General features: G+C 33.9%; 6 protein-coding genes across 9 annotated transcripts; 2 read left to right on the top strand and 4 right to left on the bottom strand.

Annotated features, from left to right (window-relative positions):
- The first annotated feature begins 1,525 nt into the window (after nucleotides 1-1,525).
- Nucleotides 1,526-3,480, top strand: LOC133290908 (probable pectinesterase/pectinesterase inhibitor 51). Its single transcript, XM_061489059.1, has 2 exons — nucleotides 1,526-2,519; nucleotides 2,606-3,480. Exons 1-2 carry the CDS (start codon nucleotides 1,550-1,552, stop codon nucleotides 3,328-3,330), a joined length of 1,695 nt encoding a protein of 564 aa, XP_061345043.1. The 5' UTR covers nucleotides 1,526-1,549; the 3' UTR covers nucleotides 3,331-3,480.
- Nucleotides 3,481-11,239: 7,759 nt separating this feature from the next.
- On the bottom strand, nucleotides 11,240-12,618 carry LOC133290827 (uncharacterized). The gene is made up of 3 exons (XM_061488951.1): nucleotides 12,436-12,618; nucleotides 12,115-12,310; nucleotides 11,240-11,946 (listed from the first exon to the last, which is right to left on the bottom strand). Exons 1-3 carry the CDS (start codon nucleotides 12,568-12,570, stop codon nucleotides 11,489-11,491), a joined length of 789 nt encoding a protein of 262 aa, XP_061344935.1. The 5' UTR covers nucleotides 12,571-12,618; the 3' UTR covers nucleotides 11,240-11,488.
- Nucleotides 12,619-21,555: 8,937 nt separating this feature from the next.
- On the top strand, nucleotides 21,556-22,599 carry LOC133291088 (protein MKS1). Its single transcript, XM_061489273.1, has one exon. It carries the CDS (start codon nucleotides 21,728-21,730, stop codon nucleotides 22,364-22,366), a length of 639 nt encoding a protein of 212 aa, XP_061345257.1. The 5' UTR covers nucleotides 21,556-21,727; the 3' UTR covers nucleotides 22,367-22,599.
- Nucleotides 22,600-24,234: 1,635 nt separating this feature from the next.
- Nucleotides 24,235-30,405, bottom strand: LOC133290583 (uridylate kinase PUMPKIN, chloroplastic). The gene is made up of 7 exons (XM_061488685.1): nucleotides 30,045-30,405; nucleotides 29,728-29,869; nucleotides 28,317-28,370; nucleotides 27,906-27,997; nucleotides 25,246-25,472; nucleotides 24,828-25,004; nucleotides 24,235-24,675 (listed from the first exon to the last, which is right to left on the bottom strand). The coding sequence occupies exons 1-7, from the start codon at nucleotides 30,242-30,244 to the stop codon at nucleotides 24,566-24,568; spliced, it is 1,002 nt and encodes a 333-aa protein (XP_061344669.1). The 5' UTR covers nucleotides 30,245-30,405; the 3' UTR covers nucleotides 24,235-24,565.
- LOC133290916 (uncharacterized) lies at nucleotides 25,544-27,244 on the bottom strand. Its single transcript, XM_061489069.1, has 4 exons — nucleotides 26,889-27,244; nucleotides 26,599-26,786; nucleotides 26,102-26,488; nucleotides 25,544-26,021 (listed from the first exon to the last, which is right to left on the bottom strand). Exons 1-4 carry the CDS (start codon nucleotides 27,242-27,244, stop codon nucleotides 25,804-25,806), a joined length of 1,149 nt encoding a protein of 382 aa, XP_061345053.1. The 3' UTR covers nucleotides 25,544-25,803.
- A 9,058-nt stretch (nucleotides 30,406-39,463) lies between the features above and the next one.
- LOC133290724 (uncharacterized) lies at nucleotides 39,464-44,636 on the bottom strand. 4 transcript variants are annotated; one of them, XM_061488874.1, is made up of 10 exons: nucleotides 44,537-44,636; nucleotides 44,321-44,422; nucleotides 42,795-43,493; nucleotides 41,807-42,726; nucleotides 41,597-41,687; nucleotides 41,327-41,484; nucleotides 41,163-41,214; nucleotides 40,971-41,050; nucleotides 40,797-40,890; nucleotides 39,464-40,304 (listed from the first exon to the last, which is right to left on the bottom strand). In XM_061488874.1, exons 4-10 carry the CDS (start codon nucleotides 42,587-42,589, stop codon nucleotides 39,754-39,756), a joined length of 1,809 nt encoding a protein of 602 aa, XP_061344858.1. In that variant the 5' UTR covers nucleotides 42,590-42,726; nucleotides 42,795-43,493; nucleotides 44,321-44,422; nucleotides 44,537-44,636; the 3' UTR covers nucleotides 39,464-39,753. The 4 variants fall into 4 exon arrangements, with proteins under 4 accessions (XP_061344858.1, XP_061344857.1, XP_061344848.1 ...); XM_061488873.1 differs by having other exon boundaries at nucleotides 39,464-40,321; nucleotides 40,787-40,890; nucleotides 41,807-41,929; nucleotides 41,984-43,493; XM_061488864.1 differs by having other exon boundaries at nucleotides 41,807-43,493.
- Between the last annotated feature and the right edge of the window lie 27,453 nt (nucleotides 44,637-72,089).

Below are 72,089 nucleotides of genomic sequence, written 5' to 3' on the forward strand. Positions count from 1 at the left end.
CACTGAAACGTGATACCCTGGCAATCATGTCCTATTCCTAAGACCTGGAACGTGATACCCTGACAATCACGTCCTATTCCCAAGACACGGTACCCTCTCAGCCACATGTCAGTGGGTCTCATCCCAAAAAAAATTCAACGGGAAGCGGTAGTGTATAAGCCGCGTTCCAGGTTACAAGTCAAGTCGGAGTCAAGCACCTAAAATTTAGACATACTGATATATTCACGGTAAAAGAGTTCAAAAAATCCAATAAAAGCAACAAGTCATTTTCGTACAAAATGGTTTTTATAGTTGCTACCAATTTATTCTTTACTGGTTAGAAGACTAACTATTAAACCAGAGAATAATTAATTTAGAAATTTACTAACTAATTATAATTTTAAGGTGTTGGATGAAGGTCTTTATAATAGTTTATATTATTCACTTTCACACTCACTTATACAAAAGCCCTTTGGGCTTTTAGTATGAATTTTGCATAGATTCTATTTTTTTTTTTTGTTTACCTTAATATAAATCATTAAAATTTTTAGATTAAATTGTTTCTTTCACATATTGAAAATCGGGAAAGCAGACCAAACACGAAACAAGGGTATAAGATTGGGTACTATTGGATTTATTAGGTTTTATGTACTCTTTTACAATGAATATATCAATATGCCTAAATTTTAGGTGAAACATATATATCTGTTTGGCTTTGACTTGACTTGTAACCTGGAACGCGGCTTATACACTACCGCTTTTTGTTGAATTCTTTTTGGGATGGGACCCACTGACATGTGGCTGAGAGTGTACCGCGTCTTGGGAATAGGACGTGATTGTCAGGGTATCACGTTCCAGTAGTCTTGGGAATAGGACGTGATTGCCAGGGTATCACGTTCCAGTGGTCAAGAACAAATGCAAAGGACGCGGTTGCTAAAGTGTCACGTCCTAAAGTGATTCCTACAGTACCACGTCGTTATGCATTATATAGGTAATATGTTTGACCAAGAAATTATTTCGGGAAAACTTTATGAAAATGACACTACTAAGGTCAAAAAGCCCGCATTATCATAGGAGCCATTTAATTTAACCATCTCAATCCAATCCGTACATGAATGTAATTATGTAAGTCTTCCCTCACCGACGCTTGTCAGTTGTCACTTTCATAATTTCATATCGCATTCCCCTGTGTCGTTTCCATATCTCATTCCATTTCAAAAAATGTTCACGAACCTGCGTGCCCGTGACTAAATTACTATTAAAATACCGATTCTGTTACACTGTCTAGAGACTAGAGACTAGAGACTAGAGACTAGAGAGAATGCAGTAATGGCCATATCATCACTATCTCCCTCAAAATCAAAACCAACTGACAACAACCCCGTGAACCGTTTCTTATCTCACGGTCACGAGAACACGAGGCACCAATAACCAAAAACAAATAAAAAATATCACAAATCAAATTTGGAATAACCAAAAATACTCAACACCTCCCTCCCACTTATAAAATCAGCATAGCATGACCCATCAACTTACTTAACCCATTCTCAAAAGATCTATCTTCCTAACCATGGCTTCTTTCCCCTCTCTCTCCTTCCTCTCTCTCTTCCTCTTCCTCACCCTCTCCTCCGCCAACCGCCGCCACCATTCCCCTTCCCCAAAGCCGCCCTCCCACCCCACCACCACCGCCACGCCGGAGATCCAGCAAGCCTGCAAGGCAACCCGCTTCCCCCAGCAATGCGAATCCTCTCTGACCGATTCCACCCACCTCCCTCCCAACCCCACCCCCATCCAACTCCTCCAATCCGCCATCGCCGTCCCCTCCAACAACCTCGTCACCGCCCAATCCATGGTCAAGTCAATCCTCGACTCCTCCGCCTCAAGCCGCAACCGCACCGTCGCCGCCACCACCTGCATCGAGGTCCTCACCAACTCCCAGCACCGCATTTCCCTCGCCAACGACGCCCTGCCACGTGGCAGGACCAAGGACGCCCGTGCGTGGCTGAGCGCCGCCCTCGCCTACCAGTACGATTGCCGGAACGGCCTCATGTACGCCAACGACACCCGCGCCGTCGGCGAAACGATGACGTTCCTCGACTCCCTCGCCGTTCTCTCCAGCAACGCGCTCAGCATGGCGTTCTCCTACGACGTCTTCGGAAACGACACCGCCTCGTGGAAACCCCCGCAGACGGAGCGGGACGGGTTCTGGGAAAACTCCGAGTCGGCAACCGGTTCGGGACCCAATTCCGCCGGAGGGATCCCGACGAAGTCGGCGCCGGACGTTACGGTGTGCAAGGGAGGAGGAAACGGATGTTACAAGACGGTGCAGGAGGCGGTTAACGCGGCGCCAGATAACGACGGTGGAGCAGCGAAGAGGTTCGTGATATACATAAAAGAAGGAGTTTATGAAGAAACCGTTAGGGTTCCGTTAGAAAAGAGAAATGTAGTGTTCTTAGGTGACGGAATGGGAAAAACGGTCATCACCGGGTCGGCAAACGTGGGCCAACCCGGAATGTCAACCTACAATTCTGCCACAGTTGGTAATAAGTGTTTTTATTTTTATTTTGTTCTTTTTTAATTAATCATACATTTAGAATAATAATAATTATAATAATAATGGTTGCAGCGGTTCTTGGTGATGGATTCATGGCTAAGGATCTCACAATTGAAAACAGAGCAGGTCCTGATGTGCACCAAGCTGTGGCTTTTAGATCAGACAGTGATCTATCTGTGATTGAGAATTGTGAATTCTTAGGGAATCAAGATACTCTTTATGCTCATTCACTACGCCAATTTTACAAATCATGCCGAATTGTGGGGAATGTGGATTTCATCTTTGGGAACTCTGCTACAATTTTTCAAGATTGTCAAATTATGGTTCGTCCCAGACAAGTGAAACCAGAGAAGGGAGAGAACAATGCCATAACGGCGCATGGCAGGACTGACCCTGCACAGGCTACGGGCTTTGTTTTCCAGAATTGCTTGATTAATGGCACTGAGGATTATATGGCTTTGTATCGAAGCAAGCCTCAGGTGCACAAGAACTACTTGGGTAGGCCATGGAAGGAGTATTCTAGAACAGTTTTCATTCATTCAATATTGGAAGCACTTGTCACACCTCAGGGTTGGATGCCATGGAGTGGTGATTTTGCGCTCAAGACACTTTATTATGGGGAATTTGAGAATTCGGGACCTGGTTCTGATTTGTCTCAGAGGGTACCATGGAGTAGCAAGATCCCCGCTGACCATGTGCTCGCCTATTCAGCTCAGAATTTCATTCAAGGGGGTGATCGGATTCCATCATCTCAGTCATTAGGCCATCGTCGTACGAAAATTCACAGGCATCATTAAATGGGGGAGTTCTATTCACCACCCCCTTTGTAAATGACTAGAGTTATTAATTATAAGGGAAATGATAGCCCACCCTTAGAATTTAGTGTTAATTTTTTTTTAACCTATATAGTACTATATCATGTAACATGAGATTAGTAGAATCCTAATTATAATGCAATAAACAATTAAGAAATTCCAAATCATATTATGGGGTTTTACCCCCCCCCCCCCCCCCCCCACTCACTTTATTGGAATGCTCTCTGTTATTATTATTATTATCATTATTATAGCAAGTGGTTATTCACACGAGCATGACCTGATCAAGTAAAACTAGTATATTTCTACATCGCTTTCCGGTCCAATGAAACTAAGAAAACAAGACACGGGGAAAAACCATCATGGGCACCACGATTCTCTGAAAAAACATTGTTGTTTTAAATTTATAGAGCTGTTGCGTGGACAAAACTTCTCACCTTTCTTCCATGACACAACTTGCACGGTAAAAAGGGAAAGGTTTTCTTATATATATGTAAAGTAAATTTGCCATCATATGAAAGTTGGGAGTGGCCAATTTTATTCAAACAAGTTAATGGCTTCTACAAATGGCACCTGTTCGCCTCCGCTTGAGCTTTGCCAAAACGGTTATTTAGTGGTTAATGTGTCGCATTCCTTTCAATAAATAATCGGTGTTCCCACCGAGACATTGATGGGGAAGTTGAAAGCGCTTGCACGTTAATGAGACATGAAACTGAGCTCAGCCAGTGTGAGGAGCACTCGGGGAATTTGATAAAGAAACGAAACGACTTTGATTATACATTATGGCAGCAAATTATTAAATTGAATTTTTAACCGCGGATGCAAGTATGGTCCGTTACGTTGAGTGACCAACCACATTTTGTACCTACCACCAACTTTCACATGCAGTTCCTAACCATTCATTGACATTAAGTAATTACATTATATTACAAAAGAAAGATATAGATAGGTCGCTCGGTGCCTCCTAGTAAATTTTGTCACATTACTTTGGTTTAATTCTAAAATAAATAAATAAATAAAACAATTCATCTTGGCTATAACATTAGTTTCAACTAAATTTACATGCTGATAGATATAGTGGGCTCATTTTTTTAGTTGTTTGGCTAGGCACTATCATAATCCATTAACAATATGTTTCTCTGGTCTTTGAAATTGGCGCCACCCATAATAGGATAGAAAATAATCCACTCACGGTGAATCAGTGGTCTATCCACTACCTGCTTCAGGATTAGGAAGCAATAGGGTACCCACTTAGTTACTAAACAAATGCTCTTATTCCAGGACAGGTCAATACAATAATGACCACGTTTGTTGGGTTCCATGTGTGATCGGAATATTGTGGCTTATAATCACGCACGCATGGGGTAGTTTTTTTCACTCTTCAGGGAACCACCTTCCAATGTTGAACTTTCCCGTAAGCTTGATTGTCAAAGAGTGGTTCTGCAAAATCGCATATAGTTGAATAATATGTGTGTTAGTTCAACCTGCTATTGGTATGTCCCCTACCTTGTGTTTCGTGACCTTAATCCAATGGTCTTTGTATTCTATTTTATTTTATTTTATTTTGGCACAAAAAGGTCTTTGTATTTAAATTTGAAATATAACGACAATTATTATACTTCCCTTTCATATGAATTTAAATGTGAATAAGGCCCAATCGGTAATCAAATTGAAGTTCACATATGATTTAGCATAACAGTGACAACCTAAACCCAAGGTTAAGAGGCACAATTAAATAAATATATCATGCAGTGACAATATTTTCCTATTTTTAATTGTCATTTTCAATTGTTGTCAATTGTCATAATTTGTTATTTTTGTAACAATTCACCAGATGCAATGAATTAAGGGAGTGTATGTTTGTTGGTGGAGTTTGCATCTTTTCTCAATGAAATGGGGAGCCCAAAAGGGATTCTTCCCATGAATGGAAAAAGTAACGGACCAAAATAAATGGGCTTAACTTACCAACCCAAAATCTTAATATTCCGTTAATCACATTTGAATTTCAAACCTCTTCATATTATGTGAGTCAAAAGTCATAACACTTATTTAGTTGGGGCTGGTCTTTGTGTTAGAAAAATATTATTTATCCACTAGGATTAGCTTAGTGGTGTGGGGTGTGTGTTAGGTGTACGTAGTGTGTAGTGGTGTGTGTTCAATTCCCATGTAATGCAAAAAAAAATTTAAAATGGAAACAAACCAAATACTGACATAAAATATGAATATGAATAACAATTCACCACATTATGATTAGAATAAAATATTTGGATATAGAAATAAATCTATATGTTTATAGAAAAAAATCATCTACTTTTTTTTTGGTGAGGAATTATCTACTTTCAGTGCTCCGTATCAGAACACTTTTCATTAATATATATATTTTTGTGTGAAGAATGGAAATGATATGGCACAAAAGAGCCAAAATCACCATGTTATAATTATTTTTTTGGGTATCCTCACCATGTTTGAATTTAATATTAGTTCTTAAGTTAACTAATATTTTTATATTACTTTTAAACCATAATTCATAATAATTTTAAACTTAAAAAAATTCCTATTACATTATTATTACTTATAAGGAATGCTCAAAATTGAATCAGTTCAGTTTACAAATAAATAAATTATAAAACTGAAAATTAAATAAATTGGAATATTTTAAAAAATATTTAAATTAGATCAGTTTTCAGATCTAAATTGAGAATACCGATTCAATCTTATGTTATTCATAATATTTAACGAATTTTTATAAGACTTTATATTTGTATTTTGATTATTTAACTTCTAATCATACTTGATATGTATTTTGATGAAATTGAATTACATATTTTGATGAGTATGTGTATTAAAAAATTCTAACCAAAAACTGAAAACAAATCAAATCTAATTAAACTGATTCATATTTAGTTGGATTGGATCATATTTGTATTTTTAACCAAATTACTCAGATGATATTATAAGAAAAATGATTGTACGAAATGAATCAAATTTTTTATTCTCAAGGTCAATCCAATCCAATTGTTAAATACTCCTAATTATTACATCAAAATTAACATTTTTTAAACGAAAGAATAAGATAGTTACGGTCCACCAATTTTTTTTTAATAATAATATAGTTACTGTTAAAGAATATAATATAAATCATTAAAAAAGTTCTCATCCAACACCTTAAGGTTTTGGGTTGAATTGGTTCTTTACATGGTATCAAAGCTTCAGTGACCATGAGGTCGATCCTCACCGCCTCCTACTTTCAGGTGGAATTAAGAAAAAACACAAGGCAGACCAAAAAAATGGGCTTGTGCAGCACAAGGCAGACCAATAATGAACTTGTGTCATATCCACGCTTAAAGTCCAGAGAGCTCTTGCGTGAAGGGGTGTGTTAGAGAATATAATATAAATCATTAATAAGGCCTTCACCCAACACCTTAAAATTTTAAGTTGAATTGGTTCTTTACAATTACGGTCTCAAAAGACTAAGTCTCAAATTCAAGGCAATTTAAAAATTTATTTTTATAAAACCACTTTTAATTTAACAGTGCTTGTGAAAAATAAATTCTTCTGACATGACTCCCTTAAAATAAATTCTCCAAAAATTTAAACCCAAACAAACACGAAAGATTATTGAACAGAAACCAATAGAGAGATATATTTACCAAAAAAAGAAACTAACAGAGTAATATGTCCATGTTACAGAAAGCGAAATTCATAAGTCACAACCATGGCTTCATACCTATGTAGTGAAGGACATATAGAATCATTGGGCACCAAATAACATGGTTTTCATTTGTTTCTTAGACTCTTCCTGATCATCACCAACCCAAAAATACTTCAAAAAGTTCATGTGTCATGGTGATCAGGCAATGATCACAACTTTTGTTATTCTTGCTGTTCTCTACAATTATTTCTAAAATCACGTGGGTCCACGTGATTTTAAAAACATGTAGAAGCTGACTACGCCAATAATTCTATACATTTTTGCAACTTGGAATAACTGAGAGTGGAGACTGATATATGGCAGTGATTGGCTTCCTTCGAGTAAAAATGAAAGATATTTTGTAGATATAATGTCAATGTCATTTCCGAAGCTATATATAGGGATCACACAGAAATTAGGTTTAACCAAGCTCCCTCCTAGTGCTGGAAAAGGATTAGACAACTTTGGGAAATAAAATCCTACTACCACCCACTAGGACGTGCTTGCATGGAACTAGCTAATTAACACCCAGATTTGGTAATAAGAACTTTGTCCTATAGTTTACCCCCGTAAGCAAACATATCAGAATGCTAGCATTGATATTGCTCGAAAAAACTAAGAGAGAAATAGTGAATGAAAAAAATGAATGGTGATGATTGAGCCAAGAAGATGTTTAATTTGATATAGATAATAATTACTTGCCTCATAAGTGTTTGATATGCATAATAATTACTCAAAAGTCTAGAGAAGCATAAGTGGGTTCATAATATTGGCCTAGCTATAATTAAGCTATGTAGCACTGCATCCGCTATAAGAATTATAACTGCCAAACGTACGTAACATTTGATTATCCGGATTTAGGATACCAATAGAATGTAGTTGTTGCAATTGAAAAGAACTTTAGGTTTTGACCCTCTTCCTAAGAACGGGGAATATAACGTGGCGCCAGGGATCCATTACATGTAGATCTTACAATTCTATTAATTAAATTGTCATGAAGAGACGCACAATTTTTATCTTTATTTTGTTGGACTTATTATTAAAGAGCAATTAATGATATTTAAAAAAAATAAAAATTAGATACCAATAATAACATATAGATATGGTTTGATATTTCTTGTGTAAGCTATGTCTGCCAGAAATAATTTTATCTCTAGTAAAAATATTAAACTTGTAATTTGATATTTAATTTAGAAAACAAGTCCATTATTAGGGGAAAAAAGAAAGAGCAACATGCATATATGTCCTTTCGGTAATGAGTTATGTGGAGTCATGGACATCAAATTACTATATTCTTTTTAATCCCATCCAAAAAAATTAAAAAAAAAGTATATTCTTTTGCTATCTTAAGAGTGAAGTCTCTTATAGAGTGATTCGTGTAATTGCAAATAATGGTTATATATTCAGTAGTGACAATAATAACAAAAGCAAACGAGATTAGTTGTTATTTAATGATTGGAAAAAGTATCATGCAAAAAAATGTGATTAGATAGTAAAAGTATTTAAATAAAGAATTGACGTAGGCCGATGAAACAAAGGTAGAAAAGGATAAGAGGATGATGATGAAAGAGGTTATTCAATACCTCCCTTACGCTGCGATTTACTATTATTGTTATAGATGTAGAACTTCAATACGTGTGTAGAAATGCAAGGATGAAAGGGAAAGCGGGGTGAAGTTGCGAGCAAGTTAGGATAATTGGGTGAAATTAGGATGGAAAGAGACATATTTGTTTGTCGTATTCGTATACATGACCAAGTTTCCCATGGTTTTGGTGCCACATGTTTTTCTCAATGCCACCGGTTTCCTTTGGATACGTACGGGGTACGGCTGATTCATTTCCCCCGTTTATTTTTGTATGTTTAGGTTCTTTTGACGACGTTGTTTGTCATCCCTAACTCACTCATGTCTATATCACTTTCTTCCCGTCACTTTTCGGGCTAGTATTTATTAATTGGTGATCTGTATATATATACGGTTTTGAAATGTTCGCCAATAATGCATATATAGTTGCCCCTTTCTCTTTCTATACCCTACTTGTGTGGCTGATAGTGCCTTAAAAATACAAAGAAATATATACACCGAGCCTCTATCTAGCTAGCAAGCACACCACTCGCAGAGATGCAACGAATTTTGGGCTCCGCGTTAGAAACAAGTTAAATTAGCAGATGGGTATCTTCCAATTTACTATTTGTTCGCTTGATTTGATAGGTTGTTTTCTTGCATAAACACATGTAATTCATCCAATCAGAAAACAACAACAACATATGTTATCCAAAAAAAGAGAGAAAACAACATATACAGCTATTAGACATGTCACATGCATCTTGGCATTCGTAATTGCTGCTAATAAACGTATGGAAGTTCACTTGATTATTCTTTGGTTAGTCACATATTATCGTATAAAAATAATGTCAGACTAAAATAATAACTTCTTTTGAAACTACTTAATTATCATTTGAAACATCAATCAAAATTAATGGATTTAATATAGCTTTTTCTTTTCTTTTTTTAACAGCCCATTTTTTTATTTTTTTTATTTTACTTTTACTAGTTTGGCCTAATCACAAGAGCTGACAAAATGGGCCGAGTCTGCCGGGCCGGCCCGCCCCGCCCGACAAACGGGACAAGCTGAATTTTCTAAACTAGCTGCCCGCTAGTACGTTCGGGCTGATATTTTTTTATATTTAATTTTTAGTGTAAAATATGACGGACTTGGCGGACAGCCCACCCCGCCCGCCCAAACGGGACGGGGCGGGCTGAGATATCTAATCCACTTTCAATGGCGGAGCGGGGCGGACAGGTCGCTTTGCCATCTCTAATCACAAGAGTCTAGGAAGCTAGAGAGAAATCGAAAGATTGTAAGAAATTCCAAAGCTCTCACCTCATCCTGACTGGGCAAGAGTGGTCGTGGTGGTAGACCTCGTCGCTGAGGTTAATGGAATTCAACCAAAAATGCATTTAAAACAAGGCTTATGCTATGTTGTAGATTTTTTTTTATTATCGTTAGTAGGTCGTAATTTGCTCTTAAAATCTAATGGCTGTAAGATGTAGAATAAGCATTAAATGATCACATCATTTAAATTATGATTGTTACCGACTTACGGCTAAAATAAATAAGTTTTATTATTTTAGAAAACTATAGCACATTAATTTTTTAATTTATTCATATATCTTGAAATCTTCACAAGATGAGACTTTAATGGAGTAAAACAAATTAGTCAGATATAATTGTATTATCTTAACATTAAGGATATTTGATTATTCTTTGATATTTGATTATTAGTCAATCACTTAAATTTAAATCTTTCATACTTACTCAAAAAAATATATAAAAAATGCAAACAAAAATGCAAAGGCGCACACAAAGATTAGCTCATACAAAAATCAAAATATATTTTTAATCTCTATACATGATATTTATTTTTAATTCGATCTTTACATAAAATATTTTTAGTTCAATAATTACATATACAATCATCTTCAGTTTAGTCATTGTTGTTTATTTTTATTATAGCAATATCTATTGAAGTTAATGCAAAGACCAAATTGAAAGTAACAGTCACACACAAAGATAAAAAATATTAATATTTTTTATAAAAGTTGGTAGATAGCTGGGTTCCTTAAAGATGCTGACAGAGATTCGATTTCTGACCGTGCATATAGAAAAAACTTTGTTGGAAGAGGTTTACTCACTCAATGTGATATCCCGCCTCGAAAGAATTAGTCTTCAACTGTCAACTGGAAGATACCTTAGAACTCCATATATAACAATATTTTCAGTTATCCAAAAAAAAAATTCAATTTAGTCCCTATCTTCGTAACGCTAATGTTTTGATGTTATAAAAGTTAATATATAGCAAGTAAATATCTTTTTAAGTTCCTAACAAAAAAAAATATGATCTCCATTTTTGTTCCTTACTAAAAAAATTCAAAGTGGACCTATTTAGTTGAAATTGTGATCCTTCATAAATTCAAAAAAGACCCGTATTAATCCCTCAAAATGACAAAAATAAATCCACTTTAAATTTTATAAGTAACATGCGACTAATTTGTTTATAAGGAAGAAATGAAATCAGACAAATTCGTGCATAGATTTAAATCTAAAATAAGAAACTAATGGTACATGATTCACGTGAAATTATTAATAGATTTTTTCAAACTGCTTTCTAGATTTTCAATACCTTTAAACCAGAAAAATAAAATAAAATTCTGAAACATAGAATGGAGGAGGAGGTTTTTCATTTATTCAATAATGGAATCCTGCAGTTGCTAACAAAAAACTTAAAAATTTGGGCACGATGAGGACTGTTAATTTATTGTTGCATACGTTACAATACAAAAATACTTTTGATAATAATTTGAGTTCAACAAAAAGAACTCCAAAGACAGACCAAAATTGGGTAGTCCTCAAAATGAAGAGAGACTCATCAGCTAGCAACAATTTATGCTCATGTTAGATAATTGACTCGAGTCAAACCAGATTCACCACCCAAATCCCTTTTCTTTGGCTTCAATATTGGAGGTACCCAATTGCCAACAATACCAGCATGCTCAACACCAAGAAAATCAGCTTTTGCTCCCATAAAATTCTCCCTGCCATTACTTGGCTCTTTACGACAACCAGAGAGCCATTTGGATTGCATATATGTAGTGGTTCTCCATGGGGGTACGTGGAGGCCATTCTCTCTCAGCGACTGTTTGGCAGCAGAACATAGCAGTGAGATTATCTTGCACAGTTTGTTCTCAGTCCCAACAAAGATAACTGGGAGTGAGTCTGTTAATTCTCTGTAGTATTGTGTAGGCCTTGCAAGTTCAAATTGGGACCTGAAGTCTATATCTACTATAAGCCTCACAGGATTAGCATAATTCTCATCTTCAGTTATGACTTCAATATATTCATATTCTCCTGTTGTACAAAACAAAAAGGTCAACTATATAGAAAACAAAAAAAAGGTCTAAAGTGTAGTGGTTTACCAAATTATTTTTGGTATCATGAAAAATTGAAAAATAGTGCAGCATGAGCATGTCTAATTCAAATTTAGAGAAATTGAGAAAAAGATAGAGAAAGACCCACCAGCAGGACATCCCAAGGAGGTGGCCCAAGATGTTTGGCATATAGAAGCATTAAGGCCATCGATTTTCATCCTCATAACAAGCCATCTATTAACACTTGATGTTTTCTCACCACCCTGTCTACCTCTTATATGCTTCAACACATACTTCACAACCTTAGCCTCTGCTACTGTATCACCCTCACTCCTTAGAATATCCTGAAACTCGTTGCAACATAGAAAAAAACACATCAGAAGCATGACAAAGCCAAAGCCATGCTTAAACCAAGACAAAATTTGAACAAAACAAGAAACACGAGTCATTTGAATTCATTGAACAGTACCTGCAAAATAAAATATTGGGTTCGATGGTTTAAAGCATGACAATTTGAGGAAGTAGAACTTGTAGGAGATGTTGATTCAGATTCTACAAAATCTTGCACCATCCGTACTAATTCGTCCTCCTCTAAACTTCCCATTTGTGTTTCTTTTCAATAGTCAAAGAGAAGAACAGAATATACTTAGAAGTCTTGAGAGAGTTCTGTGTTTATATATGCGGGATATGGCGGTGGAAAAAACAGCTGTGTGGTGGTGACAGATCACACATAAGGCCCTGCCATGATAAGGTAAATATTAAATAAAACAAAAGGGGAACAGTTAAAAATGGTGGTGAGGTATATTGTGCAGAATATCCTTATCTTCCTTAATTTAATAACCATGAAAATCACATAACCAAGTGTTTTCAAATTTCAATATACGTTTATTTTTTCTGCACTAAATTATCTGCATCTAATTTAAAATGACATCATTTTAAAAAAATTAAAATATTCTTATAATTATAATTTATTTTGTAATTATAATAATTTTTATCATTAATTTTTTAATCATTTAACTAAAAATAATGTCATTTTAAAAATAAATATAAATAATTTATCTACGTTTCATTCCATGTATAAACATTAAGGGAAATACTACTAGGTAATTATCTTCTTTTCTCTCACTCCGAAAATCGTGCCCCTTCTTTTTTCTTTTTTGCTTTTAAATAGCGGGTCATATTTGGATTCTCTCTATAACATAAGAGAACTACTCTCATATTACATGAGAATAATATTACGCAAACATTAAACCCTTCAATATATTCCAGAACATAATCTGACCATGTTTTAGTGACAAATAAGTGCCAACTCAGCCGGTAATAATAAGATTTATCAAACGGCTTCGAGCATTTCATACTGTTACGATAATTCGTATAACCCCAGATTCGGTAACGTAATCACATATTCATTACACCAAAAGAATTATCGCAAACTCATTGAATCTAACTAATAAAAGTTTTCCTTGCTAGCACAATTTAGAAATTTCTTACTGTATCAATTTTTTTATTTTATTTTTTAAAAAGTACTGACTTATTGGGTCTTGGGTAATTGCCACTTGCCCAAGTTACTTCAACTTAGTAATAGTTCTTATCTATGATGTTTGAATTAAATATTTTTATAACTAAATAGCAAAACATCGTTGCTAAAAAAACCCAACACTCTTTGAATACGATTCACAACTATTGGTTCAAATGATAAGAAACTTATTCTCCTTAATTAAAAATCTCGAGTTCAAGTCTTGAAAAAAAAAAATTAATCCATGTGTAATATTTTGGATAAAATATTTCGTACATGTGAAATGATTTTTCTTTATAATACTTTGGACAGTAATTACATTCCACAATATTATTATATTTTTATAACTATTCTCGTTTTATGTAATTATTACTCTTTAAATATTTAAAACTAATTTAATACATGAAATTATGTAGGTTAAAAATAATATAAATTAAGATATATATGATAGAAAAAATAATTTGAAGTCCCATTCCATGAAACCTGAAGTCACCAATTCCACCTCTCTAAAAAGGAATTGTGGTTCCTAATTCTTTGAATAACGCATCAAATAAAATCACCATTCCGTATATATTTTTGCTAACAAACATTCTAATGTTTATTTATTGGAGAAACTCAACTCCCTTCTCGCGGAGAAACTCAACCCCTTCTCGCAGATACGCTATAATACCATATGTCATATTTTTATTTTATTAAATTTACTTAAAATAGACCCCACATCAAAAATATAATTACAACAGAAAATGTCAATCTGTCACAGGAAAACTATAATGCTCTTATTTCATAAAATAAAATTCCAAATCAGCATTCATAGTACCAAATATAACATAGGTTTAAAATTTCTTCTGTCACAACCAAAATTTACTTCTCCTGCTATAGACCCATGAAAAATTGAGCAAGCTTAATTTTATTTTATTTTTGCTTTTCGTAATAATGAGTACCACTGAAGTGTTGTGTCTGCTGCAAGAAATAAACTTTTGCTCTGACAACAGAAGTTTGAAACCCATATAACATAAAGGGAAATTATTTTCTCATGGAGATTTTTTTCTCATGTTGTGAGGTATTGAAATATGTGTTATCTTTTTTTTTAATAAGTGATAGGACATATCACTTGTTGTATCTATAACGTGAGAGATATTCTCTTATGTAACATGAGAAAAAAAATCCTAACATAAATTATTAAGGTTTATGATCTACCCAGAGCTAAGACCTGACACTAGTTCCAGTTTTAAAAAATAGAATGCGATGATAATATCGAATTTGATGCCCCACTAAATTATTTATACGTGTCATCCATCTAGATGTTTGCAACTCCGATGAACTTATAGAATATATGTAAAAAGTGCTCAGAAGTTTTGCATTTCCATTTTCTTAATAATTTAATATATTTTTAGTCAATAATGATAATTGATATTTAATAATTAAAGTCACTTTATCAATAATTTTTGGTGTTTAACCAAAATGTGATTGATATAAATTCAAAATATGAAAATCAAATCTGATTAAATTCATCCAAAATTCTATTTAATAATGTTGATTGGGAAATAAAACGCAATCCAATTAATATAAAAACTGCTGAAATCATTTATGTTTCACTTTGAACTTAATGTAAAAATTTAGCCAACCATACTAAATTTAAGAGAGGAAAGTATCTCACTGCTATTTTCCCCTTAATTAATAACATGCTGCTTCAGCTCTATTGCATTGCTCAATCTAAAGCTTTACATCTTCTATCATGTCTTTCTGTCCAGCTTCCTGTTCTTCTTTGCTTCTATTAATGTATGCTTCTCAATTGGGCTGCTCGACTTTTTGTATTTCATTGGGCTCGCATCTTCTTCTTCTTTTTCTTTTATAAATTATTGGTGGATCCTCCTTATCCCACCTTCACTAATTGACATATTTCTCAATCAAATGAATTATCATACAACTTTGTTGGGAATTGTATGGTTACGGTAGAGTTGAGTTAGTTTAAATTCGTGAGTTACAAAAATATTAGGATTGATCTAGTCATGAAGTATTTGGAATCTCAGTGCCATCATTTCTATCCAAAAAAAGAAAAAAGAATGTGGGTTACACTGATTAAATGAGTTTAGGTTGGTTTAAAATATATATATATATATATAATCAGTCAGAATCTGCTCAATTAAATATAAGTTGGTTCAAATTAGGTCATCGGGTCCCGTATATATTTAATTTTTTTAAAATATTGATTAAAAATAAAATTAAAAATAAATTTTTTAAAAATTATAGGGGGTAGGGTCGATAATAATAGTTTCAAAATTTATTAGTTGACAGGTCTATTAGGACTCGCGATCACCCATATGAAAATGGTCACAAAATCTCAATGAACTTCTCATTCTACCGTCATGAATATTCATTTCCACTGCAACAGAGCAAATGCGCAGGAAATGATTATTTTCTTAGGGCCTGTTTGGTTTTTTTCCCCTCCAAAAATTATTTTTTTAAGAAAAAACAAAGTATTCCTTACTTTAAATTCGTTTGAATGTCTGTTCTTAAAAACAAACATAAGTTACAAAAAAGTTAAAAATTTACTTTTTTTAGAAGCTAAAAATTTTAACTTATAAAAAAGCAGAAGTTAAAAGTCAAATATTATTTTTTTAAACTAAATATTTTTGTAAAAATATAAATAAATTTAACTTTTATAAAAAATACTTATAAAATAAAAAAAAATAAAAATTACTTTTTTTAAAAGCGTTAGAGCTCGTAGAAGAAGCAACTTTTTAAGCGGAACTATATTATACCCCAATCAGGTTGCATGAAGAAGGCCTAAACCACAATTATACTTTTCTTATCTAACAATTTCGGTATTTGAAAGTTATTTCCAATAGGAAAAAGTGTGTGTTATTTTAAAGGATACAAAATTATATTATTTTAAGAGAAAGAAAGAGATAGAGGAGGAGAGAGAGTTGACAAAAAAAATAAAAGTGTGAGTCCAACCTCTTTGTGAAAGTAAAAAGATATAAGTTGTGTCATTTAAAAGAATAAACACTTTTACCTTTCCAACATGTCCAATGTAAGCTAAACCGAGATAATGAAAAAAAATAAAAAAAATACTCACTATTTTTTCCGTTCTCAAGATTTAACCCTTTATTTATGGAAAACCAAATCTCTTACCGCTCCCACTAACTACCGTTAGTGACATTAGTCAAAATATCAAACTTAATATATTATTTCATCCATTTACTTAAAATAATAAATATTTAATGTTATAGGAGCTTTTAAAGTACTAAACACCTTTTAAATACTCAAAGGATAATTAATCAAAAAGAGTCTGTGATAAGATATAGAACTTTGAAATGTCATCAAGACAAATTACTCTAATTTATAAAGATTCGAATGTCATCAAGAAATTTTGTACAAAAAAAAAAAAGATTAGTCAAGAAATTACTCCTTTTTTTTTTTTGTACCAACAAATAAAAGAAGAAGATTGGAATGTTATCAAGAAATTTTGCTCTCTCTCACTAGCTCCATCAAAATTGTCAAGTATGGCTGCATTGATGATGCTGAACCTATTCTATCAAGGAAAATATTTTGAGCACACTTATCAAAGGAAAAAAATAAACAACTTACTTACATTTATTCTAGTCATATTTTATTATTAATGACATATAAATTTCATTTTATCTGAATAATCGTGTTTGAGCTCTATGACAGTCATACAGGAACAATTCTTTTTTTTTTTTTTGGAGTTACCCAACCCTAATTATCTCTTTGAGACGAGTTGGCTCCCTTCGGTATCCCCACGAGCTTCGACTCTTTGAGCCGACTATGGGACTAATCCGGAGTGCGGGGGAACAGTGATGGCTAAAGGTTCAGCCCCCTCCCCAAGAATGCATTCAGCGGGAATCGAACACATATCCAACCCCACTAACTCAGCGCCAAGTTACCAGCTGAGCTGCACCCATTGGGTCAGGAACAATTCTTCTAAGATTGTTTTTTTTAGAAAAAAAATAAAATAAATTGAAGTCGAGACCTCTAAATAAAATAAATAAATTTCTTACCACTTAAATTGACAATTCTAATTTTGATAAAAAGGTGCCGGCGTATTGGAAATATATTCCATGTCAAGATGTATAATTTGAAAGTCACCTTCCATTTTCTGCAATCGCCCCATCTTATTGGCTATTATTTCCAAGCACTAGGTTATGGCAAATCAACGTCTACATATATGGCACCAACCACCAAGCATACAATTTGGAGAAAAGAAAAATGTTTGTTTTCTTAAAGATAGTCATTTTAATTAAAATTATTATTATTTATTTAAGATTTAAATTTTAAAAAAAAAAAGCCTATCACATTCTCCCACTATGAATTCTCTTTATGTTATTATAAAAAACAATAATTTTGATTAAAATAATATAATTTTATATCTTTTAAAAGAACAAACACTAATTCCTTTGATGAATGCGATTTCTACTGTTGATCACATAAATTAGTTCATTCGCAAAATTAATTTATAGCGTCCCTAGCTGATTATGGTGTTGTCGTCGTTCTGTAGAAGCTCCAAGATGAATTTGTTTTCCAATTCTATGGGATATATATCCAAATAATTTTACATTTTGAGGCCAGATAGAACAGAATCACAATTCATACAGAATTTGAGCCCAAGCAACATGTCAACCGGAAACTTTATGGGAGAAAGATACTGTCAGGAGATACTTTTAGCCTGTCTCCTTAAAGAAAAATTTCAAGTTGGTGCATGCATACATTACGATTAACTATACAATGACTTAATTAATAATTCATTGGTACCTAAGCAACATTTATCTGCATCTCTCATTCAGATTATTTGTTAATTGTAAATAAATCATTAATTAAATTAGTTCATTTTATGGTTATCGGTATCCTTGGCACTAAACTAAAAATACTTTTAACGACAAATAAAAATGTTATGTCACCACCAATAATTATTGATTACGTAATAAGGAGTTTGTTCCTCTTCATCCGATATTTGAGATGAGTTTTGAAATGGAGAAAATAATTTTAGAAAAATATCTCTTACAACAAATTCATCAGTACTTGAATCGGATCATTAATGAATTTGAGAATATATTAAAAAAATATAATTGACATAAGAAGTGATATTAATGTCGTTGTATCATTTCCCCTTGCTCGAATATAAAATTTAAGAGTTCAATAATAATTTATTGTTATTAATGTGGTTTGATCCACCATTAAGTCATATTTCTCCTCCTCTAATTATTTACATCTTTTAGACAAATCAAAAAACAAAGTTAAAAAAATAAATAAATAAATAAAGTTCAACTATTGCATCACCTGTCACTCGTATTCTTGAGGGAAGAGCAGATAATAACCCTGGCCCGTGTCCAAAAGAAAAAGTGTTGATTCTCCCTTAAAAAAAAAAAATTTAAAAACTCCAGTTGACGACTTGACGCTCTCGGTGCTCTTGCCCAACTGGAATTTTCTGCATTTACCACAATTACTTAATTATTAGCTTCTCAAGAAAAAAATAATTAGGCTAGCCCAGTGGGTTTACTTGACTAAAGGCCACTTCTGACTTTAGCTATACCAATCATCTTCTTGGTATTGACCTGCTCAATGAGGCATGAAGTCATGGAGAAAGTTTTTTTTTTTTTTTTTTTTGAAAATATTCCATCGGTTCATCGCTTCGCGATTAATCCGATTCGGGGCGGGTCCAGGATTAAGGCTTTAAACCCCTCCCAAAGATGCTACTGGAGAGATTCGAACACATGCCCTCACCCCACCTGCTCAGCTCCCATGCGCCAACTGTGGTAACGGAGAAAATTAGATAGCAAAGAATGGAATTAGCAAGCTTCAAAAAAAGAAACCAAATTAACCTTGAAGGCAGGAACATATAGAATGTCTAGTAATTTTAATGAACTTCACAAATAGATTGTTCCAGAAATAGAAGTAGTCACACAAGTTCCAATCAGCATCATGATGGAGATTGAAGTAATGAACTAAACAATGAGATCATAGAACATATATGATCTATGTCAAATATCCAACAAGCATGATTGTTACAAGGAATATTTGAGAAATTCAACGTGGAGGAGCTTGAATTCATTGTTGTCACCAGATTGGTGGAATGAAAAGATGAATCCTCATTTTCTGCTTGGAGTTGAGTGTGCTGCAGAAGATTCAGCAACTTCTGATATTGCTCGTGAGACAATGAGACTCATAACTTCTATTCATCACTTTGGCTCGCGCTAAACATAGTCATATCAACTCCTTGCTGAACTAGATTCACAACATTATGCTGCTTTGAGGCACCTGTCTTGTAACCAGGGGGAAAGCCATGAAGTTGATAACAAGAATCAATTGTGTGGTTATTTTTACCACAATGAGTGCATAGTTTCGTCCCACACCCTTGACTTCCGGAGGTAGATCCACGTCCCTGACCTCCACTATTGAATCTTGGCATTCCTTTCTCAACAAAGAACTTCTGCCATTGTTATGTGATCCATTAGGAAAAGTGCGAGATGACAGAGAAACCTCACCTTGTGGGATTAAGTGTTGCATTGCAAGGTTAAAATAAATGTTAAATGTATAATTACTTTTATTTCTTCTTCAAGAGAAAACAAATTCTAAGAATATCTTATTACTTTTTTTATCTTATTTATCATTAAATCATAGTGTTCTTGGCCAGCTTTTTCAGGCCTAACTTATTGAGTCTAATATTAATAGCTTACGTTTAGAATTTTCTAGAAAGTATCTCATACGAGCTATAGAACCTTATCACAGGAAATTCTTCTTTTCCCCTGCACAACAACCTTTATGCACTGTGGCTGCATTGTGCCTGTTCCCAAGGACAAGGCCATACTAGAGATGGTACAACTCTTGTCTACCACTCCTGGTTCTCTTTTCTACACTTAAGGAGCGTTTGGTTGAGTAAATTTTTTTGGAATAATAGGAAAATGTAATAGATAAAGAAATGATTAGAAAAATAAATAAAGTGAGATAAGTAGAAAAATGTAAGAAAAAGTTGTTTGGTAGGGAAAAACTTTACTGAGAAAATTAGGTAACTTTATGAAATCAACAGTGCATTAAAAGTCAGATAACCGGTTTTCCGAAAAATCTCACCTTCAAATTGGGTTTCTAAACAGTGCGAATATCTATGTTTCTCATAAATCCATACAAATTGGATAGATGAATTTTTGGTAAAAATACGTTGAAACAAACATGATGTTTCTAAAAGCCATACTTGAAAAACATAATATCCGCCGAAAAGCTCCCAACCAAACACCACCTTAAAAGAAGAGCGACTTCTCTCAAAATACCCTTTTCTCCTATTGAAAGGAGCATCATCTCTTCTATTCATCTTTATGAACTGTTACTATGCAAAATATAGAGCCATCATCTTCCCCCATTGCAGGGTCCAAAATAAAAAATTGAGAAAATCAAACAAAACTAAAACTAAAAAATTCCATACACTATTAAGTAAATTTTGGTTTAGTGGGGGACCAAGGCCACACTTGCCCCGGTTGGATTGGTCGCTATCGTTATGTATTTAATTCTGATGTAATGTGAATGTAAAAGTTCTTTTACAAAAAAAAAAAAGCTTGAATAGGACGACAATTATCTAAAAGCTCAAACTCCCCAGTTGATCTATCTACACCTACTTAAGTGGTAGTATAAAAAACTTTACATTAACACTACAATAAAATCATACTTTACCTTGATTACCAAAAAAAAAATCATACTTTATTATGTACAATAATTTGCAGTATTTTTTTATACAAATAACGTGCAGCATTAAATCAAAAAAATTATTTAATGCTGAGAGTCATTTAATCACTTTATTATTTTTTGTATAGTAACTCTAAATAGATTAATAAATGACGATGCTGAGAGTCATATAAATAACAATAATTCAAGAACTACTTGAATGTTTGCAAAATCTTATTAACAAATCAAGAGTTTATAGTTTTTTGTTTTGTTATTTATCTTCGTCAACACAAGAAGAAACATGTGTTTGACCGAACAGCATCTTCTCTTCCCTTGGTCAACAAATGACCATCTATTTCTATTTCCTTCATCGCAAAATAAACAAATCAAACATTTTGGTCCAAAACCTCTTTCCTTTTTTTTTTCTTTCTTTCTTTTTTTTTTTTTATTAATTCACAACAAATCAATAATTATATTCTAAGGTTTTTTATAGTTATTTTGGTTCCAAAATCAGCCTCTTTGCATCAACACTCATTTTCTTTTCCTCTCAGCTCAGCTCTATTTTCCGTTCACCATGAACCCGCCTGAATTCCCCTCCGGCGGAACATCATCGCCGTCGTCAAAGAAAGAGCTCCAAATCCAAGGGACACGTCCACCACCTCTCAGAGTCAGCAAAGAATCCCGTAAGATTTGCAAGCCGCCGTTGCCACCCGCCGCCCACCTACGGCAGCCGCCGCCGCCGCCTCCGGAGGACAACCAGCGTCAGCAGCCGGTGATCATCTACTCCGTATCTCCCAAAGTCCTTCACGTCACCGTCAACGACTTCATGAACGTGGTCCAGCGCCTCACCGGACCATCCTCCGGCGACGAACCCCCTCAACGATCCGGCGATGTATCGCCGGCGGCCAGGCTTGCATCCATCGAAAAAACAAGCCCATCGGAGAAGGAAAGAGTTCACAGCGGAGACGACGACTTGATGGCGTGGCTGTTAGAAGGAGTGGAAGTGGGTCAATTCCCCGGTATATTATCGCCAGCGCCGGCGACTTTGCCGCCGATACCGTCGGGGTATTTTTCGCCCGTGACAGATCCGCAAACGATGTCGTTTTTGCAAGAACTGAGCCCGTTTTGGTCAGCGGCGAGCCCGTCGGGTTTACTTTCCGCCGCCGTGGTTTCTCCGCTGCCGTCGCCGGACCTCTTCAATCTCTTTGACTAATTTTTATTTCTTTTTCTATTTTTATTTTTTGCCTAAAATAGTTTTGGCTTTTTGTCGATGATTGATTGGGAAAGGACTAAGGAGGTGGTGGAAAATTCAATATTCACTGACTTTTGTGCCATAAAGTTTTGTAGTCTGTATATTTATGTGCTGAAAAATAAGAAAAGTAGAAGAAAAAAATTGAGGTCTGTGCAATACTGTTCTGTATTAATATTGGCTCTATTTATGTCACAACCACCTAGTTTCTTTTACGGTTTGTTTACGTGGATTGGGCTTTATTTTTTTTAATAAATCAAATATCTTTTAGGTCCTTAACAAAATTTATAGGACTTATTTTAATTCTTTAGGAAAAAAAAAATTGACTTATGGTTCTTTTAAAATTTAAAATAAATCTAGTTATTCGAAATCGTGATCCCTTTGAAATTTAAAGAAGACTAGCATTAGTTCCTCAAAAGAACTAATATGAGTCTATTTTGAATTTTAGAGGGAACACGAGTCGAATTTTTTTCTAACGAATTAAATTGGGCCCGTGATATTTGTTGAGGATCCAAGAGATACTTTATTTTAATTTAAGAATAAAGTATATTTTAAAAATATCACGAGCCTAATTTAATTCCTTAAAAAAAAAAGTAATCGACTAATGGTCCTTCTAAAATTCAAAATAGGCTTATGTTAGTCATTTTGAGAGACTAATGTGGATCTTTTTTGAATTTTAAAAGAACTACAATTTTGACTAACTGAATTTATTTTGAATTTCAAAGGACCACAAATCGACTTTTTTCACCCTAAGAGATTAAAATAAGTCCTATAATTTTTATTGAAGATCCATAAGATACTCTACTCTTTTTTTAAATTCAGCTCCCCAAAAATTGTATTTCAGATATTTCAGTAATGGACGATATTTTTTTGGACCAGAGTGGATGTCTCAAAGTTTGAAAGAATTCTTTTTAAATACTACCTTATCCTGTTCTATAAAAGAAATTGTTCCTCAAAAAGAAAAAAGTTTTTAGGATATCTTTTACTTGACAGGCAATGTCTAACTTTTCCTGTTCGAATAATTGTATTAGCATTTATATGACCACCAGCACGAGCACAAAGACTGGTACGATAAAAGGATGAGTTATGTAATAATAGTTTAAAAAAAACTTTTTACATGTATTTTTCAGCTTACAAAAATAAAAGAAATTCTCTCATTCTTGATATGTACAAGGGAATATCATTTCCGTATCTGTGGCAGAATTTTTTTTTCTACCATATAGTAAATCAAAGAGGGAGGGAGAAAAACTGATTAAATGATGAACCCATTCTATTTTTACGTAAATCAAAGATAAGGAACCTATAAGAAGAGAAAAATTGATTAAATGATAAACCCACTCCACTTTTACTATGTCGCAGACTTTTTTTTCCTGATGATATTCCCTCTGTTATACAATGCAATTAATGATTAACATTTCTACTCTTGACATCCAACCAAATTGTACTGCTTTTATAGTACATCGGTAAGGTGAGAGACCATGTTCAAAACTTTGAGAAAAATATCCTCCAACACGAGTCGATGACACAGAGAAAGAGAACTTAGAAATGAAAACAATAAAGCTGGAAGGTATGTCTTCATGTGCTAAGATACGTCACCTTAGAGGAATGAAAAATTCAAAAATGAATGCTAATTTTTATTCCTTCACCCTTCTTTCTCTGATTTTATTTCCAGAACAAAGTTTTTCGGTTTGGAGAAATCTAGCCCAATATTCTTAGTGCTTTAGTTGATAACGGAAACAAGGTGATAAACTTCACCCGTATTCCAATGAATTACATCCCAGAAAGTAGGATTGTAAATTGCAGCCAAACTGCATGCTTGTTTTGGACGAAAGATGTAAGGTACTTTATGAATGCAATACAAAATATGGATTAAAAAAACAAAGACAGGAATTGTGTGCTAACTCAGCAAAGTTCCAAAGTCAAAATGTCATATTTTTCAAACCACATGATGGCAAAGTAAAATTAGGCCAAACAACATGGTGAGAAACATCAAACAGTAATTTACCTTGTTATATTTACAGATTTATGACTCGAAGCAGCACCCTTAAAGTTCATCAAAACCACCAACAGCAAAGTTATGCACCTCACATTTTTGGCATCCTCAGCTGGAAGATTGTATAGGAAAAACATAAGAATCACTCCGTAATTGGACTTCAAATATTTTCATGTTCTTGATATGGTAGAATTCGACGCTGCCCCAATCAAAGTGCCAACCCTCTCGCCTTTAATGGCTTTCTCAATGTTACCTGGTTTGTTTAGATTGAAGACAACAACTGCACCACAAGGGAAGGGGAGGGACAGCTTATCAAGATAAGACAATTCAGTTTTAATAGGTGGAAGAGACGATTAATCTAATACCAATGCGAGTTACTTCCACTAAAAAATATAAAAAAATAAGTCATAAATGTTTATCTGTGTGACTTACCAGGAATATTATTTTCCTGGCATAAAGTTATGGCAGTCAAGTCCATCACTGACAGATCTTTTGAAATAACCTCCTGATAGGTTAATGTGTCAAGAAGACGTGCTTGTGGATTACGCTTTGGGTCATCATCATACACTCCATCAACATTGGTTGCTTTGAGTACAACCTCTGCATTGACTGAATAAATGATGGAGTAAATATAAGTAGACAGCAGTAAAGTTCACTTTGTATACTGAAGTGAAAACAAATATAGCACAACCATTATAAATTAGTGAAACAAATTTTGCAATTCAGAAAATGTTTTTGAAAATGTACATCCTTTGTCGAGAAGTGAGAATGAAAACAATACGAACAAAGCTATCAACAATAAAACAGATAGAACTTTGTTTTAGATCACAGCAATAACAAAATAACTCACTTTCCGCACATCGGAGTGCTGCAGCAGTGTCCGTGGTAAAGAATGGATTTCCAGTTCCAGCGGCAAAAATGACAACCCTTCCTTTTTCCAAATGCCTCACAGCCCTTCTGCGTATATATGGTTCTGCAACCTCAGACATGCGAAATGCAGTCTGCACCCTAGTAGGAATGCCAATACTCTCCATTGTTGCTTGAAGAAATATAGCATTCATGACAGTTGCCAACATCCTAGAGGATAAATTAAACACAATTAGCAAAAAGAAGCAAATTATTTCTCTCATATTATGCATTTTTACCAACACAGAGTATAGTGGATCATAACAAAGTGGAATTTTCAGCGAACAACTAGTACAACAGAGCATGGTTGTTGAATCGCAATACGTATCGTGAATCGTTCGGCTGCTTTTTTGCATCGTGAATCGTATCGAATCGTAAGATTCAGAAACAAATTAAAAATAACTTAAAAATATATAATATCATATAAATCCAAATTAAAAAAAAATCTAAATACCAAAATCCATAAGTAACCAAATCTAAAACCAGTTATTTCTCATATTCATTAAATTTCAAGACTAATATTATCACTACTATCACTATCAGGATCTAGTATTGGCATATCTAGTCCTTCATCCTCTCCATTAGTAGAGTCATCTGACTCATCTCCCATAACTTGTTCAATAATTTGAGATCCTTTTCTGTTATCATTCCTGTTGACATCCTCTTGTATTAAGATGCCTTTGCCTTTATCATTCCTATCATCTTGAAGATTTCGAGGACCTAAAAAAAAAATACATAATGTAAATAAATATATTAGATAAGGTGTTTGATTAAAAGAAATATTATATATGCAAATATACCTCTCTTTCTCTTTTTGCTTTGGTCTCCTTCATCAACGTTGAAGCACTCATGAACATCCATCCAAGATTCCTCATCCATTAGGCAAAGCTCCTCTTGCTCAGTAATCCATTCCTCGTCAGAATCTAAATCTGATAAGCAGATAGGATCATATGTGTCTCCTTTTTCCTCCCTTTGTTTTTGCCTAATTTCAAGTTGAAGGTTGTATTTAACAAACACAAGAGCATTCAACCTTTGTTGCTCTAAACGGTTTCTTCTCTTAGAGTGAATTTGATCAAACACACTCCAATTTCTCTCGCACCCTATAGCACTGCAAGTGAGGCTTATGATACGAATAGCTATTGTTTGCAGCTCTTTGCAGTCGTCTCCAAAACTATTCCACCATAAAGCTAGCAAAAAAAAAATATAATTGATAAATAAATATTTGGTTAAAGACTTAATTTTTAATTTTAAAAATATCAAAACATAATTTAATCAATACAAAAAATTCGATGATTACCAAGTTGCTTCCTAGCTCTAGTTGCAATTGCTAAACTATTTCCAAAGAGTCCTTCAGCCCTGTCAAATTTCTCAATTTGGGAATCAATTGTGATCCTTGTTTCAATAAGGAGACACATCTTCTCCAATGTCTTCCACAAGCCAGTTTTAACCTCACGATCTGGGTTGAACTTTGTGTCATAGTGGAACCTATATAATTATTATAAATTTAGAATAAGGCTTAATAATAAATCAAATATAAAATATAAAGAATTTTATATAAATAAATTTTATAAAAAAAAAAATACTTACTTTGGATTAAGAAAATAGGCGGCTGCATGAAGAGGCCTATGAAGTTGTAAACCCCAACGCTTGTCAATGATTTCCCATACATCCTTATATCTCTTTTCCTCATGATTAAAACTCTTTGCTATTTCTTCCTTTGCTATTTCTTCCTTTGCTCTATCCATAGCCTCATAAATGTATCCCATTGCAGGTTTTGAATCACCATCCACATGTCTAAGAACTTTCACAAGAGGAGACACAATTTTCAAGCAATAATGTATTGATTTCCAAAACCTTTTATCAGCCAAAACAACATTTTCTGCAAATTTGGCTTCCGGCCTAGAGCAATAAGCACTATTAACCCATTTTTCAGATGTAAACATAGATCGAAGTGCAGTCTTTTCTCCTCTGTAAGTCTCTCCTTCTGTTTCGTTGCTTCTTATAAGTCACTACAAGTCGTCTCTGTTCGCACCTCTCTGCAAGTAGGCTTTTGTTTTGTTGCTTTCGCACCTCTCTGCAAGTCGTCTCTCCTTCTGTATCGTTTTTTATTTTTTTGTCTTTGTTGTTCTCTTTCTGTTTCGCAGTTTGCACCTTCGCACCTTTCTGTTCTTGACTTCTTGTTTCCTTTTGTTTTTTAAATGGAATTTTGAATCCTTGATTTTTCTGAAGCAAACAACCTTTCAGATAACAACATGCCGTTCCAAATCCTGCGACTGTTGAGTGTTTTTTTTTAAATTTTTTTTTATATTTTGAATAGCAAAAAAATTTCGATTCACGATTCACAACCGAATCGTTCGATTCCACGATTCCAAATCACGATTCATGCCAAAAACGATTTGCTATTGCGATCTGTATCGATTTGCCACTGTATCGTATCGTATCGTATCGCACGATACGTATCGCGTATCGTGCGATACTAACAACCATGCAACAGAGCTATGAACTTAGTCCACGACATAAAATTAACACAAACTTCTGAACATGCATGATTTCTGACAGAAGATTACAGGTAGGTTTAATTAAGAGTGAGGTTTAGGGAATCACCCAATATAATCAGCAGATGAGCGGTCTAGACCACTACATCCAGCCCAGGAGGATCCACGGAAGATATTACCCCCACCAACTACTAGTGCAACCTGAAACATCAGCCTAATCATTTAAAACCAAAGTCTGAAAACCAGTAAAAAGCTTTGAATAGTTTCAAGTCAAATGCTCTAACTTGCAATAATATTATAAACTCTCCCAAAATTACTGTTGATTACAAAATAGATCCATGTAGCACTTTTCCCAAAGATAATTTTGCAAAACACATCAACAACAACAATTTCCCAATACTAAAACAGATTTCACGCATTCAATTAACCAAGTGATCTCAAACAACATGAGGATGTTGCAGAAAAACTACAATAAAAGAAACAGAAAGGCATTAGTATAAAAAGAATACACTATAGTCACCTCAATGCCAAGGCGAGTCACAGATGCCACCTCCCTTGCAATGGCCATAGTTATCTACATTCAACCCAAGGAAAAACAAACAAACAAACAGCTCAGAAACAATGCTGAGAACAAGTGAACAACATAATATAGCAAAATGTTTCATTTTATTTGTTATGTTTTCATGAAGGGTCTATTACCACTCTTCTCTGATTAACTTGGTTCTCATTTCCCTAAAATGACCCTTTTAAGTAATTAAGCCGCACTAAAGGTTTATTATCACTGTTATATCTATCTAAACATCTAATTAACAATCATAATAATTAATTTAAAATATAAAAACAACTTTCTAATTATAATACTAGCTATTTCTTATTCAATGTGTGCCAAAAAAAAAAAGTGTTGGAAATACTATTGTAATTAGAAGCTAGAATACTACTTAAAAAGTTGCTTTCATATTTGACACAAATAATAATAATCAAAGAGAACATACCCCTTTAGCACATTTGACAAAGTAAGACGATAAAACAATTCTAAAGCATAGAGGGAAAGATGAAGCTTTTTGGAACATTCCCTGATATATTCTTGAAATTAGAAGAACCTATAAAACATTACAAACTATATATTGCACACTGCAGATGCAATATGATGTGACAAGATCTACATGACCTTAAATGATAAAAGTAAGCACTCTCTGGAGCTGGACAAGCTTCCAGTTGTGTGGAGCTGTCATTCACTGTATCCTCCATGGTGTACTTCTAGTTACATTCGTAATCTTTAACAGTTAATTGGGGGACGGGGGGTTAGAGTGTACCACATCTCCATGCATTGATCACATACTCACAGTCAAAATGGTTGAGCTTCTTTCTCTATTCTCTAGTCAATTCATGAGCATTTGAAACCTGAGAGCAAGGGTGTATATGAACTAGTCTGATTCTCCTAATAACGTTGTTTAAAATTATTTATTATATTTCTTTTTTACTCCAGGCACGTCAAAATATAAAAAAGCAGATGTGTTGTAAGGACTATACAAGTGGATGACCCATTTACTCAATGCCTTTGGGTTTTATATTAAGATGTGGTGTCGAACATATTTATTGTAGTGGATTATTGCTTAAGCCATTGATAGATGCCTCCTTGGTTTGGGCTCCCATTGGTACAGTTAACTAAAAATTTACAATACATACACCCAATATGTACAACAAGATGTACTATAATTAAGAAGTTATTTTTATATTTAAAAATGGAGTCTTATTTGAATATATAAAAGAGTTACAATATGTTGCTACTTTGACTCAATTATTGAATAAATAAATTTTAACAAAATGATAAAAAAAGCTATTCAGAGAAAAGTATAAACAGACGAATAAGAGTAGCTATATATGTTTTCAATAATACCAGAGAATAAAGATATGATGATTGCGTTGCAAACCTTTGGGTCAATATTCTGAGAGTGATCTCCTGCAAGAGCTTCTCCGCTGACTTTGAGCAAGACCCTTCGCCATTTGTATAATGGCTTGCTAGATTCATTCATTGACAATCCAAATGGAGATATAGATGGAATTTCAGTCCTCCTGTCAACAATCTTTATTTTTCAGCCATAATAACTATGATTACGTACAAAGTAATGAACACAACAAGCCAACACATATCTTAGCTCCATAGAAACATTTCCACAAACAGCTTGTGGCGACATAGAATTAAAAAAATAATAATTAAAAAAAGAAAGAAAGAGGAATAACGGGAAACCTGAAATTGATGGGGTCAGGGGAAGAACCCATTTCGGAATAAGAAGAGCGAATAGTGAGATTGGTTGAATTACCACGTGTCCAAGTCCGAAAAGTTAAGTGGGGCTTTGGAGGGCATAGAGATGAAGATGAATGGAAAGAAAAAGAAGAAGAAGAAGAAGAAGAAGAAGAGAAAGAGAAGACAGTGGTGGAAATTGCCATCAGTGTGTCTCGCTCTGAAACCCTCTTTCTCTTCAGTTACGAAGGTTTTTCTTTGCTTCGTTATTTTTGTGTTGTGGTTGCCGCTAAAGATAATTTTGATTTTTCTTTTCTTTCATTCTCCAGAATAATTACTTCTTCTTCCTCTTTTCTCTCTCTCAAATATCCAGAGCGCAACAAATCCGCATAAATTTAAAATAACCAAGTCGACTATTAAAAATAAAAGAAGAGAAATGTCCCAATGGGATTATCCATTTATGCAAGACAAAAACAAAAATAGTGACATTCACATGCAAATATGCAATGCTATGCGTGTAGAAAAAATAATTAGAAATTTGATAGAATTTACATGCATTTAAAGGGAAGAGAAAAGTTATTCTTATAAGCTAAGGGTTCGTTTGGTGGACATGATAGAATAAGGGTAGGATATGATATGAAGCTAATAAAGGTAGGATGTGATATGGGGTTGATAAGCCGATATCATGTCCTGTGTTTGATGAACACTTCATTAGCAATATGATAAGATTATGTAGAAGGAGAAAGAAAAAAAAATATAATGTAATAAATACAAATATATTGGGTAGCGTAGGGACATATTAAGAGCTTGGGGATATATTGAGTATTCAATATTGGTATCATATCCTATTGAATTCTAACCCAGCTCCCCCATGGGATAAGAAATCATGTATTGGATAGGATAAAATGAGACAATAGAATAAGCTAATCATATCCTATTGACCCACCAAACAAGAGATAAAAGTAGGATATTATAAGTTATCCTATCTTATCTTCTTTATTAGGTGCTCCAAACAGGCCCTAAAAGTTTTACAACCTCTTACAATCTATTCTTTTATCGTTGATTTCTGTCAATTCAACGGTTATAATTTATTAAGTCACATTTATTAATCAATAATGAAAAAGTAGGTTGTAAAACTTTTTTTTTTCCTGATATAACCTGGTTGTAAAATCAGCTACTGATTCGCCTTGGTAAGCTATTGCCTCACCAACTAGCTAATCAGACGCGAGCCCCTCCTCGGGCGGATTCCTCCTTTTGCTCCTTAGCCTATGGGGTATTAGCAGTCGTTTCCAGCTGTTGTTCCCCTCCCAAGGGCAGGTTCTTACGCGTTACTCACTCGTTCGCCACTGGAAACACCACTTCCCGTCCGGAAGGCTACCTCTCATTGGAACAGTGGGTGCATTGAGTTTATCCACCAGAGGAAGGATGAGACTAATCCCCTATTCGAGAAGAAAAACACGTCCTCTGGCCCTCAAAAGATATTTCAAGAATTTGCTTAAGGCAAAGTTTGAACTCTTGACCCAAGTAAATCCTTGGGAGTTCCGTTGCTAACTGAGCTATCCTCGAGGATTGTAAAAATTTTAGGTTGTAAGAATAACACTCCTTCTAAAATTATTGTATAGGATATGGTGATAGAAACTAGTTATGCACTCAAGAGTTAGTAAAAAATGACAACTTATTTACTTACTCAGGAAATCTTAGGGCCAGTTTCAAATCTATTTTAAAAAATAATTTTTTAATTTTAAAAAAAAAATTAAAAAACTTAGTTCATAAGACCTGTTTTATAAAGATAGTTTTAAAAATTGTAATTATTTCTTATTTTTAGAATCAAATTTAGAGAATATGTCGAAATTATTTTTGTTCTGTGTTTTGACTTTTATCTTAAAAAAAATCAAAAACACATATTTCATTAACTATTTTACAAAACAGTTTTAAGAAAAAAAAATCGAAATACAATCAAACAAACCCCTAACTTTCAATCTTTTTATTTTCCGCCTCGTGAAAGAATAACATCCTAATTTCCCAAAGTGCTAACTTGAGGTTCAAATTTGAATGATCAAAGCAAGAGACCCGTCACAATCAGGGGCGGATCTACATGGGGGCTAGGGTGGAGCCCCTGCCCCCTTTAAAATATGAAAAAATGTTCTACTATATGATATGCAACATGGTCTAAAAAAGCAAAATTTTGAAAGTGCTTTTAAAAAGTGAAAGACAAGCACTACAAGAAAAAAGTTTATTTGTGACAAAAATTTTCGTCACAAATTTTGTCACAAATGACAATTTTCGACACAAATAATCAAATTTCGTCACAAATAAATTTGCGACTTAGAAATTTGTGACGAAATTTCATATGTAGTGACAAAATTTGCGACACTAATAAGATTTTTTCTTGTAGTGAAGCAATGTTATTCATAAGAAAAATGTTCCACTCGTTCATTGCACCCAATTAGAGATAACTATTATTTTCCAATCCAACCTGCCAGTATATATGACAGGTTTTGTTCTTGGTCTGTTACCCTTCCAAGTCAATGTGGCTTTTCCGTTGTATACAATGAAGAGTTCAGTTAGTAATACATATTCACTTTACCTGTCAAATTTGTCTAGAATTTGATTTTATATTGATTGATTATCTAATTTTCTTTTTATAATCATTAAAAATTTGTACATATTGCCATGTCAGAACTCAGGAGAAGAGTATTTAAGTTTTGACTTTGTTGGCAAAGAAAAAATGTCAGTAATAGTTATCAATTATTAGTTGGGACCAAATGCTAAAAATAAATAACACATTAATAAATTTACTGTGTCTTCTGCTAAATAACAGCTAAGGGAGAAAATAAAATTCTAAAGAAATCAAAGAAAGTGCAATTATAACATCAGAAGGCATGAAGGTAAACAATAAAAAATTGATCTTATAAACAAAATATAGAGCCTTAAGGCTAGTTCTTCATTGAAATAGAGGATGCATTGGATCACTGTCACCGGAAACAAAAATTGACATTCCAACCAAAAAATTGCCAAAAAATTCTATAATTTTATTAGGTTCTTCTTAATAGATATTTTTATATTCTTAGCGTGATCATCCAACTAAAACTGACATTAGTTTTTCATAATAATAATATAAATTTTCGCCCCCCGTCATATAATTTTCTGGGTCCGCCACTGGTCATGATGTGAATGCAAAAAAAAATTCTTTAGAAAAGCTACTCCCACCAAGATATGAATGTTCCCGACTCGAACAAAATTGACTTATATAGAGAACACTTGTGATTTATTAGGGAAAAAAAAAAAAAACAAGAGTCCCATCTCCTCAACAAATAAGCCAAACCTTTTGATTTCACTATATGACTTTCTATAACCACCTTACCATTATGGCCTCCATTACCCTGAATGAAATTCAAAGGAAAATATTGCGGGTGTAAAAAAAAAAGTCAATACTATTGATTATAAAAAAGAAATTTCTTCAAATCTACAGTTAGAGAAAAAAGTGAAAACAGAGACGATTGAAAGAAATTACTTCGGACAAAAGATTTGGTTAAAAAATGCACGAAATGGCTTTCTTAATAATAACATTTCAAAAAAAATATCATCAACAATATTTTTATCCCAAACTAGTTGGGATCGTGATAAATAAACCCAAAAAATGGTACATGAAAATATTGTGAAAAAAAAAAACTTTAAGAGGATGTTTGGTAGGTGAATTTTTTTGAGAATACTAGCAAAGTGGTAGATGAGATTCACAAATGACCATGTTTGGTATAGAGTAGGAAAAATTTGAATAGAAAAAAAATTTTGATGGAAAATTTTTTGTAGTGTAAAAATAAATGAAAATGCCCACTTGGAAATACCACCTTGATGGATTTCCCTAGCAAACTCAAACTTGTAGCAATTTTACACCAAAATTTTTTCGATAATATTTCTGCCTACCAAACAATTTTTTTTAAACTTTTTCAGAAAAGTCATTTTCCCACTTTTCGTACTATTTCTCCAGTAATTGTATTTTTCTGATAAATTTCTTTACACACACACTGACAGAAGAAAATAAAAAGTTAAGAAATAAAAATATAAAATAAATAGATTAAAAAAACAACATAAAAAAGGATATAGGAAAAAAGTTAAAGAAAAATACATAAATAAATAGGTAGGAGAAAAAAGATTGAAGAAAAAGTGGAATAAAAGAGAAGAAGGAAGAAGAAAGAGAGGGGAGATAAAATGGAAAAGGATTAAAAAGGGACCATTGATAAACCTTAGTTTATCATGTTTTAAAGACCAATTTTACATGAACTATCAAGTCAAAGTCTTTTTGATCCTTTTGCCCTTCATTAATTAATTAATAATCATTTTGTCCCTTATCCGAAACTATCTATCAATTTGTCCCTCTTTAATCGATTAACTTGAAGATTTAATCGATTAAATTGTCAAAACTGACAAAAATGGTTGACTTGAAGATTTAATCGATTAAATATCCCTCTTAATCGATTAAATCTCCCTCTTAATTGATTTAATCGATTAAAACTTATATTTAATCGATTAAATATACCAAATGAGCGTGAAAGCAGTGATTGATTGCGTTTTGTATTTAATAGGAGCTGATTGCATTTTATTAGGAGTTGTCATTTTACGAGTTGGTTACAGATTGTCACAAATTCAAATTTATTTGTAATTTGTAATTCTGAGCCTATTTATCAGCAACATGTCAATAAAATGAGTAAATATACCAAATGAGCGTAAAAGTATTGATTAATTGCGCTTTGCATTTAATAGGAGCTGATTGCGTTTTGTATTTAATAGGAGTTGAATGTGTTTTGTATTTAATATGAGCTGAGTGCGTTTTATTAGGAGTTGCCATTTTACGAGTTGGTTACAAATTGTCACCAATTCAAATTTATTTGTAATTTGTAATTATGAGCCTATTTATGGGCGACATTTCTATAAAATGAGTAAATATACCAAATGAGCGTGAAAACATTGATTTATTGCGTTTTGTATTTAATAGAAGCTGATTGCGTTTTATATTTAATAGGAGTTGAATGTGTTTTGTATTTAATAGGAGCAGATTGCACTTTATTAGGAGTTGTCATTTTACGAGTTGGTTACAGATTGTCACAAATTCAAATTTATTTGTAATTTGTAATTCTGAGCCTATCTATGGGCAACATTTCAATGAAATGAGTAAGAGTATACATACCAACATTTGAATTGGTGACAATATGTAACCAACTCGTAAAATGGCAACTTCTAATAAAACGCAATCAGCTCCTATTAAATACAAAACATAATCAACTCCTATTAAATACAAAATGCAATCAGCTCCTATTAAATACAAAACGCAATCAGCTTCTATTAAATACAAATCGCAATCAACTCTTGTTAACTTGCTGATTTGCTTTATATGCATAGAATTTGCTTTTGTTTATGGAGGAGATTTGACATTTATTGCCTGTTGGGAGAATTAATCGATTAAATCTTCGAGTCAACCATTTTTGCCAGTTTTGACCATTTAATCGATTAAATTTTCAAGTTAATCGATTAAAGATTGGCAGATTGGTAAATAGTTTCGAATAAGTGGCAAAATAGTTATTAATTAATTAATGAAGGGTAAAAGGGTTAAAAAGCATCAAGTCAAATGCATAAGAATTAGGGTTTATTAGTGGAAAGACATGAACTATTGAAATATGAATTAAATAATTAGTTTTTGCTTATTTTGAATGTTAATGACATTAAATGAGAGCAAAAATGAAGTTTAAAGACTTGAGTTCAAAACTTGAAGATCATGAAAGACCAGCGGCGGACCTAGGCGGGTGCAAGTGTGTGCAAGTGCACACACAAATTTTTTGAAAAAAATAAAGAATAAAATATATTTTGGGTCATAAAAAAAAAATCACAAGAACCAATTTAATCTCTTAAAAAAAAGTTGACTCGTGATCCTTTTAAATTCCAAAATAAACCCATGTTAGTTCTTTTGAGGGATTAATGCGAGTCTTTTTGAATTTCTGAAGATCATGATTTTGATTATCTGGATCTATTTTTGAATTCTGGGGATCACGAGTAGACTTTTTTTCCCTAAGAGATTAAATTGAGGCTCGTAATTTTTGTTGATGACCCAAAATATTGTATTATAACCGTTTAGTTGACTTTTGATTACTTTTTTTATATTAAGTTAAAGTTTTTTTTTATTTTTTTTTTTATATTTTTTTGTATTTTAATATATTTGAAATTTTCTTTAAAATTTTTTCCCTTTATTCTAAACGTGCAGACATTAAAAAAAAATTCTAGGTCTACTATTGTGAAAGACCCCAAGTGCAAATAGAAGAGGTTACAATTTTTGAAGAGGAGGCTTAAGCTCCCGATACGGAGCTTAAGCGCCCAAGTTACAACATAAAAAGTGAAAAAAATTTGTAAGAGCGCGCTTAAGCGCCCTGGAGAGGGCTTAACGCGCTGCCATATAAAAAAATTCCTCTTCGAAGAGAGGTCTAAAGGGCCCTCATATGGATCTGTCTCACTGTCCCAGAGCGCTTAAGCGCCCATCACGGTCCAACTTAGGCCCATTTGATTGTTTCCACCTAGGGCACAGATTCTTCAACTATTAGAGGAAAATTGAGACAGAATTCATTATCGATTGATCAACCTTGGAGATCTGAAGCAGAGGAGGAGTATAGCTCATGATCTTGAGCATCGGAGACTGATCGGAATCAAGTTTGCACTGGGAACCTTGAAGATTCATCACACTATTATGGAGTTTGGGGAGATTTATTATTTTCTTTCATTATTGATTCTATTATGTCAGGCTATGTTTTATAGTAGTTAGGGTTAGATGGAACTCAGTTGATCTTTTATGTTTTAAATAAATTCTTGATGTTATTCTTTCTTTTTATTTTGAATGAAGTTATCTTTTCTTAATGTTTTCTATGAGCTTGATTCTTGTAGATTGATCTTAGGTAAATGCATGACAATATGAATGTTGGTGCATGATCCGCACATGATAGACATAAGGCTTTACGCAATCTTGTGATTCTTGGGATAAACATAGGCCTTTATGCAATCTTGTGATTCTTGAATGTAATGCTTATTTTCTTAAGGAATAACCAGGGAACGAGGGTTCTTGCAAGATTATAAAGATATAGGGTGTCAGGAATTGAATCCTATTTAAATTAATAAAATCAATTGGCTTTATATTAAGGACGAATAATTTGAAAGAGTAAATTCAAAATATAATGGGGAGATTGGGGGAAGTTAAAACCCTAGCTACGTTTCTTTTCTGTCATGTAATCAAAACTTTTACGTTCTTGTTCTTATTTTAATTATTTTTAATATTCTGAATACCAACCAAATTGAATTACATAATTAATTTTGATAGTCCAACTTAAGCGGAAGTAGTGAATTAGTGATTGAATTATAATCCTCGTGAGAACGATCTAGTACTCAATACACTTTATTACTTGTACGATCTGTTCACTTGCCGAAGTCGCAACAACCGTCTGGAACATAGGAATAAAAACGGGTCTAACCCTCCACCATGCTTATAGCTTTTCTCCACTCCGTCCAAAGATACTTCATCCGCCAAACTATATCTCACTCCATTAAGTCTTGTTTTACTACATTCCCTCAAGTAAGTTTCAGTATATTTCTACCTCTCTTTACGTCAAACTCTTGGTAATAGACTTTTGTTCTTACAGAAGCATCCAAGGGCCTTCTCATTACGTGCCCAAACCACCCAATCTATGCTCTCTTATATTTTCCACCTCTGATACTACTTCCATCTTTCGTCGAATATCTTCGTTTCTTATCTTATCTAACCTCGTATAACTACACATCCACCTTAACATCCTCATTTTCACTACTCTCATTTTATGCTTATGTTGTTTATGTGCTGGTCAACATTCAGCTCCATATAACATTGCAGACCTTACAATTGTTCTATAGAATTTTCCTTTTTGGTTAAGGGGAATTTGTTGGTCACACAAAAATTCAGATGCACTACGTCATTTCATCCATTTTACTCTGATTCTATGATTTTCATCCTCATCAATCTCTCCACCTTTTTTGCAAAACTGATCCTAAATATCTGAAAGTATCTTTATTTTTTGTTTAAAAAAGAAAAGAAAAGATACAAGCGGATAAAATTATATTTCAATACTTTACCCAAAAAATACTGTAATTCAATACAACAAAGTTATGAATTTTAGAATGCACATGGCCAGAATAAGTCTTTTCACGTGTGAGATTGATGATCTTAATCATACACAAACAAATTAATAATGAGAAGACCTATATTTTTATTTTATTTTTTTGTTTCATTGAAATCAATTTAATTCGATTCGAGTATGGCAACACTTTCAATCAGTGTTTTAAAACCCGGCTCGGACCGGCCGGGTCGACCCGGGACTCGGTGACCCGATGGGTTCCCCGGTCCGAGCGGGTAGTTGGACCGCTTCTGCAGTCAACCCGGATTGGACCGGTTGACCCAGCCGAAACCCGGCGACCCGGTGACTCGGTTGACCCGGGTTAGACCGGTTATTCCTTCTTCTTTTTTGGTAAAATTTTTTTGTTGATAAGAACTGTTGAATTAAATCATATTCATATTTTATGATGAATATGATTAAAAGTAAGGTGAAAATAATAAGGTATTTTAGATTAGTGCAGTTCGTTTATGTAATTTAGTTGCATCTTATAATGATCTCATGAAGTTAAGTGGTGATAAACACTGATGGTTTCATGATCTCATCTCAACAGTGGACACTTTTTTTTTTTAGTGTATATTTCATGCATACTATTTGCTATCATGATAACGGTGACACTTTTAGTGTATATTTCACGCATACTATTTGTTATCATCATTTAATTTATCCGTATCATGTCAAGCACAAAAGGAGCATTTAACTTATATTGCAATTTTAATCTAATATTAGGGTATGGTCTAGAGCTAGAAGCTTAGAAATATATAATATTTGCTATCATTGAAAATCAATTTATTTTTTGAAGCTCATTGATAATTTTCTTATGTGAATTTTTATTAATATAAGTAATATTTTTATATTTTTATATTTTTAATATGTGAACAGTAAATCCGGTTCAATTCGGTTGAATCCGATTGAACCAGTAACCCAGTACCTCAACCGGTTTGATGACTGGTCCGAGTTTTAAAAAACTGCTTTCAATACCATTTACTCCATTCTCATTGATTAAATGAACAAACTTACGGTTATTGGTTGAGATGACCTCTTCTAAAAAATTATAAAGCTCTACATCACATAACTGACATTTCAACTCAATCGTACCGGGCCTTTAATTAGGCCAAATGGACAAAGTCAAGCACCTAATCCACACGAAGCCCCGACCCGACACCCGAGTCCAGCCTATGCAAACCATGTAGTAATAGAAGCACGTATTTGAACAAAACTTCAATTGCAATTTTTAATCTGTAACTGCTGTATAAGTTAGCTAATGACAATGTTAAAGTGAAAAAAAAAAAAAAAAAAATATTAGAATTTTTGTGTGCCCTGTGGCCTGATTCCACCAGAACCACATTAAATTAGAGGCATACCAAAAATGTAAATGTACAAATTCCTGGAACGTGTGAAATCTAAGGCCTTAACACACAACTATAAGTTTCCACCTTCACCAAGCAAAGCCATAAGGACCCTGGATAACGTGCAAAATCTCTCATAAAGCCATAAGTTACTCGGTTATTCAGCACCAACAAAACCATGGCATTGTGCTAAAGCCTAACGGGCAATCCAAAGTTGTGGAATGTCTTGATAGTTCCATCACAACTAGCTGCCACAATTGATACTCCCCATGTTTCTGATAAACTTGTGTCATGGTAAGTATCTGTGTAACATAACTGTCGGTGATCATATTCATCTTCTGCAAGAGGTAAATCCAAGATGGGAAGTTTCTCCTCGGGCCATGTCATGGAACCTCTGGATGTACCATCAGTGGAGAACCAATTACCAAGAGAAAAACGTTCTGAGTCTCCTCTACCTTCAGAAGCAACCTCTAGTTTGGTTTGCATATTTGAAGAACAGTGGGAAAAGTTACTGCTAGAGCCCCTTTGATCTGCTTTCATGCCTGACCAAGGTATTGCAACAGTAACATCCTTGGAGAAAAAGTACTCACATGAGTAATCAGATTTTATCTGTTTGGAAGAAGCATGCCCCAAGTCATTGAAGTTCCAAATATACACATGGGAGTCTTCTCCAACCGAAATTATATGTTTCCCACTTGATGTAAATGAACCAGACATCTGACTTCCTGACTTAGAAAGTCCTGTAAGAAGTAGTAAACTTAACTGATTGAGAATTTTTCATGCAAGCCAATCAATAAGCATATACATAGTGGAAACCAATACTATCTTAAATTTATTAATGTTCCAGTGGATACACAGTTATATACATATGCCATACTATCTATTAACTAATCAAACAATGATATGACAAAACTGATTTAAAGGTACAAATATAAAAAACAGAATGAAGATAGACATTAACAGAATTACAGAGGCTGAACCTTATATTATCGAATATAAATCAATAAAACCTCTGGATACAACAAAAAATGTTACACCTAAAAAGTTATTAGATGTTTTTAATTATTTAAAAAATATGACAAAGCCTATCATCATGCCAAGGTAACAAACAAACCACAAAAAATATGCTAATATAAAATATTCTATTTATGCCAATAACACGATTTCAATTAAGATAACAAGACACAAATTATTCTCCCATTAATGACTCAACAGTCAACACTGTATCGTACCTCTGTATTTTTGAACAAGCTCAATGCCATCAAATATGCGAATTTTGGAGTCTTCTGATGTGACCATAATTCTCTGAGAGTTTTTTTGGCAGAACTGCAATGGATCAAGGGTGTTAAAATGTTAATAGATGAAGTACAAAGCATTTTAGAAGTAAATAATTTCTAGATTGAAACCTGAATGCCAGTAATCTTGTTTCCTGATGCTTTCTTCTTTCCATGGACATCTATCTGTGCCTCCAGCTGGAAAATGTTTCCTAAATCATTAGAAATCCAAGTTAGACACTTCTTTTGATTTGAAGTCCCTTTGTTTTATCTTTTGTAAGGAGGGTTCATGACTAGAGTAACTGGTAAACCACAAGTACATACCTGAAGCAACATAAAAGCGACAAGTGCCTGTTATAGAACCAACTACAAATCCCTGCATGTGTAATAGACAAAAGTTGATCAATCTCATGGACACAAGTTTCCAGAGTCAAAATATGTAAAAACACAAAATCATGAAAAGATTCAGTCAAGTATTCATGGCATACTTTCCCATCTTGCTGATAACTTATAGCACTTATGATATCTCGAACATCTGCCCAGTCAACAACTCGCTCTTCATGTATCCCCCATATTCGAACTTTACCATCAATGGACCCACTGATGAAGTAATTTTCATCAACAGGGTTGAATTGGATGCATGTCACTGCTTCCATTAAAAGTAGAGACATGGTAATGTTTCAAATTATGAGTATGAACAAGCATATGCTTCAAAAAAAAATTTAACAAATTAAAACTATGGTTATGAGAAATATTACCATAGTCATTGTGATGGAAAACACTTAAACATTTGTCACAACCAATTTTCCACAACCTGACCGTTTTATCCATAGACGATGAGAGGAGAATCTGCAACAAGTATTTATATCAGCTCAAAGAAAACAAAAATTGCAAGCAGAGCAAACAGAACAGAACAGATTGCAGGATTGGAGTGGGGGGAATAACAAGCTTCTGCAAGTTAAACTCACATCAGAATTAGACCAAGCCAAATCCAAGACATCACTGGAATGACCAAAAAATTCTTGCAGAGGTGATTCCTCAATTTGAAAAATATTATTTGGAAGGAAAATGAAGGATTGGCTTGAGTTTTTCTTCCAACGACAAGAGTTGTCATGTTTCACTTTGCTAGCAGTACAGTCATCTACGGTGAAACAATTACTGGATGTATCCAGTAACATAACACGCCATATGCGCACAACACCATCTTCACCTCCACTTGCTAAATACTTACCATTGGGACTAAATTTCATAGTCCAGATTAGGCCTTTGTGCGCTCGAATCTCTTGTCCATTGTATAGCCCACTGAACTCCAGCCACTTCTTATTATACTGTCTTACCTTTATTCTACGAGTTTTATTTGTCCCTGTATTGAATTTTGGTCTAACTATTCCTTTAACACCTTTCCTTATGTTGTTTACAAAGCGCTTCCACCAGTTTTTCCTTTTCTTTTTACTATTATCAAAATCCTGAAACTCCTCTTGGGCCTCAGTTTCTGTGTGTCCGAGCTCATGCATTTTCCCTTGAAAATTTGCATCTGGTTCATCTTGGGGACACCCTCTCAGTTCATCCAACAAGACTTTATGAACAGAAGCTGCTTTCTCAGATACTTGTTCATTAGGCGAAATGCAAGAATTTGAGACTGCTCCACTGCATTCCCTGATCCTCTCCAGTCCCGAGTTCATGGATGAGTCACCAAAGCTCATCATTTTCTTCTGTGAACAAACCTTTGAAGAAGTATCAGCTAAACCCATATCTTGCAGAAAACGTTCCCGTCTGTCCTTCACGCTAACAGGTTCATTCACCCAAATATCATAATTATCACAACCACGCCTATCAGAACCAAACTCTTCTTTGACCAAACTAAAATCTTGAGCTGGCAAACTATCCACTGAATCGAAGAATACATCAATATCTTCATCATCAGAGGTCAGCATATCTTATACAGTAGAGACAAACCTTCCACATGAAAATCTCACTTCAAAAGTTCCAACTCTCCCCCCCAGTATCAATCCACAACTTTTCAACACCTTAAAATTGGGAATTCCCAATAAAGGCGCCAACTTTCTCTCGCCAATTATGCAAAAACCAATAGAATATTAAATGTTACAAGTGAGAAACATGGGCTAAGTGCGAGGAACCAACCAACCACCAATGATAACAGTTTATTTGCATGTTGGAAACCTCCCAACACTAAAAGAATACTAATTAACAATTCCACAAACCCAAATAGACTATATAGAATAATCAAATACAAAGAAGAAACGAAGGCCAAGCTTTGAGTTCAAAAAGTGAAGACTATACCAGGCTCATATGTCGTTGTCAAGTCAAACAATACCAAAATTCAACATGATCACCGACCCTCCAGTTATCACGGCCCTATCCACCACACCAACCACCAAATATAAAACAAAACCCAAAGCAAAGCTCTTCAACAAGTGCTCTGCATTGAACCCAACAACAGCAGCTAAATGGCCGGCCAAAAACCAAACCACCTTAGGTTACAAATGTCTGTGAATGACTGAGACCCCTCTAGATCTAGATTTTAGGATTGAAGATTGCCAAAGCACACGAGCGGCGCTAGTGTTCTGCCTCTGAAAAAATTGTAACTCCCTATCTTTTCTTGCCTTTACATGCTTCGTAATTATCGCCTATAATCTGTGACATCAGATTAACATTATATTCAGAAACTGAAAAAAAAAAAAAAAAAAAAAGGCAAGATTTTTTAAAATTTGTTTCCATTTCCAGAGAATAATTTTATTATTCCAAATGTAGACAAAGTTGATCAAACGTACGTTATGGACGGCCCCGACTCCCCAATAAATCAAAAATTGAAAATCAGATAGAGAAGAGAGAGAATTATCAATCATCGTTTCTGGGACAAGCACTTGCTGCAAAAGCTCTCAACTTTAAGCTAGTCTATGCTGTTTTCTGGGAATTGAAAGCTACGAGCTAAAAGTGGCATTGATTGATTACTAACAAAGCGTTATTGTTTTAAGAAGCATTGATTGCTATTACAGCACTAGTAGACACAACTACAGATAAGGAAGAGAGATATGTATATATTGTTGAGAAGATGAAAGCGATAACTCGCAACTCTAAGGTCCATTAGGGGGTCCTAGGTGCCCACTTTGGACCCTGTAGGCCTTCCTTATTACAGCTACACACCCACCATTCCTCTGCATTGCAGTTCACATTTCAATTTTCTTGGGCTTCGTTTTTTCAGTGTATGTTTTTGCTTGCACCATTAATGAGGAGGGCTTGATGGTATTCTTGTAGTGAACCTAGCTTTTTAGGTTATAGGCTCTATCTACTACATCTCATAGCCCCCTCTCTTATGCCTATTTGGGTATGTTATGTTTTTTAATTTTTTTTTTTTAGTTTTTCATATTATTATGTAAATGGAGGAACAAGGAGAAAGAAAAAGTTGACAAGAGACTTGTTTAAAGACAAAGGAATGGTATATTGTTATGCTTTTTCAGTACCTTGTTGTTGGCTTCATATATCAATGACATAAAAAGGTTGCCACTTTCTATCACCCACAGGTATTAGTTCTTGGAAGGCCAATCTTGATTTCACTCTCTCTGCTGCACAAGGAGTTTTTTTTTTTCAGAAATGAAAAAAAAAAGCTTTTCTTTTTCTTTTTTTCAAAATTGAGTTTGCCCTTGTTGGTGAGGAACAAACCGCAAGAAGAAACTCACATGATCCAATTGAAACGACAGAAGAGTGTGGATGGCGGGGACCCGAGGTGGTGTACTGCAGAAGAAGGTTAAAGGGAAGAGAGAAGGTGGTGGTGGTGGTGGATGACATGTGTTTGATGGAAGAAAAGAAGAAGAAGAAGAAAAAAAATAAAAAAAATATGATGAGATAGATCATAGTCTATACATCATTATTAGCACTTAGCATCCATCGAAGCTTCCAAAAACCTCCACTGTCACACTCTTCTAGTCACCGTTTCAATGTCCCCTCACGCATTTACACCCCTTTATTTCACGTCAATTTTCTGTGCAAATTCGAGAGAGTTCATTGTTACCTGGTTGCATTACAAGTGATAGCCTCTCACAGTTTACTGAGATATCTCCACTTGAATCCTCGCAGCTAAGGAAGAAAAAAAAATCCCACCATTGCACAATAGATTATTAAGGTGTGTTTGTTAATGTAATCTTGAAATATTACTGCGCATTTGAAAGTGGATAAATAGTTTCTTCATATTTGGTAGAGGTTATTTAAAAATTTATCTAGCTAACCTATTTGCTTAGTAATTGAACTTTGTATGCAAAATTGGACCAAAAATATGGTGTTCAAATGCTATTTGGAGGGTGATATTTGAGTGATAGCTAGTTAAGTGAAAAAAGTGAACACGAGATATGTCAAAATTATCTTTCGATGACTTCAACATTAGTTCTTATTATGGTTATTTTGTAAAGCCTTGTTATTTTGTAATTTCAGTTTGGTTTCCCATCAATATTTTATCTTCAACTAAATATAGATTCAGAAATTTCACTCAATTTTTCCAATAATATTTTGTCCAATCAAATAACTTTTTTTTTTAACTTATTTTATCTAATTCACTTTTCCTGGAGATCCCTAGTAATCACATTTCCTTATAAAATTTTGTTTTTACCTATACCAAACGCACCTTAATGTTTCTGATGATGGAATAATACACACTCAAACTTCGGTTATTGATCTAAAAATAGTGTATAAAGCATGGGAGTGGATCCTCGTTTATTTAACATATTTATATAATCTAAGAGGATGAAAGGGCAAATTAATGGTGACAAGAGATGGAAAATTACAAAATCATTATCAATGATTTGTTCATATTGATGATTAGGATTCCCCGTAAAAAAAATTGAGAGAATCTATTTCCATAAAACGTGATATTCATCTACCACCTTCATCTTTATTCATATGAAAATAGGGTTAGGATATTCTAACAACTAATTAGTGTTATTATTAATCAATCTCACCGTTAGATTGATTATATCGATCCAACGGTTATATTATTTCTATCTTTGTATGGTTATTATTCCCTATATTTAATGTGAAAGCATTAAATATGACAAATCATAACCATACAAAGGTGAAAATAAATATAAAATATTAAATATGGAGAATCATAACCATACAAAAATGAAAATAAATATAACCGTTAGATCAACATAATCGATCTAACGGTGAAATTGATTGGTAATAACATTGATAGTAATAGGGGTGTTCGCGGTCTGGATTGGATCGGTTTTGGAAGCAAAAATATCCGATCCAATCCCTTCGGTTTGATCATATAATCGTCCATTCGGTTTTGATTTTTTTTCAAATCAGATCCGATCCAATCCAATTTTTTTCGGTTTGGATTGAATCGGTTTTCGATTTTTGGAAAATCCTAAAATTTATTTCATTATTATTGTGCAAATAACATCTTTTGTATATATCGGCTTTGTAATTTTTTTTTTTAAATACAAAAGCATTAGTAAACTATAATATAATTTTTTTAATTTTGGCAATGAGTATGAAGCTCTACAAAGATAAAATTTTGTTGATGAGATATGACTAGATTTTTTCTTGGGTTTAATTGATGGGTTAATGGATCTTGGGTTTAGAAAATTTTAAGCTAGGATTAAGAAAATACCCAAGTAGGTATAGGGAAATTAATATATTGGATCGGTTTTCATCAACCCATCCAAAAACCGATCCAATCCAATTAAAATTTGCGGTTTTTAATCGGTTTTAGGTTTTTCGGTTATCGATTTTTCGGTTCGGTCACCGCGGTTTGAATCGGTTTGGATCGGTTGATGAACACCCCTAGATAGTAACACTAATTAGTTGTTACAATATCCTTCCCATGAAAATTAACATAAATAAAAATAAATAAAATAAAAAATACTGTCAGTATAATCCTTTTTATTTTCTAAAATAATTTTGAAATTAATTTGATTTATTAATTATAAATAATAACACTATTTCGGCTTAGACTAATATTTATTTTTTACCAAAATAGTACATGTTGAAGGGTTCGCTTTTTTCTGTAGTAAGCCAATACGACGTCGTTTTGGGGCAGAAATCATAGTATTTTTGTAATTTTAATTTATTTCAGGGTTATAATGATGGTTCGAAAGACTGCACCATAGTCATACTATGGTGCACATACATGGGTGGAAAACAAAAAAAAAAAAATTTCACAGCGGAAGCATAGACCATCTATACACCCCATGTATGAATGCTTTACGTTGAAACGATAGGGTTTCAGAATTACCTTTTCACTCGTAGGCGCAAAAGGATGACGCCCTCCAATGGTGATCCACACGGTTATCTCCTTCTTGCTAGCGAGAACTCTTTCTCCTTGATCCCTCCTTATCCTCGGTGGCTGGCTAGGCGCATGCAAGGAAGAGGCTACCAAGTGTTTGGATTATTTTTCTCAAGACTATAATGGTGTCTTGAGGTTAGGTGATGGTGCAACAAAAGAGAGAGAAGGAAAGGTTGGAGCTTTTTCTTTTTCGAATTCTACACACACATAGGAGAGATGATGCATCAGGTTTTTATAAAAAAACTGATCAACCACATACCTCCTATGATTAGGCGCACAAGTTAAAGTGATGAGAGAGACTTTCCTTGATTCTCTCCATCTCATTATGCACCCCACATCAGCTCCCTTTAATTAGGCGCACATATTGAATGATGAGAGGGACGTTCCTTGATTCACTCCCTTTAATTATGCGCCCCTTTAATACCTTTCCTTTTCTCAGAAATTTTGTTGCATCAGTATTCATTTTGAGAGAATCTCCATCCAATCTCTATTGGATTATTCCTTTAAATAATATTAAATTATTTTCAACAACCTAACCTCATAGAATTTAAAATTCCAATTCAAATTTCAAATTCCAATTTGAAATTTAAACTCAAATATAAATTCTTTTTATCCCAGTTCATAATTCGAATTCGAATTCGAAATTCAAATTCAAATTTGCACAAACATTATTTTGGTCAAGTCAACTCTTTGACTTACTAGGATTTATGCCCCGAGGCCTCTTTGGCCTACCATCATATTTGGACCCATTAGTGGAGAAAACTCTTTCACCACTAATGCCCAAAAAGGGCGCATGGTTCAAGTGGGCTTGGAGTCCCTACTCCAACCCAACTTAACTCATAGTCTTGACAAAGCCCAATAACTCACTATTGGTCCAAACTTGCTATAACTTGCAATAAAGAATAACCTTTGTGTGTGACCCATTAGGCCCAATTAGTTACTGACATAAATAAACTTGAACCATTTAAACTCCTTTAAAAGGCCCAATCCATTTAATGACTACATGATACACTAGCAATGCTCTGTAGCCCCAGAACTAATTGAGTTGATCAAGTGATCTACCTTTCTGATTTGGATACCGTGCCAGCATTATCCCTCACGCCATTCACATTTAGTCGAGAGCAAGGATAGAGTATCATATCTCTTTATTGGCTAAATATAATAGTTCACAGGAACAACGGTCTTTGTGAATGACTAATCCCTTATAGGGGATTGTGAGTCCTTTCGGCATGTCCATCTATACTCATGTATTCGAGTTATACCCAAGAGTACACTGTTCTCCCCATTTTTCAGGTGGATAGAGTTGTACAGTCAAAGTATAACTCTAGGACATAGTATTCGATGACATCCTAAAGTCTAGGACGATCCGCACTACCAAACGTTCAGAGACTTTTCAAATCCAATGATACTCTCTATAATGAATCCTTGTGGAGTCTCTAAGCGGGTCAGTTCAGTGCTATATGTTCTCCAACAGATCCACCCACGACATCAGCTAAGGCATCAGCATGCCTGCATTCCACGAGGTCCTTACCTTGTATCTCCATACAAGTAGATGATGTCGTACTAGTCTTATTGAAATCACCAATACCCTTTCTTGGTGATTCAAGACCAGGAACAGATTTAAGGTAATAGACATTCAGTATCCTCGAGTCCTCATGATCATGATCCCTATCATAGATCCCCGAGTGAACACCTACTCTATTCCTAGGGTCTTTATCTTTAAACGCATATTAACAATAAAATATTGGCGAGACATAAATATAATAAAGATAAAGTTTGCTCAAATTTATTAATCATGATATACCAAATAGAAAAAGGTGTTCATCTGATAAAACAGATTGTCTCTAGGACACCTATATACTAACATATAATAGTCTTTATATTTATAAATTTTTAAGATTTCAATACCAAAATGGCGTCGATTTGAGAATAAATGCAGATAACTTATCTGCATTAACTGCAAAAACATTTTTCCCATTATTAAATGGGAAAACTTCATTTTCACCCCTTGTAATTATATGATGTATCACTTAACCACGTGTGGTTTCATGTATCATTCACATTCATTATAGGAAAATAAATTTATCATTTAATCCCTCGTATAAGTAAATAGTGTAATTTGTAAAATTTTAAAAAAAAAAAGTTTATAAACGGATCATTCCCCATATATATATATATATGGGGAGGGTTATATTTACGAATTTTTTGTTTACAAACTATACTATGTTCTCCCGGAAGAACACTAGGTTACACTTAGTTCTCCCGGGAAATTGCAAAAATTTATAAAAAAAGTTTGTAAACGGATCCTTCCCATAAGGTTCGCTTTTTCTGCAGTCATTGCATATAAGTTATCTGCAGTAAGTCCAATACGACATCGTTTTGGGGCAGAAATCATGGTATTTTTGTAATTTTAATTTATTTCAGGGTTATTCTAGTCTTTATAATTATAATTTTTTAATATTTCAATCCCAAAACGACGTCATTTTGGGAGTAAATGCAGATAACTTATTTGCAGTAACTGCAGAAATATTTTTCAATATATATATATATATATGGGGCAGGATATTTTTACACCAGTGCAAGAGTTAGAAGTCTTACACTCAATCTTGATCATTGATCCACTTGTATCCAATGGCTCACGTTACTAAAAAATTAGAACCCTTAGATATAAGTGGAATCAATGATCAAGAATGAGAGTGTAACTTACACTGGTGTAAAATGATTCTGACCATATATATATATAGAGATAGGATCTTTTGACACCAGTGTCAAATTTGAAATTTGACACCTCATCTTAGATACATTAGATTTAAAAAGATCAGTGGTGTCACATGCTTACAAATTAGAGTCGTTGATCTTTTTTGATCCAATGGCTCTCAGATGAAATGTCAAACTTCAAATTTGACACTGGTGTCAAAGGATACTAACTCATATATATATATATATATATATATATATATATATATATGGGCAGGATATTTTTACACTTGTGTAAGAGTTAGAAGTCTTACACTCTATCTTGACCATTGATCCACTTGTATCTAATGGTTAACTTACTGAAAAATTTGAGTCCTTAGATATAAGTGGGATTAACAGACAAGATTAAGAGTGTAACTTCCACTGGTATAAAATGATCCTGACAGATATATATATATATATATATATATATATATATATATATATATATATATATATATATATATTATGTTAATGGTTAAAGAAAGAAGACATTTGATTGATTCAGCACAATTCTGCTCCTGTCCATACATTGCCTCCGCAGGCTTCTTGTAAGCATTATTAATCATGACTCAAATTTTAAAGAAAGCCGGCATGTTCTGAAGACAAAATATAGGATGAATTTTGAGCTTGGTGATTGCTAAGTTATTGTTTACAAAAGATCCCTTTAATTATTAGGGTTCATTTAATCTTATTTTTTAATTTAAATGTATTTAATGTTGATTGATTTTAATTTTTTGATAGTTTTATTTTCTTTTTTAAGAGTGTTTAATATGATTGGATCCTAATTAGTTAGCTTTAAACTCTTCTTTTCTTTTTTAGACATATTTGATTTTAATTGATTTGTTATTGAAGTATAAAAGGGTATTTATAACTCTAGGGCAGACAACTGTTATTTGATATTTTAGAAACCCTAATTGAGAATGAACAATTTATTTTTATTAATCCCAATTTTTCTGTTTACCCTAATATTTTCCTGTGCTTATTTAAGCAAATTTGAGGACATATATTTTCCAAGCAAAAAATATGATGCACATAGAATTGGCCCAATTATAAAAATTCAAACAAAGAAATTCAAACAAACACTTAATTGATTAATTCAAAAAATCTGGTCTTAATCAAATTTAGAACTCGTTACGCATAGCGCAAGTTTTTTAGGAAGATGATATAATAAGACTATGATTTGAATATGTTTTGAGTTTGATTCTTTGCGAGGCTGATTTAATTTTTTTTTTGTTTACTTATTTTAAGTGTATTTAATAATAATTGATTTATTATCAAATATTTTTACCTTTTAGATAATTTTTTTTCTTTGTTTAATATTAATGGATCGTAATAAAATATCTATCAATAAAATTTTACGAATTTAATTCTGATTAATCTTAATTATCATATAAAAAATATTTAAAACACTTATTATAAGATAATTGAATATTTTATTATTTTAAGAATGCAAAGAATAGAATATTTATCTTTATCAAATCCCAATTCTTCTATTCAGCCAGAATTAGCTGTCAAAGTGTATCGCATGTGGACGATGGGAAATTATTCATCTGCGTATTGTATGCAAAATTACCTTTAATTTTTTTAAATGAATACAAACTTTAATAATAAGAAGAGAAACTTAGTTCGGTTATCGAAAAATTAGATGAAAAATACTTTATAATAATTTTTTTACTATTTATTATAAAAGTATATTGTTTATCTTATTTATCTTAATTATTATTTTTTTATTTTTTTTTATTTTTACTTTTATATGAGTTTATGGACTTCCGTCCCCAATTAATTTGACATAAAAAAATGATGTTATTGTTGCTATTTTTTTTTGTTTTTGTTTTTTGTTTTTAAAAGGAATTGGGAGACAGAGGAGGTCGAGGAATGTAACTGCGAAATAAAAAAGGAAAAAAAGAAATGCTCAACCCATAATCGAATCTAAGGCAGGGCGTGGAGAAAATACATCATCAAGTTCCTGGTTACCGTTTTGTGGGTTCGTGACACAAAGAGAAGAGAAGAGAAGACGTCAGGTAGGAATTCTCAGATCCATGCTTAATGCTTTTATGCTAACTGAAAATTCTATGGACATATTAAGGAACTGGTAAAAAAATCAAAATCTATGAATACTAAGCACGTGCATCAACTTTAGGAATGGGTAAAAAACCACAATATCTTAACAGTAAGAGAGTCTGTTTGATGTGATATATAAGGTCTGATAATATCAACTTATATTATATGTTACGACATTTTTAGTTGTTTGGTGTGACCATCGAATAATATAAATTTATACTGCAGGATTCCTTTATACATCAAAATGATGTATAACTTAATCAAGCCTAAGAGGGTAGCATTAGACCTGATAAGGGGTTGATGTATTAATCAATGCAATTTTCAAGAATTAATATATTATTTTAATATTAATATAAAATAATTTTTCAATATATAAATTTTAAAAATATTGGAGATTTTTATTTTTATAAAAATTAATATATTTTTTGGACACACTAATCAACATATTTCTATTCAAAATATTATCATCTTATATATTTGGAAGAATTATGTAAATTCATTATTAAAATGTATTTTTGACAAAAATATTTATTTTTAGTCTATCTAGTATTATACAGTGTATACCAAATATTGGATGATATTATCTTATACAATATCATTCAAAATGCTGGATAATATTAAAATTTAATCAGGTCTTATATAATCATGCCTTATACTATCAGGTCTTATCTTATACTATGTACCAAACATGCCCTAAGCACATGTATCAACTTTAAAAATGGGCAAAAAACTAAAATCTCTGAACACTAATTACGTGGATCAAGTGATACAGATTATTTCAGCTAATTTTCAAAATAAAATAAAAAACAAAATCTATGTCGCAATTGCATATTATAAAATAAAAATCAACATACCATCACAAATTTAGAGCCTGTTTGGATCCTCTCTTTTTTAAGCTAGAAATCACTTATAAGGTAAAGCTAAAAAAAATTAAAAGTTGTTTGGTAATCACATAAATTTTTTAGCTTAAAAACATAGATTTTAAGAAAATTGTCTTTCTCTCTATCTTTATAAATCTTCATTTTAAAAAAAAACACTCAATTCAAGAAAAGCAGATAATAGCTTAAAAAAAAGTTCCTCCTACGAGCTTTTAGCTTTTAGTTTTTTTCTTTATTATAAAAAAAAAAAATTTATTATAAGACTTTTTTCAAAATCTATTTGACCTAATTTATGCTTATAAGTAACTTCTAATTTAAAAAAGATAATCAAAACATGCACTTATTACTACATGTAATGTAACACTTTTTTTTGACAAATATGGATTTTGAAGAAATGAATAATAAATATGGATTGAATAATTTGACATGTCACGCCAGTGGGTCGTCTATTCCAATGGCAGAGACCAAACATCGTCTTTAAACAGTATTACTATTAAGGGAATTATTTAGGTATTTGGTATTACCAATTGTGACATTTGATTTCCCCTATATGTATGGTCGCACTCACTTTCTTATTCTGTTTTGTCATAATGCTTCACACATATATCCTTAACCATGCAATCAGAGGAAAACATGATGTGTGTGATCCTAGTCCCCAGATAACAGTAGTGCTTGGCACTTTCAGAGATTTCCTTGCCGTCCTTTCTTTAGCCCAACAAAAAAAAAAAACAGCTTGGTCCAAGAGATAGAGGGATATGGTTGGGTTGAATTGATTTTTTTTACATAGTATTAGAGATTCAGTAATTATAAAATTACGAGTTCGATCTTTATGACATCTTGTTTTTTAGTGAAATTTAAAAATTTGAGCCCGTGTAATATGAACATCCATGCTTCAAGACAAATAAACTCTTCCGTGAGGGAATATCTTAAAAAAATAATATAAATTATTAAAAAAAACTTTTATCTAGTTTAAATTTTTGAATTTAATTGACACATGAAAACTAACAGAAGTGAAATGGACTGAAATAACGTTTTCAAAAGACGAGAGAATTGAATGAACTTTATACACACATAATCATTCATTTAATGAAGTAAAGAAACATAGCACGGTACACTGAGCATTAAATAACTATGTGCAGTCAAGACACATGTGAAAGAATGTGTCATATATAATTGATGTCTTGTGATGTGTATACGCGGCCTTTATATATTAGTGGCCTAGTGGGTGTAGTAGCCTAGTAGGGAGCGAATAAGGCTTGTTGGTTTTGTCATTCTGCCACAAATTGAAAATGTAACCTTAAACAGAGATTTTGAGTTGGAGTTAGAAAAAATAAAAAAATAAAAAAAAATAAAAAAAATAAAAGATATAGGAAGAGCAGTTCGTGCAATCATACTTGAACCGGATTAAAGTGGTTTGTATACCAAACAAGTTAAAAATACATTTAAAAAGGCTATTCAACTAACTAAATACAGTGGGTGAATGTGACAGAAAAATTAAAATAGAATTATGAAAAATAGTGCAATAAAAAAAATAAAACGGACTCACGGTACGGGTTTAGTGTGAACACAGTATGTTAAATAGTGGAAGAAATTTGAATCCAATACAGTTGTCTCCTTAAGATAATTTGTTTCTTCACTATTGCCGAACGTAGGTGAACAAGTGTCTCCTAGAATAGAACAGATTGCATCTCAAGAATGATGACAACTATCAACCAAGAGCCTAAACGAAACACAACAGGATGTCAGAGGAATCACAGGGATGGATGTCTGCACGAGTGAAGGAAAAATCCGACAGACTAACAATACAGAAAAATTGAATGAATTTTCTGAAGGGAGGAGCGTCTATATATAGACGCCAGAAAGTCACGATGAAACACCGCCGGCGGTTCGCCGCGTCAAACGGCGGCCAAACAATGCGACCGGTGACCGGTTCAGTGCAAATTTAACCGAATGCACCGGTTCGGTTCAGAACGAAACGAACGGTAAGAACCAGTTCGGTTCAAAAAATGGCGGGTAGCAACGTTTCGGTTTGAATAATCCAGAGGAAAACAACGGATAGAGACAGGGGTATTTTGGACAAAATTTTAATAAAATATTATTTTTATTTCACACACACGAACCGAATTGAACCAAGCCGGCCGATGACGGCAGGTGGATCAAAGGCGTAGCTCCTCTCCCCTCCACAAAATGTGTAGTGTCCCAAGGGACAAGTAAAAACACGATTTACATATTTTAACTAAGTATGACGTGTCATACGTAGTGAAACTATGTAAATCGGGCTTTTACACATTGTATGACCAGTCATACTCTTTTTGAAAATTTAAATAGCCTAAATTCTTCCTAAAGAATATTGAGTTTAAGACATAACAAAAGTGGCTAAAACTTTTTTTGAGATGCCAACATTAATACTTCAAGCTATATAAATTTATTTTTTTTCACTTGGAATTTTTCACGGTATTTAACCATTTCCCTCTATGTCATCCTTGAGATGGCAACATTAATATTACTCAAGCTATATAATTTTTTTTTTCACTTCGAATATTTCCCGGTATTCAACTATTTCCCTCTATGTTATCCTTTTTGAAATTTTTTGAGATAAAACATTTGAACGTTTTATATATAGGGAAACAATATAAATCGTGTTTTTTTTAAATATATCACTGGTAATACTTACTCAATAATTTTAGCAAGAATTTAGGCTATTCAAATTTTCAAAGAGTATGACCTGTCATGCAATTTAAAAAAAAAACACGATTTACATAGTTTCACTAAGTACTTTACACGTTGTATGACCGGTCGTACTTAGTGAAAATATGTAAATCGTGTTTTTACACATTGTATGACTGTGAAGTGGAAGCTTATATACTCTTTAAAATCCACACACACCCTTTCATCTTCCCTCCTTTTTTTTTATTTCCAAACCTCTTCTTATCCATAAGACCATAACCATGGAGAGTAATACTTAAAATTCTAACAAAAGTCGCGGGCCTTATAGAGTTCGGTCATTCAAGTTGTTAGAGACAAACAAATGACCTCTCAATCTTCTCTCGATTCCCTTTCATTTAAAACCAAAAGATGGGTGTGGTCCATTACCAAACTTGTACTCGCTCAATCTTGGGTGGTTCATGGTGAAGGGTGCCGCCACAAAACACTTTGTCCCCAAAGTCAGCGCAATTCTTATACATAGAATATAATGTATTTGCAGCTTCGGATAACTCTCCTTACGTAAAATTTTAATATAAAAGGATTCATTATTTATTTTGAAGGGAAGGGATGGACCCAGAGACTATTTAACGTCCCCTTTCATGACTGGATCCATACTCATCATAATCTCCTTTAGCATCCTACTATTATCTGAAAAATATTATGAACAAGTAACATTTTTCCTTTTTTCCAAGATACGTCCACATATGCATGCAAATAATCTGACTTCATCTACATCTTTTCTCATTTAAGTTTAAACAGTTATTCAAAACATCGTTCTCTTTATCAATTGGGCTAAGTGAGGCACAGTCAATTATGAGAATGAAAAATTACTTATGAGCTTGAAATTTTAATTTTGGAATTGATATTGAACCTATTTATTTTTTTGGATACAATGGTAAGAATTTAACACATAACCTAATACAAAAACTCAAATCCTTCACCACTAAACCAATCCTAATGGCTTGAACCTATTTATTTCAATTATTTATATTGTTTGGTTGTACATTATACTTTAATTCTAATTTTGAGTAATAATGTTTTAAGGAATTATACTTAATGACCATATAATTTCTAATTGAAGCCAAAGTCCGGCGAATAATTTTTGTTTTTATTCAATTCGGGTATGGCTATGATATTTTAAAAAAATGAATGACAAAAACAAAAAGGAATATGAAAAAGGGAAAAATGTTTCTGCAGTTAATGCAGAGAAGTTATCTGCATTTATTTCCAAAACGACGTCGTTTTGGTATTAAAATCTTAAAAAATTATAAATATAAAGACTATTATAACCCTAAAATAAATTAAAATTACAACAACACCATAATTTTCGCCCAAAACGACGTCGTATTGGGCTTACTGCAAATAACTTATCTGCAGTAATTTCAGAAAAAACGAACCCAAAAAAATGACCCCAAAAAGAAAAGCACGAAAATAAAAAGTGTCTAATGCTGCACGTTCAGGCCATTCAGGGCTGCGTTAAGTGGATTTTGAACATAAACAGGCCCAAATACCAATCAGTTGCCTTGGATTTGGATACCACTAACTGGACTCAGCATTTGTTCGTGCAGGGGTAACCGGTGTCCCAAATGTTAAAGGACCCAGAATTTCATCAACTCGTTGAATAAGATAGTTTAAAATCCATGCTAAATTCAAGAAGCATGCTAACTTTGTTAAAATTTTGACAAGAAATTCTAACTATCTGCCAATTTTCTTCTTCTAATTGCATTATTATTTCTTTAAAATATGGAGGCGCCATTCAGTGGCGGAGCCACGTGTTGGCTGGGATGGCCTCGGCCCGGGCTAAATTTTAACAAATTTTATTTATCATGTATAATTATATAATTAATTATAACTTGGCCCGGTTTAAAATTGTAATTTGGTCTGGGCTAAAATTTATAATTTGTCCCTATCAAAAAAATAAAATATATTTGGTGAAAGATTTGGGTAAGTTGTATTAAGTTATGTGTTTCATTTTCACTTATATAAAAAAATTTAAATATATTTAATAAAATTAAAAATTATTTAATAAAATTATAACTCTTTTTGATATTGCCTGATCAGATGTTTTATATTTAATATAATTTAAATATATTATGATATGAACTAACTAAAATTAAGAAAAATAAATGCACATATGACTTTTTGGCCCGGGCTCCAAGTGGACTCTGGCTCCGCCACCGGCGCCGTTAATGTAAGAAACGAGCCAATCTTGTTATCACACAACAGGAAGAGTGCTTTCAAGAATTGGATTATGGGATTGTCTATTAAAACAGTAGAATTGGAAATGAGACCTAAAAAAGAAGAAGAAGGAAGAAAGAAAAACCCATAAATCTATATTTAATAAATTTTGAGCTAAGCGCTTGTGAAGGGATGGGGGAAGAGGTAATGGCACAAAAATAGGCATTCATAAGAGTAGATATCGATAATTTTCATAATTATAATTATAATCATTATTATGGTTACTAAAAGTCTACAAGTAATTAAAAAGATACGCGGAGTGGCAGTTGTTCAATCCCATAATTAGGGGGATTGGAATGAGATGGGGTGGCTGAGAGGCGTGAGCAATGCCATTAACACTTTGGCTTACATTTGTCATTGATAACCAAAATCGTGGGCAATCCACCCATCATCATATACCATACATATTTTTGTCATTGATAGCCACAATCGTGAGTACTGTTTGGTACGTATACGTACTCTTTTCGAGTTGTGAGAAACAAGCATGTAAATGAAAAGAGCATATTATGATGGGTAATATTTTTTATTTTATTTTTTTTGTATGCAAGGGAAAACTCAGGTAATATTTTTCTTATGTTGCATAAGAGAAATATTATCTCCTACACTCACATTTTTTAAATGGGCTCTATAAGAATATTTTTCTCTCACCTCCAACTTTCTCTCTCTCTTATTTATTGTTTGAGTAGGAGATAATATTTTTCTTATGCAACATAAGAAAAGTATTACCCTATTATGATAACTACGAGGAAAACCTTCAATTTTTTCAATAGACTTAGATATTAAGTTAGTCATACAATTACGAAAATAATAAGGAGAAAGATATTATAACAACCAAGTTGTGTTACTACTAAGTTACTATCAATCAATCTCACCGTTAGATCGATTTTATTGATCCAACTGTTATATTTATTTTCATCTTTGTATGGTCATGATTTCTCAAATTTAATACTTTATATTTATTTCCACCTTTGTATGGTTATGATTTCTCATATTTAATGCTTTCAGTTTAAATATGGAGAATTATAACCATACAAAGATGAAAATAAATATAACCGTTGGATCCACATAATCGATCTAACGGTGAGATTGATTGGTAGTAACATGATGGTAACACAACTTAGTTGTTACAATATCATTCCCCAAATAATAATACTTTCATGTACAGAAACTGTATTTATTCTTCTTACTTCTTTCCCATTTCCTATCTCACACGGCAGGTAATTACTAATAGGAATATTATAATTTATAGAACTCTAATAAAGGTTTTTTTGTGTGTGTGTGTGAGAGAATAGTCTAATAATCATATTTGTTAAAATCTTGATTTATTATTATGATTTTACGTTTTTATGATTTTTTTTCATCAAAACGATTTTATCAATATTCCAAACGTTTTTACGTTTTTACGATTTCTTACATTACGATTTTATATTTCACGATTTTTTAGCACCCTTCCGATTTTACTTCAAATCTTAATTTTAACAACCTTGCTAATAATATAATTGAGACGTTTAGACCCCACAAATATCAGTTATGGAAAGTCAATAAATAATTTGTGCTATGATATTAGACATTGCTAAATTAATGTTCTAGGTTTTCACCAATGTTAATTATAATTTGTATACTGATTAAATAAGGCTCTATGCCCAGCAATATAAACCCCCACCTCAATTTCTGATGTGGATGTTGACTCTAAAAATTAAATCTCTATCTACCCAAAATAAAAATAAAAATAAAAATCTCTCTATTGGTGACATTGTTTTCTATATAACTCAAAAGTTTAAATAATTTTATGTTATAATTAAATCAGTTTAAAGTTCAAAACAAAAATAATTAAGATTATGTTTTTTTATCATAATTTAAGGTTCATGTATTAACAATTGATTCATAAAAAAAAAAAAAAAAGTAAGTTAAATCCAAGGAACAATGTACGATTTATCCTTATTTTTATAGAAATAAGTTATACTTATAAGTGAGAAGTCTCACGCACCTTATCTAAATAATAACCAATTGAAAAGTGTATTATTACATGCATGTTAAAAAAATGAGAAGTGGAAATTCCAGAAGTAATAAGTAATACCCAATCGTACACAATCCTTAAGGAACAACTGTCATTTTTAACAAGGACCATGTGAAGAGTGTTGACAAATTTCCAAACATAGCATTGGTTTGGCCTTTTTCTAAACAGTGAGGTTATAACCGAATAATGTGCGGAGATTTCTTTAATTGCGGATTACTTTTTTCTTTGTATATATTATTAATTGATTAATTAATATATCCACAACCAAGAATATTAAGTCCCTTTCTGACTTTCACAACCCACAGAATGGACAAGCAGTCATTTCCAAATAGCAATGGCTGCCTACCCCACTTCCATTAACCCTCTCAAAAGTGGAGAATGTCCTACAAAAATCCAACTGATCGATGCAGAATAAAAAAACCTAAAATTCTTTATAATGGAATGGACCTTTAATATTTATCTACCTGTTGTTTTGTTTTTGGTGTATAAGTAGACTGGATCCATTCATTCCTGAAAAATAGTAAATAGTATTACCACTTATAGATACACGGGAATTAGGTCATTAGGAGCAGGAGCCAATTAGCAAATTAAGGCTCTTGGGCATCGTAGGAAAAAGAAAATAAAAGAATATAATATAAAAGACCTTTCTTTTTTCTACATTTAATGGAAAAGAATACAGACTTTTTTTTTCTTTTTTTTGGCTTCATTTAAAAAAAAATAAAAATACGTGTTAATAAATACCAAATTATTTTATTATCTTTTAATTAATGAAATTAATTTACTTAAAAGATTTATATAATGAGTAAAGTAAGAAAAAATATATACCGGATTCATAAGAATCATTTTCTTTCCCTTCACCTGTGAATTATATCTCAGTTCTATGGAAAATGCATCTATCTTATCCTTTTATTTTATTTTCGTCTTATATATTTTCTTTCTGTTCAAAATTAAGCACCATACCGAAGAGTCCATAAGGATTTAGTTCGTTAATGGCTAAATAAGTTTAAATTACAAATTAATGAATTTTTAAGAAAAAAATTTATTTTATTTATTACATAACCTTAATTTAAATTTTTATATGTTTAATATTAACGTTTAAAAGCTGACCTTTTCTTTATATATATAGTGCCTTTTAGTTTAATATATTTTTAAATATAAATATAAATATAAATATAAATATAAACAAATATAGATTTTATTTTACTTATATTAAACTATTCCAATTAAAACACATGAAAATAAAATAAAAATTATATAAATATTGATATAGACAGTTTTATACTTTTTGTTCAAAGACTCTGTGTGTTGTATCCTGTTATTAGCAATTATTTTCTTTTAGAGCTAATTTTGATATATTAATATCTTACGATTTTAGTTCATTTGATTGGAACATTTAAATATAAGTTCTAAGTAAGAGATTTAACATTTCTTGATGGAACATCCCTTTTTCATTTTCGTTTTCCTTTCCCGTCCTTGATCCCTAGTAACCTCCCTTATGTTGTATGTGTATCGTCAATGGTGGACCCAGAAAAATTTGTTTATGTCCGCATATTTAGTGGTGGGAGTTCAGGGGCAGCAGTCTCGAAATTTTTTTTGTAAAGAAAATTTAAATCAACGCTTAAACCCGCTCATAATCTAGTTGCTTCCATAACAAGCTGCAGACAATAGTTTGACCAATTATTTTCCTTCCCTAAATCTTACCAATCTTCCAAAACAAATATGAGAATATACTCCAGTACATCCATACATCATCATTCTATTTTATAGTAGTGAATAAAAAAGTCAACACTACTTGTACAGAAGGCAAGCAAAATCACAGTGGAGGCCTCGTCTCTAGATATTAACTTATTCGAGAATGTTAGACCTGCAATCAATCCTCTCATTTTATAAAAATGAAAAAGTAAACACAGGATGAAGAGAGCATGGGAATGAGTACGTGACAGAGGAGGAAGAATAAATTTTCTCTTTACTCAATTTGCGTTGCTACGTTATTTTAATCATCTCCGTACGATGCTACGTTGCTAACTAATATAAGAATAAATATCCCTAACAAAAAATTTGATCCCCACTTTAGTCCATTATAAAAAAAAATTAGTCACCTGGTCCCTATAAAATTCAAAGTGGACCCATTTTGGTCTTTTTGAGAGACTAATGTAGGTTTTTTTTGAATTTGTGAGGGACCACGATCTTAACTAAATTGATCCACTTTAAATTTTTTAGGATACCTCGAGACTAATTTTTTATTTTATAAAGGACTAAAATGGAGACCATATTTTTTGCTAGGGACTTAAAAGAATATTTATTCCTAATATATACATTGAACCAAAAGATAAATAAGGACTTGGAACCAAGAAAAAAAACTGAAATCCAAGATTTTATGTCTGCACTTGCGGACATTTGCCCGCGAGTGGATCCGCCACTGCGTGTCATAACTTCTTACTGACAATGATATATGTTTTTTTTTAGAGTTTAATTTTGATATATTGTAATTTTGCGTGTTTAGTCACTTAATTATGACATTTGTTTACAAATTCTTTGCAAGAGGTTCTCTTAGTAGAATAAAGTTATTGAAACCACTCATTTTTATGTAATGATTATAGGATAAACTTATCAGATCCAAGTGTGACCAAATTGAATGGGTTGAATTCAATGGTTCAGCCCAAATAATCTAGCAAAATATGTGTGTTAAAGTCATAAAATCAAAGTTAAAATACTCAATAATAATTAGTTCGAGTAATAAGGAGATTATTTTTCTTAATCAGAAGTCTCGAGTAAACATTATATCGGAAACAAATAAAAAAAATAAAATTAAAATACATTTTGATCGGACTAATTCAGATCGATTTGATTGAGTCCGGTAAGATCATAAAAGGTCACAAAATTCACCTTATCAAGTTTGTAGCACAGCTCTTTATCCAAATTTGAGATCACTGATAAAGCAAAAACAAACCCCTACTGATAGATCAACTTGCTTGGTGGTAAAAAAATAAAAAATAAAAATCTTCGATCTATAGTGACTCCACTATCTTGCCTTAGCCTTAATTCACCAATCATTGGCGCTGGCATTCAAAATTATACAACAATGTACAACAAATCAAATATTGGATAAAATAAAAACTTATATACTACAAATTTATGATGCACGGACACCGACACGGGACACAGGACACGACACTCCGGTACGTTAATTCTAAAAAATGTTAAATTTTGACACGATAAGACACGTTTTAATATTAAATAATATATTTTTTATTTTAATTTGAATACTTATTATTTAGTTATTTATTTGTTATACTTAATCATTATTATTAACTTTACCCTTACCACTAAATGGGCTGAAAAAAAGAGCCCAATATCATTATTTTTAAAAATAAAAAAGAAATTGAAAAAAATTAGATTCATTGCACATAGACATGGCGGTGGATGGATTTGTCACATCATGACACGATACCGAGATTTGGATCTAACTTTACTATTCATTTTCTTCATCCTACTTTCAAGTGTTTCATTGTTTTGTTTTGAGTTTTTTTCTTTCTTTTTTTTTATATATATGAGTTTTTTGATTTCTCGGGATCTTCTTAACAAACAAGGATGATCACCTCTTTCGCAGGCTTGTTCGCCTCTGCAGCTAACTGGCCTAACCCTGTTCTTCATCGCACCAAATCTGACCACCTGACTTGCTCTGTTAAGAACTCAGTGACGCGGTTCCTCTGCTCTTCCTCGACTCAACAACAGTACTACGAAAAGATGATTAGAGCAAGCACAGTCACCTGGAGAATCTCTCAATGATGAGAGAAACCGAAGCAAAGAGGAAGAAGAAGACGACGTCAAAAAAGAAACAGATGAGCTCGAGGTCGGTGGGCACAAATTTCATTTTCAACCGTGTCGGACACGGTCAAAATCGCGTGTCGTGATAGTCGATGTGTTCCATAATATTGACCGCGTGTTGAACGCGTGTCCGAACGTCTCGGAGCATGTCGGTGTCCGACACACATATTAAAAAAAAAAACATATCGATGTATCAGAGGTACAAACTTACATTGTATTATTAAATCTTATACTATAAGACCTTGTTATATATAAGGGATTAGTATTTTTCATGTTACAAAAGATAATTTTATCTCCTACACACACAAAAGTACGTTAGACTCATATTTTCTTTTTTCTTTTTTCTTTTTTCTTTTCATATGGACCACACACATGTATACTTTTATGTGTATATAGCAAATAATTTTATTATCTCATATAACATAAGAAACATTAACCCTATATATAATGCATCAAACAAGGTCTATATGTGTAACTTTGTATATAAAATATAGGGAAAATCATGCCGTGAGAAACAACCATAAACACACGTGCATTAACCTTACCACCCTTTTTTTTTTTTTTTTGGTACATTGCCAGGAGGTATCCTCATTCAACCTTCTCCGGGCACCATGCCCTCGGGGTACGGTCCGTTTGGGCTAGCCCATCATTGTAACAGTGGGTGCACTAAGCTTCGCAACCGGAGAAAAGACGAGACTAATCTCCCAACCGAAGATTTTTTGGCTTATCCTCTGGCCCCCAAAGATTTTCCAAGAAACTGCTTGAGGCAGGGTTTAATCCCTGCACCAAGCAATCCCTTGGGAGCTCAGCTGCCAACTGAGCTACCCTTGGGGGTTACCTTACCACCCTCTTTTGATGTCCACGCATGATGTGCTTCTAAAATCTAACTGAGAGGAGTGAAGACAAATAAGTTTCGCATTGTGCAAGTAGTTAAATTGGTTTATGTCTCCTTTCAAGATGATATCATGTGAAGATTTCAGTCATTCATTCATAAATCAATGTTCAGCATTCAGCAATTAAAAGTATTGTTTCCTCTTCTCTGATTTATGAGTTTTTTCATTAAAAGTGATCCATCCCAATTATAAGTGATCATTGTTCTGATATATTATCCAACTTAGGCTCACTAAGTCTTGGATCCAATAACTGAGGGAAAAATCCTACACCTTTTGGGAAAACAACTACCACATAAAGGGGAGTCTAATTCACCCTCATTCACCAAGCACAACCCCTCTTAATTCACCGGAGTACGCAGAGTATCGTGATGCCACCATCATCAGATCTACTCCCTGAATACTCAAGCACAACACCACACATTATCATCATGTACACATATGTGATCAATCATTATCCTCTAATTTTTAGTGTTGGATGCGTGGTAGATTCAAAACTTTACTTTTTTTTTTTTTTTGAATATCAACAGAAATTAAAACAAACAGAAAACTACATCACACTGACCGATCTAGGCCAGGCAACACCCCTTAGGTCTCTCCCTAGTAACTCTATACACCCCTCAGGGGGAACATCAAAAATAAAGGTATCCCAACTGTAATCATAAGCTAACCCAGCCAAAAAATCAGCTACACTATTAGCTTCCCTATAAACATGAGTTAAAATCACTTGCCAATCTAACTTAAGTAATTCTATAATTCTTTGAATCAAAAACACCAGAGGATGGCTAGGAGCACATCCCTCCTTAACAAGTTGAAAAACCACCTGGGAATCCCCTTCCAGCATCACCTTTCTATAACCTTTCTTCCAAGCTAGCAGCAAGCCCGAATATAATCCCCAAATCTCAGCTTTGGTTGAACTTCCTCTACCTAAGTTCTTGACAAAACCCATAATCCATCTGCCTGTCTCATCTCTCAACACCCCTCCACAACCACTCTGACTGTTATTCCTCCTGGCTGAACCATCAAAGTTCACCTTGATCCAGCCTATCTGAGGAGGAGACCAGTGCACCAACACTTCATATTTATGACTTCTCACTATCCCTGCCCTTTTGTACATAACATTCGCTTCCAAAAAATTGGACAAGAAAGTGCAGGAACTCCTAGCCAGCTCCTCCACACTTGAAACCTGATTTTCGAATACAAAGCAATTCCTATTTTTCCAGAGTGACCAGCAAACAACACCAAAAAGGATACATCCCCTATCACCACCCAAGAGGTTCCTTCTGGGAAGAAGATTGGTCTGAAACCAATCTATTAGTGACATTTCACAAAATCTATCCCAATTAGCAGGGCCAATAAAGACTTTCCAAACTGATCTAGCCCAATTACAGTCCCTTAGGACATGGATACAGCTTTCAGAAGCCAGATTACATCTAAGACAGATTTCAGAATCAGACATATGCCTTTGCATCCTTCTCTGATTCGTGAGCAACTTCTCCCCAAGGGCCAACCACAAAAAGGTTTTAATCTTGGGTGGCCCTCTCCAATCCCAAACAGTTTTCCACTGAATGTCACCATTCAAATTTGAATCTGGACAGCAATTGCCAAAAGCAGATTTAATGGAAAACCTTCCATCATGGGATAAGTCCCAAACCACCCTATCCTCCCCATTCAAAGAACTAGGAGGGCAAGATCCTGCTACATGGCTTAAGGCATCCTCTGAGATTAAATGACTGAACTTCATCCAGTTCCATTCACCATCATCCCTTACCATATGCATCACCTCATCCTCCATAGACTCAATAGGAATATCCTGGAATAAATGCTCTTTAAGGGGACCAATAGGAAGCCATTTGTCATTCCAGAAAGAGGTACCCTTCCCATTACCAATCATCACCCTAGAACCATCAAGAATTTGTGGCCAAACTCGAGTAATCCCCTGTCAAAGATTCGAAGAGCCAGCTTTCTTGACAATATTAGGAATTGAGCAATCCTCCACCTTATACTTGCTTCTCAGAACTTTAGCCCAAAGCTGGTTCCTATTTGTAAGGATCCCATGGGCTGCCTTCATTATACAAGCCTTATTCATCTGCCTCAGGCTCCTGATACCCAAACCTCCATCACTCTTAGGTTTACATACAGTATTCCAAGGCAAGGCATGTACCTTCTTTGCATTTCTATCAGAACCCCAAATAAAGCCCCTCATTTTTTTCTCAATCAGATCACAAGTACCCACAGGGATAAGAGATGTCTGCATGGAGTAAGTAGGAAGGGCCTGCAGAACAGATTTAGTTAGGACTACTCTTCCTGCTAAAGATAAGGACCTTTGCTTCCAAGCATTAAGCTTGCTATTAGTCTTCTCCAAGATATGCCTAAAAGTAATTTTATTCACTCTCTTATGCAAAAGAGGCACACCCAAATACTTACCCAAGTCAACAGTAGGAGAGAAATTCAATATCTGACATAACTCCTTCCTTCTGATGTGATTCACATTTTTTGAAAAACAGACTTTGGTCTTCCCATCACTCACTTTTTGACCCGAAGCCAGGCAAAATTGGCCTAGAACTTTGGTCACCATTTCAGCTTGATCAGTTGCAGCCTCCATAAACAAAAGGAGGTCATCCGCAAAAAACAGATGAGAAATGTTTAGGCTTTTCCTACCCAGCCTCACTGGCTTCCAAGATTTCTGAGTGACAGCATCCTGAATCATATGCCCCAACCTTTCAATACACAAAACAAATAAGTAAGGAGACAAGGGGTCTCCTTGCCTAATTCCTCTCATGGGTTTAAATTCCTCTGTTTGCACCCCATTCCACAACAGATTCATTGTTGAAGTGGACACACACATCATAATGAGATCAATAAGTGACTCAGGGAACCCAGCCAACAACAAAGTCTCTTGAAGAAAACTCCAACTTATTCTATCATATGCCTTCTCTAGATCAACCTTTATTGCCATCCATCCTTTAGCCCCCTTCTTACTCCTCATCGAATGAATAATCTCTTGTGTAATAATGATGTTATCAGATGAGTGCCTACCCTTAACAAAACTACACTGGTTAGGCATTATAAGCTCACACAAATGATTCCTCACCCTTCCTACCACTATCTTGGTGACCACCTTATACATCACGTTGCATAGAGAGATGGGCCTAAATTGACTTATCAACTCAGGCCTTTCTACTTTAGGAATCAAACAAATAAGGGTTTGATTAATCTTCTCCACCTTCCTAGGATCTTCAAAGATCTCTTTGATCATTTTGACTGCAGAATCCCCCACCTTCTCCCATTGAGACTGAAAGAAAACTGCATGTAGCCCGTCCAAGCCAGGAGCTTTGTAAGGCTTCATGCTAAAAAATGTGCTCCTAATTTCCACATCATATGGAATGGCCCCCATCTGACTGTCAATAACAGGAAAAGAATCCCCAATGATAATACTCTGGCCAGAATGCAAATCCTCCATATACAGCTTCTTGAAAAAATTAACAGCTAACTTTTTTAACTCCTCAGGCTCCTCCAGCCAAGCTCCAGATTCATCCAACACGGCTTTAATTTTATTCTTCCTAGATCTTGCAATAGTGGAAGAGTGAAAAAATTTGGTATTCTTGTCCCCAAAGGCAAGCCAGTTGCACCTAGACCTTTGGAACCAAGTCATCTCCTCCTGAACATAAATTGAGTTTAACTCCTGCCATAACTCCTTGTACAATCTCTCCAAAGTCTCACTTGGGTACCTACTCAACTCTAAATCCAGACCTGTTAACCTGCCCTGAAGCTTCTTTTTCTTTCTATGCAAGGCTTTGAACACGTTCTGATGCCAAATAACAGCTTCCTGATGGAACTTGTCTTTAGCTTCCAACCAATTAGAATTCTGAACCCAGCAAGACTCCACAACAGAACTGAAATCTTCACTTGTCAACCAGGCTGCAAGAAACCTGAATGGTTTGGTGCCCATATCTATCTCCCCTCTAGACTCATCCTTAAGCAGGACAGGTCTGTGATCTGACCCATTAAACATGAGGTGATGAATGGATCTACTAGGAAAATTCAAAAGCCAGGATTCATTCACTAACATTCTATCAATCCTCTCTTGAAGCTTCCCTCTCTTCCAAGTAAACTTAGGCCCATAAAAGCCCAAATCCGAGATGCTGCAATCACTCACACAGCTAGAAAATTCTTGGAAACTCCCCCAACACACCTCACTGCCACCAAGCTTTTCATTACTCTCCAAGATAGCATTGAAATCCCCCAAAACAGCCCAATCAGTTGCCACAGACTGCCCAATAACTCTAAGACTCTCCCACAGGCTTCTTCTCTCCATCCTTCTAGGACTCCCATAAACAAAGGTGAACAACTCCTCCTTACCACTCTCGACCCAGCAAAGTCTAGAGTGAACAAATTGGTGCTCATCCAAAAGAATAGACACCTGAGTCACATTTTTATTCCAAAGTCACCAGATTCCACCAGAAAATCCAGTTGCCTCCCTTCTAAAATAGCTATCAAAACCCAAACTCCTGATAATAATATCAGCCCTCCTACCACTCACTCTGGTTTCCAGCAAAGCTAGCACCTGAATGTTATTCTGATACACCATGTCTTTAATAAGCGAGGAAAAACCCTTTTTCCCTGCTCCACGACAATTCCATGAACAAACTATCATAAACAAAACAAAAGAGAGAACCAAAGACAAAACAGCTCCTGAATTAACTCAACACCTTAGGCATGAGCACTCCACCAACATTGGTGATATCATCCAAGATCATAAGATCCTTGCTAATTATCTCTGTCTTCTTCCCACCACTAAAAATGTCTGGTGGTTTATCCTTCAAAATACATTCTTGTCCAGATCCTTTAATACCCTCCAACTTGACCCCCTGGCCCTTACCACTTCTGACAGAGCCTTTCTCAACCCCAGAAGCCTTAATAAGAATGGCTTCTCTCTGGCCTATATTATGCACTTGCTGCTTGCTATTTACAATAGCCTGATCCCCCAAATTCCCTCTCATAGTCACAATAGGAACAACAGATTCTTGGGTATTCAACTTCCCATTTCTCCCAGAATTACCTTTCCTCCTCCTTGTCTCTGAGCCTTTACTCCCTGAACCACCTCCTTTGAAAGTACCCGAGCCTCCCTGTTTCACACTATCTGACTGATCCAAACCAGCACTAGCATCCTCCTTCAGCTCGCCTAACATGGAGAATCTCGAACCAGAAGCATCAATCTTACTTTCCCGACCAGCACTCCCACTCTCCTGCTTTCCTCTCACTGGGATAACTAGCTTTGGTTTCTGTTGCTGAGCACCTTTCCTAATCTTATTATTTCTCTGGACAGTCATCCAGTTCCCAAAACCATACTCCTCTTGGCTTCTCTCCACCCCCTTATTAATACTCATCTCACCATTCTCTTGGGTATCCTGAGGGACTTGATCCTCCTCACATGTACCAACCTCAGGTTTCCTCATATTATCAGGATTAAACATACAATTATCCTTCCTATGCCCATACTGCCCACAGCAAAAACATATGAGATGTAACCCCTCATATCCAATAAACAATTGTCTGAGACCAATTCTAAATTTCGAAAGCAAACTCTTACTTAAGTCAACCTCAACACAGATACGAGCAAACTTACCTCGATCAGTGATTTCCTCCTGCTGATCCAGACCACTACACCTGAGAGAACTCTCATCAATACGTAAGGTCCTGCCCACCATATTCCCCATCCTCCAAAGGTCCTTGTGTGTGTAGAACTCCCGAGGAGCCCCTGGAATCCTTATCCACACCGCTAATTTCTTCACCCCATCATCATATGGGTCAAAATTGGGTCTCCATCTCTGCACAATGAGATAATGATCAGCTACAATCCAAGGCCCCTGCTGCTGTACGAACAGGTAGTCTTGAACTTTCTCAAACTCCACCATGTAGTGGTCGTTCTCCAAGTCCAGCACTCTATACTCCCCTTCGAGACTCCACAACCTATGTAATCGATTCCAAAGGAACCGTGCTCCCAGCCTCTTCCCCATCAATTTCACAATTAGAGCCATTCGTCATTTCTTGCACTGCTCCAATTTCTCCAGAATATCAAAACTATAGTACGGGTTTAGAGGGTCATCCTCTTGCGTTTGCTCGTACGCTCTGATGGCCTCTTCATCATCCAATTCCTCTCTTCGACTTTGAGCAAGCCAATCATCCTCCTCCTCCATTTGTTGGTTATCCCACACTCCGTTCACCCGAAGGATCTGGTCCTTGTACGAAACCAGCCTCCTGGGTTCTCTGTGGACACCATCCTCCTTCACACCATCGTTTCTGAACCTACGTTGCCTGACTCAATTATCATCTCTTCCTCCACCGTAGCGCCCGCTACCGGAGGTTGGACTTGCATATCCAAATCTACCAACCTCTCACCTTTTGCCTTCTTCGGATCTCTGTCTCTCGGAACCTTCTCCATCGAATCAGGGGGTCTACCCCCTTTCACCATCATCGTCACCGTGAAAAGAGGAAAAAATCACACAAACCCTAGCAGATCTGAAAAATTTCTCCCTCACGCGCCCACGCGTTGTCCCTACGACTGATAATTGATAAAACTTTACTTCTTTTATTTTGCCAAATCAAGATTATAACAGTCCATATAAGAGGATCTCTTTCCTTTGGTCTTCGGGGATTAATTTCCTTTATAATTTTATCATAAAATTAAACTGTACTTCGGTTACAAAGCTTAAAATTAAACCATTACGTCCGGCCATTTTTTATTCTTTTTGTTTTTGTTTTCCATGAATCAGAAGATAAAGGACCGTGAATATTTTGTCATTAATATTCCCAACATGTTTTCCTTATATTGCGGTGTAACTGTTACTAACTTCATGAGTAGGGATTAGGGGTGTTTATCATCCGATCCAAACCGATTCAAACCGCGGTGACCGAACCGAATAACCGATAACCGAACAAATCGAAAACTGAAAAATCGAAAACCAAAAAAAAACTGCAACTTTTAATTGGATTGGATCCGTTTTCGGATTGCTTAACGAAAACCGATCCAATCCAAACCGATCCAATATATTAATTCCCCTCTACTTACTTTGGTTTTTCTCCAATCATAATCCAAAAATTTCTAAACCCAAGACCTATTAACCCATCAACTAAACTAAAGAAAAAACTTAGTCACATCTCATCAACAAAATTTTATCTGTGTAGAGCTTCATATCTCATTGCCCAAAAAAAAAAACTATATTATCGTTTACTGATCCTTTTGTATTTGAATTTTTTTTACAAAGTCAATATATATATAAAAAATGTTATCTGCATGAAACAAATTTTAGGATTTTCAAAAAACCGAAAACCGATCCAATCCAAACCGAAAAAAATTGGATTGGATCGGATCGGATTTGAAAAAAAGTCCAAACCGAATGGATGATTACACGGTAAAACCAAAGAGATTGGATCGGATGAGTTTTGCTTCCAAAATCGATCCAATCCAGACCGCGAACACCCCTAGTAGGGATGCCAATGGCGTTTTGAACGTGTTGGATGGTCCACCTTAGGGGGGAAGTTCCTGCATGGATAACCTTGTTTTCTGCCAATGATCGAGAACCAAAA

The sequence above is a fragment of the Gastrolobium bilobum genome, unplaced genomic scaffold, assembly GCF_033153095.1.
Source record: "Gastrolobium bilobum isolate Gb01-03AN ecotype WA unplaced genomic scaffold, APGP_CSIRO_Gbil_v1 utg4377, whole genome shotgun sequence".
Lineage (NCBI taxonomy): Eukaryota > Viridiplantae > Streptophyta > Magnoliopsida > Fabales > Fabaceae > Gastrolobium > Gastrolobium bilobum.

What these genes read in the sequence shown, in the direction of transcription:
- LOC133290583 (XM_061488685.1), bottom strand. Translation starts at nt 30,244, where the DNA reads ATGGCAATTTCCACCACTGTCTTCTCTTTCTCTTCTTCTTCTTCTTCT. An exon ending in CTCAGAATATTGACCCAAAG is followed by an intron (nt 28,371 to 29,727) that starts GTTTGCAACGCA and finishes GGTTGAATGTAG; the next exon opens with ATAACTATGGCCATTGCAAG. An exon ending in TCATCTGCTGATTATATTGG is followed by an intron (nt 25,473 to 27,905) that starts GTGATTCCCTAA and finishes TTTATCCTCTAG; the next exon opens with GATGTTGGCAACTGTCATGA.
- LOC133290724 (XM_061488864.1), bottom strand. Translation starts at nt 42,772, where the DNA reads ATGCTGACCTCTGATGATGAAGATATTGATGTATTCTTCGATTCAGTG. An exon ending in TGGCTTGGTCTAATTCTGAT is followed by an intron (nt 41,688 to 41,806) that starts GTGAGTTTAACT and finishes TACTTGTTGCAG; the next exon opens with ATTCTCCTCTCATCGTCTAT. An exon ending in GTTATCAGCAAGATGGGAAA is followed by an intron (nt 41,215 to 41,326) that starts GTATGCCATGAA and finishes TTACACATGCAG; the next exon opens with GGATTTGTAGTTGGTTCTAT.
- LOC133290827 (XM_061488951.1), bottom strand. Translation starts at nt 12,570, where the DNA reads ATGGGAAGTTTAGAGGAGGACGAATTAGTACGGATGGTGCAAGATTTT. An exon ending in CCCAATATTTTATTTTGCAG is followed by an intron (nt 12,311 to 12,435) that starts GTACTGTTCAAT and finishes AACGAGTTTCAG; the next exon opens with GATATTCTAAGGAGTGAGGG. An exon ending in CTCCTTGGGATGTCCTGCTG is followed by an intron (nt 11,947 to 12,114) that starts GTGGGTCTTTCT and finishes TTTGTACAACAG; the next exon opens with GAGAATATGAATATATTGAA.
- LOC133290916 (XM_061489069.1), bottom strand. Translation starts at nt 27,244, where the DNA reads ATGTTTACATCTGAAAAATGGGTTAATAGTGCTTATTGCTCTAGGCCG. An exon ending in GCCTATTTTCTTAATCCAAA is followed by an intron (nt 26,787 to 26,888) that starts GTAAGTATTTTT and finishes ATAATTATATAG; the next exon opens with GTTCCACTATGACACAAAGT. An exon ending in TAGAGCTAGGAAGCAACTTG is followed by an intron (nt 26,489 to 26,598) that starts GTAATCATCGAA and finishes TTTTTTTGCTAG; the next exon opens with CTTTATGGTGGAATAGTTTT.
- LOC133290908 (XM_061489059.1), top strand. Translation starts at nt 1,550, where the DNA reads ATGGCTTCTTTCCCCTCTCTCTCCTTCCTCTCTCTCTTCCTCTTCCTC. An exon ending in CTACAATTCTGCCACAGTTG is followed by an intron (nt 2,520 to 2,605) that starts GTAATAAGTGTT and finishes TAATGGTTGCAG; the next exon opens with CGGTTCTTGGTGATGGATTC.
- LOC133291088 (XM_061489273.1), top strand. Translation starts at nt 21,728, where the DNA reads ATGAACCCGCCTGAATTCCCCTCCGGCGGAACATCATCGCCGTCGTCA.